The 72,089-nt window shown below is 34.4% G+C and overlaps 2 protein-coding genes across 2 annotated transcripts; one reads left to right on the top strand and one right to left on the bottom strand.

The window, feature by feature from the left end:
• The first annotated feature begins 27,646 nt into the window (after nucleotides 1-27,646).
• On the top strand, nucleotides 27,647-28,453 carry LOC129742242 (ATP-dependent DNA helicase PIF1-like). The gene has a single exon (XM_055734117.1). The coding sequence runs from the start codon at nucleotides 27,647-27,649 to the stop codon at nucleotides 28,451-28,453; it is 807 nt and encodes a 268-aa protein (XP_055590092.1).
• Nucleotides 28,454-29,802: 1,349 nt separating this feature from the next.
• LOC129742241 (uncharacterized) lies at nucleotides 29,803-31,392 on the bottom strand. Its single transcript, XM_055734115.1, has 3 exons — nucleotides 30,540-31,392; nucleotides 30,346-30,490; nucleotides 29,803-30,304 (listed from the first exon to the last, which is right to left on the bottom strand). Exons 1-3 carry the CDS (start codon nucleotides 31,390-31,392, stop codon nucleotides 29,803-29,805), a joined length of 1,500 nt encoding a protein of 499 aa, XP_055590090.1.
• Between the last annotated feature and the right edge of the window lie 40,697 nt (nucleotides 31,393-72,089).

Raw genomic sequence — 72,089 nt, 5'->3', positions numbered from 1 at the left:
TCGTCTTCGGTCGTCTTCGGCTTGCTGGCAGGAGTAACAATAATAATAAATGCGTTTCTTTTTCGTCTTCAGCTCGGTCGACGACTCGTTCGAATGCGATTGGTAAATGCTGACTATGAAATTTTTTTCAGCTTCAAACGACTGGGGGTTGAATGACTGGCAAACGAAGTGACTGGTCGTTAAGGAACAGTCAATTGATTTTAACGGACCAAGAGGCTTCACAGTCACAGCTTCACGCCTCATGACGATGAGTTTTGCCAAGCCTGGTGATGAATATGATCCATACTAACTATTTTTCCAAGAATAAAAGAAAATCAATAGAAATTTGTAAAGGTTAAAAAAAAAATAGGAATCTTTCAACTATGATGTTCCATGTTTAGACCTGAAATCACCAAAGCATGGTTTAAAATCAAACAAATATAATTAAGGTACCAATTTTCAATTGGGGCATAATTTAAAACCTATATTCAGCCTTTTCATCATTTTTTATCAGCTTTATGCAAATAAAATGCAAATGAGTGAACACAAAAATGTTTTAACTATTGTGCTGCTGATAGAGTTGACAGAGAGTGAAAATGTTTTAGATATTCATAACAGAAATCTAAGTGTTTTTCATTTGCTGAAAAGCTGTGATTCATTTTCATGATAATATTTGATTAAAAACTACATTTTTAATTAATTTGTTGATTTTTACGAATATTAAAGCCTTTTATAGGGACTTAAGTTCGAGGTTCAACAAAAGGCACCAGTTTGGTACTAAAACAGAAACAGTAGGTTCAAATTTGGAAATTTCGGTCATCCAAATAATTGTCTTTCAATAACGGTAAAACCTTTCTAGAAAATCCTCATTATATCTTGCAGATAAAATCACTTACTATGATAGATTTCCTGAAAAATTCATAACTCCCGTCCATTTATGAGGAAAACATGGATTTATGAAAACCACCGCCTCAATGATCCAAACTTGGGCAACTAACCCTACCTTTTCCTATTTTTTATGAAAAAATAAATGAGTAAACGTTAAAGTAAATGAGTTTATATTTTTTGATTTTGAGATTTTAGAAAAAAAAAAATTATCCCAAACACCCTAGACAAACAAAAGTTCTTTAAAAACAGGCTTTAAAAATTTTCCGAGCTGCATATTTTATAGAGTGCTACTCTCACTCAATTATAAAAATAGTTCTTATCGATATTCAAAGCTTTTATTAGCTATTTTTTTTCATTTTCATGGAATTTTTTAGCTCTTTTCGCCCTTTCATGTTTTTTTTAAGTTCTATGACTGTTAAGCTATAAACTTGTTGAGTAATAAGTACAGAACCCGTTCGTGTTTGGGAACATGTGATTTTTGGCACAAGTACCAAAATCGAACGGTTTTTTGAAACAACATTACCTTATATTTTCCGCTGTTTCAGTATCAAAATAGTTTTAATAAACATTATAACTTTGTTTTGACGTTCTTGAATGTTGATAAAATATATCAACAATTTAAAATATTTCAAATTTCTGAAAACTGTTTTCTACGCTTCAAAGTTTTGAAATTTAGTTTTTAATAGGCAAAATTTGGTTTGTATTTATAAATTATAACTGGTGGTGAATATCAAATTTAAAAATCTTAGAGTATATTTTTTTCGATGGCTCGCAATCAATAACGTCTCCCGATGAAACCCAAACACTTGGAGCCAAATGGGTCGTTTGAAACAACTCGTTTCATATTTACATACAACTCCTTAACCTTCCAAAGCCGTTCGCTAAATATCCGTTTCGGGGAAATATGAGTTGTAATTTGATTTCGTTCTCCTGGCTGTAAATGTTAACCGATTTTGATGATATTATATTCATTGTGTAGGTAATTTATTCTATTTACTCAACATTTTAAAATAAAGTCGATATGTATTACCAGGTTTTCAGAAACTAGTTCAGAAAGTTAAAAGTCCGAAAAATCAATTTTATTTTTAAAATACTCATAACTTCTGACAGCTTTTCTGTATTTAATTATTTCATTGATGTTTGAAATTGTCAAGAAACAATCTATCCGACAATGTATAGATATGTTGGGGTCCAATGAAAGTTTTTACCGCTATGACAGATCTTCCGGTAGAAAAAAGTCTTACTTTAAAAAAACGATATCCAGTTTTGGCTTTGCTTAGCTGTATTTCATTTCTCAATGAACCGATTTTAAAAACTCAAATTTTAGTTTTTTGGCGTTAATTTGATCATTATTTTCATAGAACATACTTGGTCTGTCAAAACTACCAGTTCATCAGTATATTGGAATGATGATAAAGATGTTTGAAATGTGCGCTTCGGGTCATATTGACCCGAACGGCTTTGGAGGGTTAAAGGGCAATGCCATTGGAGTTTTTATACAAATCTCATGTAAGTAATGTATATGTTATGTTGTAAATAAATAAATTAATAAATTAATAATTTTTTTTCTATGCATTTAGTGCTATTTCTATAGCCATTTAGTGATCAATATTTGATATTTGATTTCAATTTTCCACGAGTAAGTCTGTATAAGACAAATGGCTACATGGAATATAATTTTCACGTCGCACATACGTGGAAAACTGCATAATTTTTATCCAATTGATTTCCACCTAGATGCTACGAATAAATATGTGAATACACCCTAATAAGAGTTTGTGCATAATGAAGTTACGTGAATTTTAGTGAGCTCAACGCAATGTGGTATTGAATGTTATTATTATTTAAGATTGTATCTAGCCCAATTAGAAATACATTTTAATTGGTAATTTAATCAAAATTATTAGATGTTTTGTTCGATATAATTTCTATATTTATATTATAATTGTTATAATGGATAATGATGCTCATTAAATTGCATCCTGATTAATAGTAGGCAGCATTTTACTAATTCTGTTAAAAATAATAAAACAATTTAAATCATTAATATCGCCAATCGTATTTTCATGTAAAGTTTTTACCTTCTGGATGAAACAAAGTTCCTCATCCTTGGCTGTTTTTTTCCTTTATTTTTTACTTAAATCATTTTTTTCACTTTCACGAATAATGAGATCAAATCAAGAAAAAGAAAGAACTATTAACATTTATTGCTCTTGGTAGGATTTCTTATCTGGAAATCGAACAGATTTGAAGATTTTTGCTGTAAGATGTATGCCGAGCAGATAATTTTCCCCAGAAGGCGTAGAACTTACTCTGGAACTGAAATAAAAATAACAATAATAAATAAAGGAAACTAAAAATTACTTACTCTTATTGTTTCAGTACTTCCTGATTTTCTCCAGTCTTTGATGAGCCGCTGGTGTTGAGGAAAGTTTTGTCTTGCTGGTTTGATACTGTCGGAAGTTCTTCTAGCTGAGGAGCTTAACTGTTGGCATGGGCCAGTTTTGTGGAGCTGCGATGCGATGCGGAAAATGTTGTTAATATTCTCCCGAGGTGGGACTTTCCCATATCCTAAGTCAGCTGTTTGAGCAGTGTTGATTTTAGTATAAGAAAAAAAGCAATTGTAGCACAACACACTCAAAAAAACAAATTGAATGATGTTTAGTCATCCATTTCGTCTTTACGTGAAGTTCATTTATTAGTTAGATGGAATCAATGTTCTTACTACAAGGCGCACTTAGAATCGATATGATGCATCAAAAGCTTAGTTAACGTGAAAAATCGCGAAGAGTTAATTTCTAAATTATTTTGCGTGTAGAAGTTCATAATCAAATTGGTTATCTTTGAAGAAAAAGAAAAGAAAATGGGAATAGTGGCAGGGCCCAGGGAATTGTATGAAGTTAAATTAAGTTTTTAATTGTAGCTAAAAATATTAAGCAATATTTATAATTTTATCCCTAAATCATTATGCATGCATTATCATTGTCCGCATGCATTATCATTGTCCGTTTTTCGATTGTACATGTCTTTAAAATAAATCAATGTATCTATGCCTTTGAGTGATAAATGGCACCAAAATAATAATTTTGAAGATGTTGGAATACGTTGAAATCATGCTGATCAAAGTGACCCCGAAACATGAAGGCTGGTTTTGTGATAAACATTTTATGTATTGTGGCCACTAACGTCATTTAAATATTCTGCAATCAATGATCATTAGACCGCTGCAGGCTTTGTATGGGAAATCTGAAATTTATGAGTTATTACAACTCCCATACTATTTTTTGATGGTATTTTCACACACAAAAATCTCCGCAAAGTTTGGAAGCGATACATTGAGTCCTGATTTAGCGCAACGAGTTTTAATTTTGTATGGAGAATTACATGGAGAATCAATTTTTTTTATTCAAAAATCGTTACAGATTTACAGAAACTTCGGAAAAATAAAAAAAAGGCTGAATACTATTCCTCGAATTAATCTCTACAAATGATGTGAAGGTACTATGATGCTTAGTTGTAACACAACAAAGATATTTGAAATTTAGAAAAGATTTATCAAAAATTCAGACGAGTTTGCTTCACTCATGGCATCGCTGGCTGAAAACTTGCATGCAAGTTATTCCTTCCCAGATCGAAGGAACGGTCCCGAATCGGTCCGAAATCGGTCAGAAATCAGTCCAAAGTCAGTCCGTTTAACAGGTGAAGATTTACAATGTTGAATTCTTCATAAACTAAGTTTAGTTACTTTACTTTACACTATGGTGGTATTATTTAGAGAAAATGCATCATTATTACAGTAAAACAATCATAACTTATATAATTTTCAATCGATTTCGGTAAACAACCTCTTGAATCATTTGCTTTAAATAATTCACAGAATCCACAGGAAATGATTTTTTTTAAATGTTATTATCAGGTCCGAAACCATAAATTAAGTTGATTTATTCTAAAAAAAATGCGTTATTTATCGTGTTTTCAATCATTAATTCACAAAAACTGTATGTATTGTGTTAAATTTACACAAAAATGAAGTTCAGATGATCAATTGCAAATTTAACACTAAACATATCGACATTTTTTGTGTACCTGTTCATACCGCGAGCGGTCAAATGACAGCAAACACCTTTTCCGCTTAAACTCTCTTGTTTCTCGACCGATTTCTACAAAGTTTATAATTTTGGAAAGCTCGTGAATTGACTCAAATACAGTTTTCAGACAAAATTTAACTTCAATTATTTTTCTCAAAGTTTTTCAAAGTCGAAGAAAAAAACAATCGAAAAAACAGGCTTCGGGAAAAAGGCTATAAATCAAATATAAATTAAGTACTCGAAAAAAAAATTACTTAGTGCTTGAGAACGCTGAAGTTAGAAGTTACATGTTACATATATGGAAATATGTTTTGAAAATTTCTTAAGATCATGGCCACTAAAAATGTAAATAACTGGTAAACCGTAATTTTTAATAAATCAACCGCCAAAGCTGTTCCCGTTACATTTGAAAATTTGTGTAAAGTGAAATGGAAATTTGACGTAATTTGTGACATTTTGGCATCTTTAGATTTCTAAAACACGAAACACAGAATTTTTGACGACTTTTCAAAGGTAGCTGTTTCTTTTTTAACTTTTTATCAATCTGCCTTTTTGAGACTATTCTAGCACCTAGAATTGGCTTTGCACTGGATCGCAACGTTCTCAGGCACTGAGTGAAATTCTTTTCGAGTGCTTAATAACTGATAGAGCCTTTCCCGAATCCTGTTTTACGAATTTTTTTCTTCGACTTTGAATAACTTTGAGAAAAATAATTGTAGCTGAAATTCGTATTTAAGTCACATTACGAGCTTTCCAAAACTATAAACTTTGTAGAAATCGGTCGAGAAACAAGAGAGTTTTAGGGGAAAGTGTTTACCGTCATTTGACCGCCTGCGGAATGAATAGGTATATCACATGCGTAACTTTATCTTATTTTTCAACTTGGTTGTGAATTTCGGGAACGTTTCACCACATCTATCACCGTATATCTTCAATAATCTCAAAAAGTTTGTATCTTACTTTTTACATAGTGCTGTAGTTTTTTTTCTATCTGCGTTACCCGATTTAAAACGCCTTTGTGTATGCAACGCAGTAGCTTGTATTCAAGTATTTAGCTAGGAAAATTGCGTGCAAGTTCATGATTCCAGTGCTGCTGACAGTTTTGACTGTTGATCTACTATGAATGATTTTTATTTTACAGATTGCTTTAACTTTTTTCTGGTAGCATCTAGCTGAAAGTAACCTTAGTAAAAATTGAAGTTTAAGAATACAGTAACCCAATAAAGAAGTTATTTTTTGCATAAAACCCTAAATCGCTTCCCTAGCGATTTTTATCTAGAAAAAAAACTTTCCCCATACTAATTTCCATACAAATTTAAAAACCGTTGCGCTAATTCAGGGATGAACCAAATCATCTTATATTTAACACAGATGATTGGAGAGCAAAAAGAAATCGGAAAAACACATGGGAGCAAAAAGTCAGTTTTTGCAGCGGTCTAATGATCATGTTTTCTTCTCCTTTCCTTAGTTAGTGTTTGAAAACTTTTAGGTGTGTGTGTTACGATGATGTAACCCTTTCCAAAAAAATGAATAATTAATGAATAAGTGATCAAAGTTACCCCAGTTAACGGTACTCAAAAATGATTAGAACATAAGAATTTCATAATACTCAAATACAAACATAACACTAGAAATGACAAGAAATAATCCCTGAGGATGCTTGATTCCTTTGCTTTATCTCGAAAAAGGAATGTCTAAAAATTATCAAATATTCTATAAAAATGTGCCAAACAGAACAAAACAACAATACTGTTATTTCAACAAATTTTAGAAATTTTATTTTTCGAGTTATTGAACATTGTTTGAAAAATTAATCAAATTGTGATTTGAAGATCTTTTTATATCACTTTAAAATGTTTCTTACATGAAAAAATTATAATTGAAGTATTTATTCCAATATGTCAATATTTAAAGTTTAATATGAACTTCATAATGCCATATTTTCAAAGCAGTAGTAAACTCTCAAAATGTTTTAGAAGTAGTTTTCCAAAATCTATATTATGGGTATTATTGATCCCTGGAGTCCAAAAAGATGCATTTTTCCTCTGAATGGATCGTAATCATCGGTTATCATGAAATCGCTGATAGGTATTTGTCCAATAACTAATGATTATACAGTAATTATCTGTTACAAAAGACTAAAAATACTGTAATTATCTGAAAACTAGAAAATTGCGCCTTAAAGAATGAAATGAATATAGGAAAGTAGATAAACTTTTAGAATTCACTTTGTCTGATACTAACAAACTGTGAAATGAGAGCTAATATGGCAAAAAATAGTGAACGGACCTTTTATCTTCGGATGTTAAATACTACATAGATTGTTGTCTAGGGTCAGGGCACCCTGAAATAAGGATCAAGTCTGCTTCAGTTAAGGATCAAGTCTCCTTTAACCAGGCCCTGGCAATTTCACTTTCAATCGTCAATCGTCACTCCAAAATGAGCACAAAACGCGTCATTCGAAAGAGCTTCACTGTCAATTCCCTCCCACACCAGCTTCTCTTCACATTCGGCAAACGCTAATTTCACTCCGCTTTCACCTCGGTCTCCTTCGTTCGAAACTGGCAATCGTCAATTTCATTTGAAAACGAAATTCGAGCATATCCCTTTCAGTGAAAGTTTCATTGCGTATACTCGCATACTTCCGAAAACAAAGCCGGCTGATGCCGGCTAGAAAACAACAATATACACCAACAATTTGCTATCCCCCAAGGAAGACACCAACAATTGCTTGAAGATGCACACGGTGCCAGGTCGACACGGCCGGTAGACGCATAAACAAGAATACCAACAATTGCACGGGGCACATCAAGAAATCTGTTGCCACGCGACTGGTGTGTTTGTGTATGCTATTTGCTGCTTGTTTTGCTGCATTGAAAGTCTCGTTTGACGTCGAAATTGATGACTACTGATTGCGGGCAGTTTCAAGAATCATTGAAATTCTCTTCTGCTGACTTTTGAATATCTTTCTTTCACCCGAGCAGTGAATATGAGAGGATTCACTTTCATTCGAGTAATGAAAGTGAACTGCTCGAAGTTGGAATTTGTTGGAGTGAGACGAATAAAGGGAAATTTAAATTTCATTCTTTCCTTTCGACGATGCCGAGCCCTGCCTTTAACTTTAAAAATATCCCAATTTTTTAAGTCTCACGAATATCCTTCTAGTCTTTCTAAAAGTTTATCTATCGTTTTTATTTTTGGAATATTTAAACTTGAAATTACACGCTATCAGAAAATGCAAATACGGCGAGTTTCAAAACTTTCGAAAATAAGAAAAAGGGATTAAGTACCCCCATTTTCCCCTACCGTTCGATTTTGACGACACAAAGCTTTTGAGAGTGTGGCCAGGGGCTTGTACTGTTTCATTTTATTATTCCACCAATTTCCAATTTCGTTAGCATTGTAAACTGTCGATTTAAAACGGTTAACAACATCTGATAAATATTCGTTGTTATTACTGTATTGTTACTGTGACTCAGGTGATTTAGCTGCATTATTTAATACCACATATTCTTCATCATTCCCATACAATTTATATCAACTTTTCCCATCAACTTGCAATTACCTATCAAGTTGAAGACATAAATCAGATTTGAGCAAAAAAAAAGGAATCCCTTTTCGGTCATTATTACAAAGCTACCAGCATGCATAATGTTGGCTGCTTATTTTACCATGCGGGCCAATTTTTTCTCGCGGCCAGCACACGTCATTTCGACGGCTCCCGTTTTCCATTTCCGATTCAATGAATGGGTAAAAAATCTGCTTGAATTTACCGGATGTTGGAGGCAATTTACACCGAGGGGTCCACCAACGAATGTGATTCCGTGCCCCACCGACTGATTATTCCTTCGGGGTTGAGGTTGAAATGGAAAAATTAAAAATTGAATCCATCCTCCAGTGTGGAAATTAATTAAAAAGGTAATGGCCGAAATGTTCAAACGGATTTTTGGGCGAAAGGCGCTTTCGGTGGAGCGATAAAAATGGCATTTTCACATATCGCCGCATTCGAGGAATTTTTCCCAAATAAAACGAATATAATGATGATGATGAGAAAGATTTGCCCCTCTTGATTTTTGGATGAGAAAATTAATAGCATTTTAACTCAAATATAAGAATAAAGAGAATTGCAGCCAAATGTTAAAAAATTGATGCATAACTTTTCGAAAACTCGTTTCAGAATTTCAGAATCAAACCATGGCTCTTAGTTTTTATTAACTCGACGAATTATTGTAGGAAAAAGATAATTGAATTAAGAAATTAATTATTGCTCTTAAGCAACTTCTAAGTGTCCAAGTACCCAGCTCAACGTTAAGAATGACCCTTCCATTAGCTGATTTCCCTATCATCAGTGGTGGCTCTTTGCTTTGAGCTCCGAGTTTGAACGATAAGTGCAGTTGTTTCAAGTTTTACCCCCGGACAGCTAATTGATTTCGTAAACGTTTCACATCTTCTTGGGTGGCTCCAAGTGATTGTTGCAAAACCGGTCAACTTTGGCCATATTCAGAACCGTTTTCCGGAATCTATCACACAGCTGGACAACTCCTGATGGCGAGCCAAGGAAGGAACCTAAACCATTAGAATGCTAATCGGAAAAGTTTAACAACTCCCATCAACGGTGGAAGTAGAAGTAGGTAAGTGTCCATCTTGTTTCGGTTCCGTTCCAGTCCATTAATGTGTGGTTCCACCAAGGCAGGACACACCAGGTGTCGAAACGGATACTGTTATAGTGGTTTCTTGATGTTGTTTGAGAAATGCTTTCAGCAATGATTGACGAAACGACTGTTGCACAAGATGTTCGAGGGAAAATTAGCAAACGCTATTAATGTTGATTTGAATAATGGGATGACGTTTTAGAAAGTTGTTTCGATAACAAATTGATGAGAAATTAAATCCATCAACTTTTTTTTAAATTTGAAAAATGAGTTTTATTAATTACTTGAACTAGTAACTACATATAATATTAAAAAATGACCTGTTCGACTAAGTCGATTTGAGGTTATCTCACAACTTCTGGAGGTCTAAAAAGTTTAGTTTTGTTACAATAGTCATCCATGATTATTTTCAGAATTTTGAAGTTACATTCACATGAAAAAAAAAATTAAAATTTTTAGGTTTGTATTGGATGTTTTTTCCCTTAAATAGTCACACAATCACACCTAGACCTGTATATAATCGATCTTGTGCCAATTTATAAATTCTCTAAAGGAAATTTTCTGCTGAACAACTTTGTCGTAAAGGGCAATTTAATATTTTTCCAGATAACTGAAGAGTTTTGTCTTTTGGCTTTTAAAGCAGTTCATTTAAATCCGGGATATTGCACAATGGGAAAATTTGAACCTAAAAGCCCATAAAATTGGAAGCCGCTGTTCTAAGGATCTACAATAATACTTATCTTTTGTGTTTTTTTTTCAGGAGTTCAAATCTTCAGTAAGATTTGAAAATCGCACTCAATATTCAAAACCGATCATCTCGGGATAGGGTGAACCAAATTTCAAAATTTGAGTTGCATTAGAATCCTTATTCTTTACTTCTCAAAACACAATTAAAAAAAATTTAGCAAAAAACTAAGAATGTATTTTTAATTAATAAAACAGACACTTGAGTTATCGTCCAAAAGTTTGGGATCACTTTTTAGTATGGTGTATCGGCCAAAGTTTGGGATCATTCTTTTGAAAACATGCAAATTTATCTCATTCATATCTTTCTCATCTAACATCGTATTGCAGATCTAAAGGGTTCATTTGGAAGCTTAGGAATTGTTGTTTTTTCATGAATTCATTCAAAAATTATATTTTGATATGTGATAACCATAGAAAATTCATAATCGTAAGTGTGAACTTTCAAAAACAATTAATGTCAGGTAAATTTTTTTTTGGTTATTACTTAAAAAATAAAATTTTTGAATGAATTTATGAAAAAAAACAATAATTCGTAAGCTTCCAAATAAACCCTTTAGATCTGCAATACGATTTAAGATGAGAAAGATATGAGTGAGACAAGTTTGCTAGTTTTTCAAAGAACAAAAAGTACGTTCTTGAATTTTTGCATAATTTTTTTTATTGTGTTTTAAGAATTAAAGAATAAGGATTCTTATGCAACTCAAATTTTGAAATTTGGTCCACACTATCGCGAGATGATCGGCTTTGAATATTGAGTGCGATTTTTTTAAAATGTTATAACTTTAGGTTAAGTTTAAGGTACAAAACTAAAACATTATTTCTGGGCAAAATACTTCCGAAATACCGATTGCTCATTATTTTTCAAAAGAGATCAGAATATTTGCAATATGTCTTAAGACGACTGAGATATGAACGATCAAAATTTTCATGTTTTTAGTGGTTGATCCTAAACCTTTGGCCGGTACATTATCAAATCGGTCTTAAATTCTGAGCTTTGTCGAACGCATTCTTAGACATTAATTAGCAGTTCATTTAGTAAGAACCGATACGTTTTCAAGTGAAATACAAAGCAATTATTTGAAAAAGTAACATAATTTTCATATGGGTAAAAAGGGGCAAAACAAACCAGCGAACATAAAATCGCATTAAAAATGATAACTCAAATCGTTAACATTGATAATGCGAATCGCATTTCCTATCAATTAAGTTAACGATCGTAAAAATGATTACTTAAAGTCGGTATAAATCGGATATGATAAAAAGCCTACCATGTTTGCAAATTCGTTCTTTCGCGCGGGATTCAAGTGCAAAAACAACCTTGTTCTACTCTCTGCGATAAGCAGTGCAACCAAATTGGTAATTTTCAGATGGTTCATTTGAAAAAAATTGTCCAATGATAGAAGCAGCAAATATTGTCGCTGGCAACGATTCGCATGCATTGAGTGCAAAACTTGCGCTCTCTCAAATACTTTTAGGATGTACGTATAAGGTGTTGATCGTCCAATTTGCATAATTCTTATCGCTTAAGCCAGATGTTAAACATATGTATGTATTGCCTCCACTTTCTTTGGTAGGTAAATGCTGTTTTTCCGAGTTTTTTTTTGCGATGATTCTATAATGTATATGAATCGTATAATAAAGTTTGTTGAGAAATATACCTACAAAAATGTTTGCTGGGAAATCGCTCCTTATTATTTTCTCTTCTGTAAATTGTTCCTTTCAAATAATTTCAAGTATTTTAAAACTTTTCAGCTTTCTTAATGAAGTTGCTATGACTTGAAATCTCATGTCGCTAAGACATATAACAAAATAGATTAATTGAGGTTAAATAACACTCCAATGAGATGGCTTCGGCCAAATCCAACGGTGGATTTGAAATTCTGGACAAATTTTAGTTAAAATAAGTAATATTTTTGTGGCCAATTTTTGTGCCATTGTCTTTTGTCAATGCTGATTAAAGCCTGAATTTAAAGTTTCAGACATAACAATCAGTGCACAGAAAAATAATACATCAAATACAACACCGAATTAAAAAAAAATAATCTAGAATTCTTCCAAAAATTTCAGATCAAGTCAGAAGCATTTTTGAAAATTGTTCAGCATTATGATAATAAATGTTAATTATTAACCATATTAATTTAAATTTCCTTTCTCCATTTTGATTTGTGGGGTTGATTGAAAAATTGCTCTGCCCTATCATCAATTTGAAATATGTACTATTTAATCACAATTTGAAATGCGAGTTATCCATTTTGAATTTCAGATAATTTTTTCGAAGCTACAAGATGATTATTGAATTCAATTTAGAAAAAAAAAAATTTAATTTTATTTCAAGAGTGCTAGTGATCGAAGTCCGAGATAAAACCTTATTTTAATGATCAAATTCTACCAGTTATCAAAATAAAAGGCGAGAAAAGCTATGCTTATGTATTTAAATTTCAACAAGTTCAATTAATCATCACTGACAAAGTACAAGTTGGCAAATAGATGATTCATTGGATGAAAAAATAAAAAGTTTCTAGTTTTATTGTAAATATTGAAAAAAAAAAAAAAGAAATACTAAATAAGTTATGCTTTAAAGTTGCTACTATCGAATTTTTCAAAGATTAAATAAAAGTCATAACAGGCTAAAAATAGGAGAATCTCTTTTAAAATTTCAAGCAAAGTTATAGTTTAAAATTTCAAGCTCTGATTATTTTGTCGCCGTCAATTTTTATATTGAGTAATAGAAAAAACAAAAGCAAGATTCTTAATTTTTGTTATTCAAATCGTAGATTTATATTTAAATTGAAACTAAAAGTTAATTCTATTCATCGGTCAAACTAATGCTTTTTAAGTAAGAACATTTCAGGTTATTTTTTTGGTTCGATTATAGTCGTTTAGGTAACCATCTTAATGACATTCTGCTCAGGAAACAACAGACATACCAACAGAGCTATATCACAAGTTCCTTCTCATTTATTTATACAATAACTTGTTAATTTTTTTGTTCCATGAGGAACAAATTGATGACATGTGATTAAAATGCTTCTCCTGAAATTCTACTCGCTTATTTTCAATATCTATACATTTCTTCTAACTATCTATTCGCCAATAATTTTCATAATCTTGAAATGTTTTTAGTTATGTCCTTTTGACTATCACCGATATGGTCGATAAATTAATTTAATAAACAAAATCACGATGATTAACCTCTTTATAAATTAAAATTTAATATGAAGCTAAAAATGATTATTTTTTCAACATTTAAGAAATTTTTTTTTTAATTAAAACGTCTTACCAAAATAATCCAAGCGACAGCATTTGAGTGCTTATATTTAAATGATCGATTTAGTAAATTGTTATGTGCTGAACTCGAATCTTGAATCAGTTTAAAATGAATCATTTTTGAGTAAAATCAATCTGATGAACTTATAAATTAATATGGAAGAAAAAAATTTGAATCTGAATTATTCCCAAACATTTTTTTTCAATTAAAGAAAAATATTTTGATGATGTTGGTGATGATTAATGATCTAAAAAAAAATCTACAGGTTGTAATAATTTGGAAAAACAAGTTTTTTTGACATTACTGAAGAATGTTTAAAAAAAACAAAGGTTTTATTTCATAAAGTAATTTAATTGAATCTTAAAAACGATTTGGTTATTCCTTTTAGAAATATCTTATGTTCAGTGTAATACTTCTTTAAACATTCGTTAAAATTGTATTATTTTACACATTCGGAAACAGTGGACAAATAGAAAATTTGTATAGCTTTTTTTTATTTTTGTAGTAGTCCACCACACTCCCCCACACCAAAAGGCTCAATTGAGCCCCTGGTAATGGACGCTACTGTTCTCAGCATGTCTGACAGCAAAATGATAATGAATAATTATAATGATAATGCCCTGCGAGGAAATGTACATTATTTTACTAAATTGACTACAATATGAATCTCTAAAGGAAGGAAAATAATTTCCTTTGAAGAGATCCTTTATTCTATATTTTATATTACACTTTTTATTTTGGCAGAAATGCATTTTTGCAGAAATCAAAATGACGTTTTTGGGGCAAGAAAGTTGATATGAACCCTTATTTAAAATTTTTGTATTGTAATGTTAAGAAGTTTTGTCAGAAAAGTGCAGAATTTTCTTGATAACTCTTAACCAATCTTAAAAGTAATTCAAGGACCCAACATGAATTAAATTCAGCTCTTGAATTCTTTCCACCTCAAAACATGATGATTTTGTGTAAATGATCAAAACCAGTATGAGTGTTTTAAAGGAATATCATCCTTTAAGGATGGTTCATTCCTCCCCTAAAAAATCCAGTATGTCGAATTTAGATATCTAAGAGATTTTTCATCACTTGCTTTAGTAAATTTCTTAAAAAAATAAACGAGATGGGGTTTTTGTGTGTCAAGATTTGAGTTTCAATACAAAAGGTTTATTTGTCTGTTAATTGAAATTGAGAATTGAAATTTAGTTTCAATTCTTGAACGTCATAGAATGTCGTAAGAAGAATTGCCTCACTGAGACATTGTCTCAGGCCTAGAGTGATATAAGACTAATTACCGCCGGGGGCGAGCCAATTTTCTAACATATTTACTAACATTCACTTTCAACACACCTTCTAGAATCAAGTAATTTCTCGTTACTACGGTAAATACAGGTTGTCAGAAAGCCCGGTTTTATTGGGGTTTGACCGGATATAAATTATTAAATTTGAGAGAATTCCGGAAAATCAAACAAAAACAAAAAACAAAATGTGTTGTACAAAAATTTTCAGCAAGTTTCAAATTAATAATCATGAAAAATTTTTGGAAGCCTTAAATACGATTTCAAATCTACTGATAAATTTTGATGAAACATCTTTTTTTTCAAGGTTTTTTTCTTGAATTTTGTGGAGTAATTCCTAGGTTTGGAACAAATTTGCCTTGATTTTTTGTCGACAATTTTAATAACAAATGCCCTTTACCTGGTGTTTAGATAAAATCGTTCGGATTTTTCCAATTCGGATATGTGCTGATTCTGGCAACCTTACTTTTCCCTTTAAATTTCATTAACTATGTAGCTTTTTTTTAATTAAAGAAAAATAGTTAAATCTTTTTACCAAAGTTCTCAATGTACTTATTTTCTTATATTCTTATTTTCTATTATACAACTTACACATCCCCTTATAAAACAATCTGTGGATTTTTATTTTCACTGTGAAAAAATGTTGATAAAAATATAATTTTCGTCATTTGTGTATTTGGCAATTTAAAAATTATCAATATAAGAACTCTTTAAATAATCTTCCGATATAAATGTAATTTAACAAGTTTTTGTAGAAGAAAATTTAAAAAAAATCTTTTAGTGAAAGTAGTTTAAGTAGTTGAAGTAAAAGTGTTTGTTAATAATTGCTTTGAATCAAAAATTGAATATTTTTTTTGTTTTTTGAAGTTTTTTGCTGAATCCAGCTTATAAAACTTTTAAATCAAGTTTTTTATCTATCGAAATTCAATAAAACCAAGAATCTAAAAGGTGATATAGCTCTCATTTTCCAAAATTTGTTTTTTGCTCTTGTTATCTTTCGGATATTTGATAAATTTTTCGAAATTTCCATAAAATACTTCAAACTTTATTTATTCCCCCCTCCGGGTTTTTTGGAAATTTTGAAGGAGGAGGGGGGGAGTGACAAAAGAAGAAATTTATATTCAATCCGGCCTTATTATTATGTGAAAGAGTTGCATGCAGTACCGGCGATAGAACTGATGTGAATTTTGAAATCCAACCGACTTGGTCAAAAATAAAAAAAATCTTTCGAATGTTCAACTTGAGCGATTGCCTTATTTCCGAGAAAATAGTCGAGTGATGACGGGATAGTTTTCTCACTAGTTTTAACTCATCTGGGAAAAATAAAAACATAGGCAAGTTTTTGGAGCCTGATTTAAAAACTGGTTTGGAAGTTTATTCCTGAACTGGATTTCTTACCAGACTTTGTTCATCACATCTAATGTTAGAAGTAGTATTTTTAGTATATTTTGAAAATTGAGTAGATATGAATGTACAAAATGTATGAAAGATACAGCAAATTCGAATTAAATAGTTTAAGAACCTCAACAGATGGTATATTTACTGAAAATCGGTCCAGGAATGTACAAGTTACAGATGTTTTTATTAGGCAAATCGACTATTTTCTATTTTAATAAGCCTTTAAGAAATTTATGAATTCTTTTATTTAACAATCACCCCCACGGAGTGGAAAAGTTCTAAAGTTCAAAAGTACACCTACTAGCAAAAGTTCTTAGTTTTTATGAAAACGTCAGCGTTTCCGCGTATTTTGTAACGGTTTTTTTGCCATTAGAGAAGGAGGGGGGGGGGGGGGGGGAGTGGGGAGAGTTAATGACCCCTCCATAGGACCGGGGAAGATTGAAAATAACTTACCTCATTGATCAAGTCGAACATATTGAATCTGTCGTTTCGTGCGGACAACATACTAGGTAAACGTAAGTTCACGAACATTATTTATTAATCGCACCAATCTAGTTTTGTATCGATTATTTAAGGATTTAAAATATAGTATCATGATTGAAAAGTGCTTATTCGTTATCCGTTATTATTGTTGACAAACAATATAATGTTTTCCACCAAAAACAGTTTTTTTAATGTCCTTCTAGGCCTGGTGCTTAGGAATTGGCATTTTTTTTTGCATATGTGAGTGCAGTTATTCGACCATTTTTTGTTTTGTATGTGAAAAAAATGAATGACATTGATTCTTTCATAGCTCTTCAAGGTGTTGATGGCCCACTTTGGTGTGTTCAGATGAAAGTGGCAACAATAATTGAACTAAACAGTGGTATTATTTGCAGAATATTCGATGATGCAGACGGTACTTTTTCATAAAAGGGTAGGTATGACCCCGAGCAGACGGTACTTTTAAACACTTTTTAAAGCTTATTCACAACTTTTCCTGTTAAAGGCTAAAAATATAATTTTCGTCGTAATTATTCAACCTTTTTCAAAGTTTTGTTCAAAAAATCTGGTAAAATTTCAATTCGTTTTTGAAGAATCTCACCAAATGTAACTCGAAAAATGAAAATTTTAAACATCTGTTTTTATGTCGTAAAGATGAACCAAATTTGAAATTTTGGGGCAGATTTAAAGACCCGCGGCACGCTAATAAAAATACTTAAATAAAAATATTGTTGTCAAAATAACGACCATAGTATTTTCATTACAAACATTAGAATAAAGTTGTATATTAAATATATATTTATATATTTCGTTGCATATATTTTTTTCCATTAATGCGATACACAGCAAACATTATTAAACACAGTCAAAACTAAACTTTTTGAAAAATTAAAAAAACTGCAATATTGTGATCATGAACATCGTCATCAACATTAATATTAAACGGATTTTTTTTTCGATTTTTTTATACTTAAAAAGGCAAACATATTATTTTTAGCAGCCATTTTACTTGAAATAATTCCCTCTCACAGAATTATACGGATAATCTAAAACCCTGATGACCGCGCGCTCTTTACGCAAACCATGTCTGACCAAAATAAAAGGTATTCCTGAAGAAGTATGTAGAGGTACTTACCGCAACTCATTTGATGTCTAAATGTTTTCCCAGAGCAAACCCCCTCATTACTGAACATCATCAGTAGCACGAAAGTAGGTATGAAGCTACTCCGGACTGACTTGATGACAGTAGTGACAGTCTCTATGGGTCCGCAAAAGTCGCGCTCCGGAGTCTCCAGAAATGACAAAGTGCTCGTCACCAAATTCAAACACCATTCTCCACAACGATGATGACGCCGTTGATGTAGTGTAATGCACTTGACAGCCCTATGTAGTGCTGTGACGTTCTCTGATATGGTTCGCGACCTAGTGTGAAATACGATTCTGGGTGCATCCTACCTAATTGTGAGTAACCCTTTGGTGAGAGTTTTTTTTAATGGTTACATGAGACAATTGGATCGTTCACAAATCCTTCCCTAAATAAAACTTTCAATTTTACCAGCATAACGTTCAATAATTGTTTTTACAGAAATCAGAAAATAAAATGATTTCAATTCAATGAATCTTTATCCACTTTCAAACAATGATGAATCATTCTAAGCAAAAAGCACTAACCAAATTCAACAGAACATGCAAGACTATTCCACTAAATGGAAAGTGAAAAATAACTGCCTCTTGACTTTTTGCTGTCTCGTGTGGACATAATTTGCATTTCGACTTAATTTCAAGTTAAGTTTGTATGTTGATGGTCCCTCGTTATAGTCATGAAGATTTAGTTTCAGTATTATCTAAAGATTTCTTCAGAATCACAAACAATTTTTTATTTATTTGAATATTCCAAATGTTTTGAAACCTACTGCTTAAACATTTATCTAGAGCACTTTGTTCTACATTGAGAGTAACGAACCTTATTAAAAAACATAGTTGATTAAAGTTGAAATAATGTAAAAAACAAATTTTCAAAACATATAATAATATATGTTTTATATAGTTCTTTTTGACTTACGATTTTTCGTAAGATCACAATAAACCTTTCTATATCTTTTCCTTGAAAAATTGAAAAACTAGGTTAAGTAACCAATTGTAAAAAGCAAAAAGATGTTGGCTCTTTAAAACTCAAAGGTCCGAGCCGTTTCAAATAAACGAATCTATTTATATATAAAAATGAATTTCTGTCTGTCTGTCCGTCTGTCTGTCTGTCTGTCTGTCTGTCTGTCTGTCTGTCTGTCTGTTCCCTATAGACTCGAAAACTACTGAACCGATTTGCGTGAAACTTGGCATATGAGGGTATTGGAGGCCAGGGAAGGTTCCTATAATAGTTTGGGACCCCTCCCTATTCCTGGAAGGGGGGAGGGGGTCTTTCATTTAAAAGTAATAAGTCTTTATAACTCGAGAACTGATTAAGCAAATCATACCAAATTTGGCATGGGTGGGTTCTTGGGTTCGAGGAATGTTTCTAAGAATACTTGATACCCCTCCCCCTTCCAGTGGGGAGATAGAAAGGGGGGAGGGGGCCTACCTTACATTTTTTTACATAACTGGAGAACTAATCAAGCTAATGGAACCAAATTTGGCATGGGAGGGTAGTGGAATACGAGAAATGATTCTATGATTATTTCAGACCCCTCCCTCCTTCCATTGGTGTTATAAGAAGAGAAGGGGGGGGGTCTCCGTGTATATTTATAATGTCCCTCCAGAACTAATTAAGCTAAGGGTACCAAATTTGAAATGGGAAGACATTTGGGTAAGAGAAATATTTCTAGGATGATTTGAGACCCCTCCCTCCTTAAAGTGGGGGGGGGGACTTCCATACGTTTTTGGGATAATTGGGATAAATAAAACCAATTTTGGCATGCAAGAGTATTTGGGTACTAGAAATGTTTCTATGATACCTCACAGTACTTACCGCATAAAAATGAAACACATATTCCGGTATAACTCAAGGACTCATCGTACGAATAGAACTAAATTGACATTTACTGGTGCAAAATATGAGAAATGTAAGATTGTTATAGACAAATCTCTCAGCTGGCTTGAGACATAATATAAGACTTACTGACCCGGTGTGCTTTGCTATACCTTTTAAAAATGTTTGAATCTATTTATACAATATTGTGATTTTCTGTCACAATCATTCATATGCAACTTATTTCCAAGATAGGCAAAATTTTATTAAAAAAACGGCTCCTATGTACAAAAATGATGTTATGTTCCTTATACACAACAGCAATCACAACATTTCAAATGAATACGCATCTTAATGAAATAACCCAACGAAAATATATTTTTAACGTTTCACATGAAATAAAAACCACCTTCAAATCGTAATTCTACAAATAATCTACATATTTTGCTATCAAAATTGCCACCATAAGGGAAATTTTAAAATGAAACTCCGTCATTTATTGATGTACCACAGTGAGACGTGGAATAATATCGAAATTCTCAATTTCCCACGTCTCACTGCTACACCGCTTCTGCGGTATAACAATTCTCGGAGAGCATGTGCTAAATGTAAACAAGGTAAAATTTAATAAAATCAATCGAGTAAACTTACAACAACAAACAGCTGAGTGTGAAAGCGAAAAATTTAAAAACGGCCGAAAATCCACTATCGCGCACAAGAAATTGTGTCCAATTTCTGGAATTCTGATTGCATTGTAATTGGATCAACCAATTAGCTTCGCGTTTACGAGGTAAGTAAACATATTTTGATTTATCACGACTATAACACTTCTACTCGCATAACACTTTCCATTTTGTGGGATGTTATGAAACTAATAAAGAAATCCACCATCTGGCATTATTGAAATTGAATTATATTAATGAACCGTTGTATCATTTTAAGTGATGGAATATTAATGCCAAAAAATTTTAATCTATTCGCTCAACAGTTCCATACTGTATATATTTTATTGATAGTAAAACTTTCGCATAATTGCTAAACAGACGTTAAAATTTGTTTGTACCGCATTTCCGTTCACAAAAGATGCAGATAAGAAATTCCAGATCCATTGAATACATATAAATCTGCTCCAAACAATCAGTGCTGGTCACAGTATCAGAATTTAGCATTGACCCTGTATTCCAGCATGAGTGTTCTTTTGATGTAAACAGTATTGCATTTGGAAAGGATTATTACCTTCAAGTCAATAGCAAATATTCTTTTGTGGCGATTTGCCTGGCTTTTAGAAGAAGTTGAACTCAGCAAAACCTACAAGTATTTCGAATTACTAATTATATTTGTTTTTATTTTTCACAATCTTAATCCCTTTACACATCTGAAACACGAAATTATCTAAATTTTTATTTGTGAGTGGAAGTTTTCATCAATCAATAAATGACAAGTTCGTCACATTTGGTTGCATACACCATTATGTTGAATAATGTTTTAACTGTTTTTATTGTTCTGCTAAAAAAAGTATTGTAGGGTTGGATAAAAATGATTAAAAACAACATGAAAAATTGCAAGGAAATTGGAAATTGGAACTATGAGTAAAACAAAAAAATATCGTCCGGTTATCCTTTTTCTATTATGTTTGTTTTTTTTTAATGTTTTGCTAGATATATTTCTGTAATTTATTTCTGTGCTAGATGTACATGGTTCATTGCTATATTTTAAATTGATGTTTATTTAAGAATCGCTTAGAAATTGAGAGAATGAGATTGTAAACTACCTATAAATTTCTGAAGTGGAATAATTTCATCACAACTATCATCGTTATTTTTTAGCATAAGCATATTTTTTATTTGTAGTTGACTATGCTTCGTTTCTTCATTTTATTTATACTATACTCATAAACGGGTTAACGTTGTTTTAGGTTTGCTATAGCGGATAACCTATCACTACTGGTCGACTAAGGTTCATATGCTAATTTTTTATTGTTGAACTTTCACGTCTCAACGTAAAGGAGATGTTTATCACAAAACATAAACACGTAAACAAGAAATTGCCACGTTGCATATTATGCGTGGTGAGAAATGATAAGCAAATTTTTAAAGAAAATTTAGCTACCGCTATTGGCAGACTGTCCCGTATGTGCTTTTTCATTATTCTTTCCTGTTTATACGTAAGTTCTTCATTATAGACGTTTATATTAAGTTTATTTCTATCATATATGAGGTCCTTGGAGCCAAAGGGGTAAGAGTGTGTGAAAGTTTATTTTGAGAAAACACGCTTTAAAGTTGTTGTGTTTGGCCATTTTTCATATATTTTTCGAAAATTGTGTTTTGCTCTCGAACATAAAAGTATGTAAATCAAATTCGAAAAATCTGAAAAACCGTCAAATATAGTTTGAAATATGAAGAATCGTTTGGCATCATTAACTCAAAATCGACCATTTTGTCACTTATACCCCTTTGGCTTTGAGGGCCTCATATGAAAAAAAATTATAAATCAATTTTTTCCCATATGAACTATACCCGCAAATTTGTGCCTCATTTTTTATTTTAACAAAAATTATCAACCGTATCAGACGTTAGTTTTGATCTTTGTTACATAGTTGTAGTTAAAATTTGCAACACATATAGTATAGAAAAGATAAAAAATAGCATTTCTTTTCGTAATGCACTTACAATTTTTAACTGTTTCAAATAATTGTTAGAGAAAATGAACAAATTAAATTTATGAAATGAAGGATTAACATTATCAAGATAGGATTGAATGAAACATTTTTGTATGTTGGCAATATATATGCAAAAAATACACATGCATAACATATGGCCTCACAGCAAATGTGTAAAGCCGTTTCTCTTCTTTTTTTTAACATATGGAACAGTCTTGCGAGTGGTGACAGTGTTTTTAATCTTTATATTTGACATGAAACTTATATTATTTTTGAATTGAAGTTTGATGTAAAAAATGTAAGATTATAATTATTTACATCGCGTGTACTGAATACGAGTCACGTACATGCTAAATTTCCATGTTCGATAATTTCGGAACAAACTTATCGTGTTTATAAGTGATATTGTATGGGCTGCCTACTGTAAAACTTGCGTACTTCGAAAAAGGTGTGATCTATCAAAATAGTGTAAAATATGTCACATTATAGTACCTGAACTAAACTTTCGAGGCAGCGAACAATAACTCCTTTCTTTCAAATTAATACTTTCAATGAAGCATGCCTCCTAAAAAGAGAGCCTCAATTGGTAGATCTACACCTAAAGCTAAACAAATGAGGCTAGCACGAGCTTCGGAGACTGGTGAACACTCAGGAGTTAGATTGGCGTCCGACAGAGAGCGTCATGCTGTATCGCGATCTGCTCAATCCATTGAGAGTCGAGAAGCAAGGCTTGATGCCGACCGGCAGCAACACGCTGTTCTTCGTTCCTCTGAGTCCAGTGAACGCCGGACAACAAGACAACAAACCGATCGAGAGCGCCGTGCAGCAGCACGATCCACCGAATCCAGTGAGAGCCGAGAAGCAAGGCTTGATTCCGACCGGCAGCAACACGCTGTTCAACGTTCCTCTGAATCCAGTGAACGCCGAGCTACGAGACAACAAACCGATCGAGAGCGATGCGCAGCAGCACGATCCACTGAATCCATTGAAAGCAGAGATGCAAGGCTTGATTCCGACCGGCAGCAACACGCAGTTCAACGTTCCTCTGAGTCCAGTGAACGCCGGACAACAAGACAACAAACCGATCGAGAGCGCCGTGCAGCTGCACGATCCACCGAATCCAGTGAGAGCCGAGAAGCAAGGCTTAATATCGATCGACAGCACCACACAGAGATGCGTTCCACTGAGTCCAGTGAACAAAGAACTGAAAGAAGGGTAGCCGATCGAGAGCGCCATGCTAGGAGAACTCCATACGCTGATTTGAAACATGCAGCATTCCGTTACGATCCTGAAAGCGATTACCACCTTCATCCAAATGTGACTATTGGGAACATGGATAAATTGTGTCGATACTGCAATGCCCTCAAGTTCGCAAATGAGTAACCTGGAATGTGTTGCGCAGGTGGTAAAGTGAAGCTTCCGGAATTGTCTACACCTCCTGAGCCGTTATTATCGTTAGTTTCGGGCGCCACAAGAAAATCGAAAGATTTTTTACGAAACATTCGCTAGTATAATTTGTGTTTCCAAATGACGTCCTTCGGGGCAGACAGAATTGTGCGAGACAACTTTATGCCAACCTTCAAGATTCAAGGCCAAATATACCATCAGGCACGATCTCTATTACCATTGCCGAATACAGAGCACACGTTTCTTCAAATTTATTTTATGGGGAATATTGAGAAGCAAACAGATCAACGATGTCGTTTTGTAAGGACTACGGATAGAGAAATCGTCGCAGACCTAGAAATTTTCTTCCAACGGAATAACCAATTGGTTAAACTGTTCAAAACTGCACTCAATCAAATGCCAACGGATGACTATGTTGTTGTAATTAGAGCTGACAAAACACCGGTTGGGCAACATGAACGCCAATATAATGCACCAACAATCGACGAAGTGGCGATCGTCGTTGTTGGTGAAGCATTCCAGAAACGCGATATCGTTTTGCATCGTAGAAGAGGAGATGTGCAGTTCATCTCGGAAACTAACCGGTGTTACGACGGATTGCAATATCCAATCCTTTTTTGGCAAGGTGAAGATGGCTACCACTTCAACATCAAAATGGTAAATCCAGCGACTGGCGAGGAAACAGGTAAAAAAATAAGCGCTATGAATTTTTACGCATATCGACTGATGATTCGCAGAAATGTTGAAAATCATATTCTGAAATGTCGTGTTTTATTTCATCAATACATCGTTGATATGTACGTCAAGATTGAATCTGAAAGGCTGCTATATATTAGGCTTAATCAAAGCAAGTTGCGTTCGGAGGAATCCATTTACGTGATGCAATCAATAATGATGTAAATATCGATCCCAATGAGTTAGGTAAAGCCTTCATACTACCAGCTACCTTTACCGGAAGTCCACGACATATATGAATACGCGCAACATGCAATGACATATGTTCGTGCATATGGTAGACCGGACTTATTCATTACATTCACTTGCAATCCAAGGTGGATCGAGATAAAAGAACTTCTGATGACCGGTCAGTCATCAACAGATCGTCATGACATTACTGCACGTGTATTCAGACAAAAGCTTAAAGTGTTCATGAACTACATCGTTAAACATCACATCTTCGGCGAAACACGATGCTGGATGTATTCGATTGAGTGACAGAAAAGAGGATTGCCGCATGCGCACATTTTGATCTGGTTAATGGTTAAACTAACACCAGATCAAATCGATCAAGTCATCTCAGCAGAAATCCCAGACCGAGATATTGACCCGCTTCTTTTTGATATTGTTATCAATAACATGGTTCATGGTCCATGTGGCACACTTAACGTGAACTCACCATGCATGACAGATGGAAAATGTACCAAAAGATTCCCAAAAACCTTCGTTACAGAAACAATCAGTGGCAATGATGGTTATCCATTGTATCGTCGGAGATCACCAGAAGATGGTGGCCGATTTGCCACAATTAGCGGGCGCATTGAGATCGACAATCGTTGGATCGTACCATACTCGCCGTTGCTCTCGAAAACATTCGCCGCCCATATTAATGTTGAGTTCTGCAACTCTGTGAAGTCTATCAAGTATATCACGAAATATGTTAACAAGGGGAGCGATATGGCTGTGGTTGAGGTGAGAAACACTTCTGGACCTTCGGACGAAATTGATCTATATCAGCTGGGACGGTATATCAGCAGCAACGAAGCGGCATGGCGAATTTTTTCTTTCCCGATCCATGAAAGACATCCTACAGTAACCCACTTGGCAGTACACTTGGAGAATGGACAACGGGTATATTTTACTGCAAAAACTGCTCGAGAACGAGTGATATCTCCACCCTCAACGCCTTCTTTTCGTTATGCCAAGAAGATACTTTCGCCCGAACATTGCTGTACTCCGAAGTGCCAACATACTACACATGGAATGCGTCAACTAAGAAGTTCATGCGTCGTAAGCAAGGTAAATCTGTTTTTTGTTTAAAATTTAACTTTGATAAAGTCTCTCTTCACTTCCAGGTAGAGCAGTTGCGGGTTATTCAAATTTATATGCAACCGATGCATTAGGTCGCGTGTATACTGCACCAATATGTATATTGTACCACGTGTGTTCACCCTACCAACTCGGAATGTTTTTATCTTCGATTGTTATTAATAAACGTCCGAGGACCCAGAAATTTCAATGATTTGAAAACAGTTAACGGCCTAATATGTGCAACTTTCCGAGAAGCATGCCAGAAAATGAATCTATTAGAAAACGATGCACACTGGGACGTTGCACTAACTGACGCCGCAGATACAGCTCGACCTCAGCAAGTTCGTGCATTGTTCGCGATCATATTGCAACCTGCTCTCCATCCAATCCTAAGGAACTATGGGAAAAACACAAGGACTCCATGAGTGATGACATCTTGCATCGTGTAAGATCGGAAAATCGAAATCCAGATATCGCATTTAGCCAATCCATATACAACGAAGCTTTGATTGCGATTGAAGATGTTTGTTTGAATATCGCTAACAAATTACTGCCTCAAGTGGGTATACCAGCGCCGCATCGAGATTCAAACAACATTCTCGATCGTGATCTGAGGTAGGAGACAGTCTATGATACGGAAGAGTTATCTTCATTTGCTGAGAGAAATATCCGAAATATGAATGAAGAGCAACGTGCTGTGTACGACACTATCATGAGTGCAATTTTGGAGCAGAGTGGAGGTTTCTTTTTCCTCGATGCGCCTGGAGGTACAGGCAAAACATTTTTGATTTCACTCATTTTAGCAAGATTACGATCGGAACGCAAAATTGCGTTAGCCATCGCATCGACTGGCATTGCAGCAACCTTACTCGCCGGAGGCAGAACTGCACACTCTGCATTAAAGCTACCATTCAATTTACAGATCAACGAGGCTCCAACTTGCAACATTAGCAAAAGTTCTGGAATGAAAAAATTCTAAGAACATGCGAAATCATCATATGGGACGAATGTACCATGACACACAAAAAAGCTCTCGAGGCTCTGAACAATACCCTTAGGGACTTCCGAGGGAACAACGAGCTTTTCGGTGGTACTTTAATTTTGTTATCCGGTGATTTCCGTCAAACTCTACCAGTTATCCCAAGATCAACGCCAGCAGATGAGTTGCACGCATGCTTGAAGTCTTCAATACTATGGCCGTATGTTCAGAAACTTACTTTGAAAATTAATATGCGTGTACAGTAGACTGCCTCAAATGACCCGACTTTTGAAAAAAAATATACGCTGCAGGCTAAAATTGATCCTGGGCCTAGTACAAGATCTCATGCCAAATTTGGGCCAGATCGGACAATGGGAAGGGGTCGCTCAACGAGCCTGAAGTTTGTATGGGATTTAGAGACATTTTGTTCGAGAGGAACATGGAAAACCGATTTCTTTCAAAAATGGATTTTCTTAAAGCCTAAATTATGGCAAATATTTCATCCGAAGGTTGCATTTCAATTAAAGTTAATATAAAAAAGTTATTAAGCTTCAAAAATTGGCTCACTTTTTTAAGGGTGATATTCATCACTGTTTTAATGAGGCGACTAAATGTCCGACCATAACACTCAATGTGAAATGCATGCCGTTTCGTCAAATAATGACCGATTTAAACCATTGTTGTTGCACTCGATTGTAATTTTTAAGGCTTTTCTAATATTTGAGTTTGGATGATATTCACTTTATAGTTGGGAAAGAAGTAAGGGCGGAAAAATGCTTGACAATTTAAAAAATTGCATAACCACAGGGGCTTAGGAACATGACTGGACGATTTGTGATGCCAAAAACAAATGATGCAAAACAGCTACTAGACATTGGAAACGGAAAAATGCCTATCGATGAAACAACAAAATGCATAACATTTCCAGCTGATTTTTGTGAAATTGTGGCAACCAAAGATCAGCTTATATCGAAGGTGTTTCCAGATATTGGTCATAATCACAAAAATCATCAGTGGCTGAGCGTTCGAGCAATCCTTGCTCCAAAAAATCAGGACGTAAACGCTATTAATTACAGCATTCAGGATGCTATCGAGGGAGATGAGAGAACCTACAAATCCGTTGATACAGTAACCAATACTGACGAAGTGGTGAACTATCCGACAGAGTTCCTCAATTCTCTTGATTTGCCTGGTTTGCCACCACACGTCCTGATTTTGAAAGTTGGTGTGCCAATAATACTACTGCGGAACATTAATCCCCCACGGCTTTGCAACGGCACTCGGCTCGCTGTTAAAAGATTGATGGATAATATCATCGAGGCAACAATTTTGAATGGCAAGTTTAAAGGAGCAGACGTTCCGTTACCACGTATTCCGATGATACCAACGGATCTGCCTTTTGATTTTAAAAGGTTGCAGTTCCCTGTACGACTGGCTTTTGCAATGACGATTAACAAGTCTCAAGGGCAGTCCCTTGAAGTTTGCGGAGTAGATCTCGAACCACCATGTTTTTCCCACGGACAATTGTACGTCGCTTGCTCCCGTGTCGGATCCCCGATCAACTTGATTATTTATGCTCCAGATAGAAAAACGAAGAGTATAACATATCCCACAGCATTACGTTGATAAAGGTAAAACAAAAATTAGGAGCGCAAATGTATCGAAATTATTATTGTGTTTATTTTAGTAACCTTCAAGCACTCTCCTCACTCCTCACTCGGTCGTTTTGACACTTCTGTAATATATCGAACACAGCAAAGCATAACCGAGCGTCGAATGAAAAGCTGTCCTGACAATTTGAACCAAGACTGATCAGAACAATTACCGAGAAAAAAAATCAACTACTTTACAGGTATTTCTAGAGATGAAATTATTTTTAATAAAAAAAATTAATTTACATTTTTTTACAGTTTAATACGAGATGAATTTTATCTTAAACACCAAACATTATTTAAAAATATAGAATTCCATAATAAATGCCAAACACAAACAAACGAATTCAATCAAAACTCATTCCGAAAACCCTCTTCCAAAAATTTAATTTACAAATTCATTTATTAAAAAGCGTAGCAACGCACGTACCGGGTCAGCTAGTTATATATAAAAAAAAGATCACAATAAAACTTTAAAGAATTATTCCTTATGCAACTCATGTCAAATTTGAGCATATTTGAAAGGTTTTTCTCACATGAAAAAAAAACGACAGAATGTCATTCAACTAAAGCAACATTATGTCATTCTTTTCCATATGGGGAAAATGATATCAAAATTTAAATTGCATGATAACGTTGCTGTTCTCTGCCTCTCATGAAGTAACAGAACCGAATACTGAAAATTTTTACTAAAATAACATTCTGTAATTTTTTTTTCTCGTATGGATATGAGCTCTTATGCTTAAAAATCCCTATTTGGATAGGGACAGTTACATTTTTTTTGTTTTTCGATATCATAGCAAAATGAATTTTAAAACTGAATCATGTAAGCTTATCAACTGATAACAGAAAAGGCCTAAAGCTAGAAATCATGCCATTTTCGGTCTTTAACATTTTGTTTTCTACGTAACGAAAATCCTGATCATTTAATAATAAATAACATAACTATCTGAGAAAATAAGATTTCTTTTATGAACTACCCTCCTTTATGAAGTGTGGTTCTATCGATTTTGGATAAAAAGAGTTCCAGTGCCAAATCGCTCTTAAGACTACTCTCGATATAATATTAGAAAATGGTGAACTTTCTTCGGGATTTTTCTTCATTTTTGTTATTCCTTAAAAAGTTTAGCTGTGAAGATCAGCTGTTTCGCTCATCATCAAAGGTCTTCTCTTATCCTTCTGCTGCGTGGGGTTTCGACCATCGACCATCGCAGCATCGTGTTTAGGGTCCATAGTTAGTCTACCAACATTCCGGCCCATCCTGAAATCGCTCGTATTTCTGAAAAGACAGAATAAGAGCCTCGCGAACACAACGGGTGGGTGCTACTGATCTTTCTCCGAGAATCTAGGCCGCTTGTAATCTGGTTGAGACGACGCTGGTAAAACACAAAGCTTTTCGACTGGGCGCGTAAACGGTCCGGATGCAGTTTTCAAAGTAACGACCCTTACGACTCCATCAGCTCCTGGAAAAACTCGATCTACTCGTCCCATCTTCCAACGACTTGGTGGTAAGTTATCATCCTTGATGGCAACTAGCTGCTCGATCTTGATTTCAATTGGTGTCTTCCATCTTTTGAATCGCCCTTGAAGTTGCGTCAGGTATTCAACTCTCAAACGATCCCAAAAGTGCTGGATTCTTTTCTGTAACGTTTGATTGTTGTTCAACCTGTTCAAGGGTACATCGCGAACATCTCTCTCCGGTATTTGTTGTAGAGGTTCCCCAATAAGAAAATGTTCCGGTCTTGGAGGTTCAAGATTGTCAGGATCATCCGTTAACGCTGTAATTGGCCTGCTGTTTCCCAGAGTAATCCGAAGTGAGGTGCTCCTGGGGGTATAAAGTGCCATAGGATATTGTTGTTTACACACTCCTTCGAAACTGCTTCCTTGTGGTGATCGTTGCGCAGCAATTTGAGGATTTCTCGCAGATAACTCCGTGCTCCAACAAAGTTTGTCTCATTGTCCGAATAGATGTCCGAACAGTATCCTCTTCTACCAATGAATCGTCGTTGAGCTTGGAGAAAACGTTCTGTGGATAAATTGAACACGAGTTCTAGATGTACATTGTACAGCCTTCGTACACAGACAAATGATGACTGACACGTATGCCTTAACCGCTGGTTTTCTTGGAGCTGGCCGAATATATACTGGACCAAAATAGTCGACTCCTGTCCTTAGAAATGCTCGAGCTACGGTGACACGTGCTTGGGGTAGTTCTCCCATAAACTGCTCAATAGGGCTGGGTTTCGCTCGAAAGCATTTCATGCAATTATGCACAACCTGTCGTGGAACATTTCTGCCTCCAAGTGGCCAATACTTTAGTCTCACTGTGCTTAGCAGTAGTTGAGAACCAGCATGAAGTAGCTTGATGTGATAGTACTCGAATAACATCTTAGCAAACGGATGTTCAGCTGGTAGCACAATGGGGTGCTTCGTATCTTCCGATTCCATGGATCTTCCTAATCTGCCTCCCACGCAAATTAGTCCTTCTGATGATATTCGTGGGGTAAACCATCTAAGTGGTGAGCTTCGATGTACGTTTTTGTTTTTCATTAAGGCCTTCCACTCAGCAGGAAACGATTCTTGCTGGATGCAGCGGATGATAGAATATTCTGCTTGTTCCAATTCTTCGACGGTTAGTAAATTTTTGCAGTTCTCTTCAGATTTCTTAAGAATACGCATGAGCCGCATCCAATAAGCGGTACTGCGTATTAGTTTGGTAAATGACGAAAACCTTCGAACATAGTCTTCACTGAAGTCTGATACTCGACTGCTGGTTGGATGTGTGGTACGACGAATTTCCTCTTCTGCTATTTGAGACTCCAAGGTGCCTGGCTGCTCCGGATAATGATTTTGCCCTAACCATTCAGGGCCCTTCCACCAAAGACTGCATCCCTCTATCTGATCTGGGTCCATACCCCGTGAGATAAGGTCTGCTGGATTTTGCAAGCCAGGAACATGTCTCCAAGTACAGTTTTCCGTAATCGTTTGTATTTTCGCAACACGGTTAGCTACAAGAGTGGACCACGTCGCAGGAATTGAATTCAACCATTAAAGAACACACGTAGAATCTGTCCGCCATAAACGCTGCATGAAGATTTTTGCACTCGTTGTAACTGCTCCTACGAGACCGAGGGGGTCGAATAGCACAGCGATAGCTGATAGAATTTTCCATTTAGACAACCTTTCCTTTACCGCAATTTGTTCAATGGTAAAGTTGAAGCGAAAATAGTCCTTATGTGGTTCCCAAGTAAGTCCTAATGTCTTCATCGATGGATCAGGATCCAAATTGATCTCATTGGCTTACGCAAGATCCTCGATTTTCCCCTCTCTTAAAGCTGCAGCTGAGTTGGATGCGAACTTCCTAGGACGAAAATCTCCACTGTCTGTCAATTTGATAAGTTCTGCGCACAATTTGATTGCATCACTCTCTGTATCGGTGCCTGTGATAACATCGTCCATGTAGACGTCATCTACCAAAACGCCTTGGATGTGCTTGGGAATCGATTATACTCGTCGTTCCCCAGCTGTTTCAACGTTCTGGTCGCTAGAAGTGGCTGGAGAATTTTGTACATGCGCCGTGAAAAACCTAACTACACGCAAACATAGCAAAATCGTTGAATGTGGCGAAACGGATCGTCACCAAAATAATTAAAGTGTTCGGGGAACGTGTTTCGACAACTAGGAAGCCGGGATCTGAGGGAAATCGAAATCCGGGAGCCGCAGTGACGAATAGAAGAGAGGCTAGCACTTTCAAGCGAAACTCCAATCTCTCCGTTTGAGATGTCGCCAATAAGTTGGAAACATCAGCTACAACCGTGCATGAAGCTTGAAAACGATCCGAACTATCGACTTATAAGAAGGTGTGACTGATAATCGCAACGAAAAGCAAACCCTTACGGTAAAAACAAGATCTCGGAAACTGTATACAACATTGTTGGCAAAGTTTAATTGCGTGGTAATGGAAGACGAAACCCATGCCAAGGCAGACTTCTGACAGCTTCCGGGACAAGAGTTTTATACAGCAACCACTCAATACTCCACTAATCTTAAGTTTTTTTTTTAAATTAGTTTTATTAGTGACACTTCACTTTCCTTATAACATTCTTGTCGATACTGTTCAGGTGTTTTCATTTAGATTTACATTGCCGTTTTGAGAAAAGACATAAAATTCACGAGGAAAAATCATCGAAACTAGTTCCATTTGTGATTTGATTGGTTTAAAACATTATGTTAGTAGGGGGAAGTGTTCCTAAATGCGCATGTTGGGTAATATGCGCATACAGCCGATTGGCGATAAGACTGGAGATTCAACGTATCTAATCAGTGCAGTTTGAGGATAATACGCTATTGAAACATGGCATGAAGAAATTTGATGATTATATAAAGCCAAAAAAATTTAAAAATTCAAACAAGATTTTTGTCAGTTTTGTTGTAATATATTGAACATTAATTATCGTGCGTACAGATTCTGTAAACAAAAATTTTAATGGTTTTTCTTTCTTATTCATCTGGAAATCGGAAATTCAACAAATTGAAGCTTTTGGGAAAGTTGTGAATGAAAAGATATTGGAATAAGAGACAGGTTCTGAATGCCCATATCAAGGAAGGTTAAATGCCTATATAAAGAAAAATAGATAATTCTTATAAATTTTTTACTTTTTATCATTTAAACATTTAATCCACGCTCAAATCACGATCTTTCAGCGAAAAAAGAAGAACTTCATACTGATCCGATAAAAATACGATATGAACAAAATATTACTATGAAATATGGCCATATGGCATACTTAACTATGTTTCATGCAAAAGAACTAGTGATATAGAAAATTTCATCAAAATTTCAGCCTTGACGTATGCTTAACATCCGTTTCTACCATTTTCAATTAAATAATATCAAAATATTGCAAGTGTTAATGAAATATAACTAAAAACATAAATATGCGCATTTAGCCCGCCAGTTTCGGAAATCGGCTATTTTGACTTCTTTTATTATAAAATTATTTTCACAAAAACTGTAAGCGATTTCAACAGAAAAATTGCTCTGGCTTATATCAAACAGATGTCCGCTCATGTGTGTATAGTTTTTAGACTCCTATCTATTGAAATATACGAGAAAATGAGTGCTTTCCTTAATATGCGCATATAGCCTACCTCTCCCCTAAGTAAAATGGCACAAAATATAACCGTCGCAGCAAGACATAAAAAGATGGACATTTTGGGTCTAAAGTAGGACGGTAGGACAAAAGGTCGAAAAGTAGGAAATGTTCTACCAAAGTAGGACTTCTGTTAAGCTTACGCTGATCCCTTCTTTTCAATCAATCATCCGCCTAAGTTCCCTTAGTTACAGTGGTAAAAATGAGAAATGCAATACAATATTTTCATCTGCCTTTCTATTTTCATCAATAAATTGGAAAAATAAAAAAAATCAATTAATAAGCAATTACCTTTTGAAAAAATTGCCAATATCTAAGGTTACGACATTCTTCAAAATACTGCTTTATGATTATTTTGTTCTTTTTGTTAACATGCAAATGCAATATTGACGTTCGAATAAACAATCCGCCGTAGAAAAAGTTATCAAAGAAAATACTGGATAGAAAGCACAAAGGATTCATTGTAGGATCAAGGGTAATTGAAGGACTCCGGAATAGGGGAAAACATTCCAAAAAATCAGAAGACGTTCTTTTATGATCCCCTTTCGATTCAGAATATCCTCAGCACTTGTCGAAATGTGAAAATCAGCATAGTGAGAAGAGAAAAAAAACCTGTGGCGTTGCATCTTTCTGCAGTTGTTTCCATTGTTGGTTGCCATTTCAGTAAATTGAGTTAAACAAAAGTTATGCTTCGTACTGGAGCTGGGCTCTAAGAATGAACCCATATAGACATGAGCTTGAGAGTTTGTTTGGCGAAAGGAAGAAATAAACTGAAATTGGTAGATGCTCGAAGTAACTACTTTCCGAAGCTATGCACATGCAAATATGCTTCTCACATCATACCAAGGTACCTTCTACCGACAAACATAGATTGTGGGTACGAAAAAGTGGAACCATTTGGACAATTTCCCTGGCCAAAAAAGTGTGGTTATGTAGGAATGTGTATTTTGGGAAATGTTTCTTCGGTTTTTCGGGGGAAGATGATGCTACACGGTAAATGTGTGTGCATGTCTTTGTGTCCTGGTCAGAAGAGCAACAAAGTACAACAGAAGGCCATTTTCTGTTATTGAAAGTTTGTGTGTACCGGATTGTTAGCCGGTTGTGGCGCAATGTAGGAACCTCTTTTTTTTGTCTATTTTGGACTTCCTTCGAATAACCGAGCAACGGAACACATTCAGATCAATGCAAATGGTTGGCCGAGTGCTAAATTATTGGTTCGGCTAGGCAGGAGTTTGTATTGCACTGCAAGTTCCGAAAACTGCAGAAACCATCAATTATGGATGCTGATGTTCCTCGTTGCTGGGGACATTATCTTGCAAAGCCTCACTTAGCAGCTCCGGTCGTTTCTGTGGCACACACATTTGTTTCGAATGGTGAAAGCGGAAATGGTTGACACTTTCATTTCGTTCGGTTTGTTCAGTTCCGGTCGTAGGAGGCTACATTCTTTACTTCAAAAGTAAATCATAATCAATTATCTATAACGCTTAAAACGAAAGTTTAGATATCCAAAATTTGCTTTGTTATCCGTCATTGTAGCTAGTGTGAGATTTTCGGATTATTAACGAATCGACTTGCTTAGAGCTAAAACTACAAATGCCTCTTGCTTCTATTTAAGCATCCGTTCCTTTGTATCAACTTTTACAGTCATCAAAGTCCGACTAGAGCATGTACGGTCCTATGGGGAGGGGTAGAGGGTGGTTTGTTGATCACTCCCCAAAGGCAAAAAACCGTTACAAAATACCCGCAAATCCTTGAATTTCTTTAAAACTTCGAACTTCTCTAGTAGATGTGCTTTTAAATTTTGCACTCCGTGGGAGTGTTTATTCAACAACAAAAAAATATAAATAGACTTTAGATTGAAAAAAGTCGGTCCACCGAAGCTGTAACTTGCAATTCCCTGATCCGAATTATACCAAAAAATTTTTTTGAGTTATTTAGAGTGTTGACTTCGAATAAGCAAGCCATTCTTCTACTATACACTAATAAAATGTAAATTGTCACTTATTTCTCTTATGCCTAAATTTTCATGAGGAATGGTCATTAGTTTTTAATTTGTTTTAAATTCGTGGCTCCATAATTTTTCATTTTGATTTGAATTTTAATGGAATGAAAAATATAAAAAAGTCAAATAGGGGGATCTTCATTCAAAACTTCCCAAGTGGGAAGGCGCCAAACCCCATCAAGGCTCACTGATGCTCATCAATCTTAAGATAGGAAGTTTCGGTGCCCATTTTCATAGCCACTGTACTTACTCTTCACGTGGCTCCAATAAAATGGATACTTGGGACTTGGGTGTGATTGTTCAGCTTCCGTATGGGGTGAAAAAAAAAACGCAACATGCTGAAAATAGTCATTTTTGCTTCAGAATCCCCGCAGCTTAAATATTGTTAAGCTGATTTACCCAAAGCTGACCAGATTGCCCAGTTTTACCCACTTGCTCGGATATTTGATAAGAAATTTAAAGGGCGCGGTCCAGCCGTCCAGACCGGTTGTCCGGATATCGCTTAAAAAGGCTCGTTTTTTCGGATTTATTCATTATACAGACCCCGTTCGATTTTGGAAACATGCCCGTACATTTTGTGATGCCAAAATCGAATGTTGCCAAAATCGAACGGTTTTTTTTCTCAACTTTTTTTCAGTGATTTTTACAAAATAACTGTTAGTATTATCAAACACCTTATTTTTGGTTAATTTTCGACCATTTGTAGTAATTTTTTAATTTTTTTCATCATGTTTTTAAAGCATTTTCCACTTTTCTTGTTTTGTTTATAATGTTTGTTTTCAATTGTCATATTTGCTGTTTTTGTCGTTCTTCATAATTTTTGAGTTGTTTATTATTATTTTCAGTCTTTTGTTTGAAATTGTTTTTTAACTTTTTGAATTTTTCATCTTTCTGTCATTTTTTAGTACTTTATATTTTTTTTTAAAATTTTTGTTTTTATTATTGCATTTTATCACCATTTTAGAACATAAAAACGTATTTATGGTGTTTGTCTAAATTAAGTTGGTCCTGTTATAACGAAAATTAAACTATAATACTAACTATAAAAAACCGTTCGAACGGGGTCTGTATATGCAAAATAAAAAAATCTCTTCTAAAGCCATTTTAATTTATCGTACTAAAACGAAATTTTTTTAACCAAGTTTTAACATAATAATCATGAGCGGTTTCTGGATGCTTAAAATACAAAATTTGCTGATGTACTTCAATGAAAAAAAATGATACAAGTGAACTTTGCCCAAATTTACCTAGCCCAAATTCTGGATTGAAAATTCTGAAATCAAATATCAGTATATTTTTGGTTTTTAGATAAAATATTTGCCTGACCGGATACGTGCGGGAAAAAAAATCTGAGAACCTAAATTCACTTCATTATTTTATTTTGTAAATTTCCTGGCCATATTAAAGAATGTCATATTACTCAAGGAAAATAATATTCCACGATGTGACTGTAAAATTTTTGATATATCTAAAACAACTAAACAACTATTGAAACGCTTGAAAAACGAAGAGACGTTGCTATGATTTCCTTTGTTAACGATTTTATCTCCCAACGTGTAAAATCAGAATACTTGTTAGAAAATTTGAACTTTTACACACCTTCACGCATACTAAGAACCAGAAACTTATTTGAAGCAGAGCCTCAACGAACCATGTACGCCAGCAACAAACCTGTAAACCAAATGATGAAAACTTATAATCAATATTGTGTACACATTGACATTATCATGTCCGGAGCTGCAATAAGATAAGTGTTAAACAGAAGACATTTACAAGATAGTGGTTAAGACAATTTTGTATGAGCAAACTGTAAACGTAGTCTACAATTGATTGACGAAATAAATAGATAAATAAATTAATAAATAAAAACAGATAACAATGAAATATTCCATTATAATATCTTCTGTTCATATTTATGGTATAACCCTTAAAGAACGTTTTATTTTATTGTCCATTTTCATCGGCATATAGCAAAATTTTCAACATATTTCATTGATGTGGTTGTTTCAAAACACTCAAATAATTGAACACTTAGACGAATTCTATTTTAAGGTTTTCTTCACATTTATATAAATGATAGAAAAACATCCTACATAAAATCGTTATGGGGGTTTAAATCATGTTTACAAAAAATGTATAAATGGTGTGTTAAACAGGACTTTTTAGTGAATCATTCGTCATATGACATTCTATCATTTTTTTAATGTGTTGCAGTATCAATTGTGTTACTGCATCTCACAAATTCCACGTCTTTTGAATCTAAAATTGTTCTGAGGGCGTTAAATCGAGTTACTTGTCTCAGTAAATTCCTTAAAAATGTTCAGACGTTTTACAGTCAGTAATAAATGCATCTTCAAGTGTAATATAATTTTTTCCTAAACATTTATCATACCAATTCACAGAGGATTGTTTATAACTGCCCATGTTTTTCAAAACACGGAGCAATTATGAACTTGTTTTAAAGCATTGTTTGATTATCTATCTTTAATGGTTAAAACACCGATAACCGTCAAGATCTTGAAAATAAACCGTTATACATAACTTTGTCAGTTTCTAAATCTGTGAATATGAGATTGTATGGACAACATTCCTTGTTCCGTTGTGAATACAAAAATTCCTCATGACTAATTAAGGGTAAATGTTTAAGACCACAAATCGTATCTAGACACAGTGGTTAGATTTCTCTAGAATATTGCCAACACTAGAAATTTTTACGTAACAAAAATCTAACCTGTGATTACTCCTCCATAATAATCTGGGTAATTATGAACAGATAAAAGAACAAAAAAAAAATTTTTTTTGTTCATGATAACTATAGTTGACCCTACGAAGAACTTGTCTTCTGTTTTAGCTGAGTTTCAAAAATATATTTTTTAGAATTCAATACATGTTTTTTATATATTGGACAAAAAGTCAATGTTTGCAAAAAAAAATAATATTCAATTTTTGGATCGTTATTATAATTGTATTTTATGCAATTCAGTGCTAAAAAGTTAACTTTTAGACACTGAAAACATTATCGAAAAGCGGGTATTTTCAAAACAAACTGTTTTTTTTGCCTGCCAAAGTACAGTCCACGATCTAACTCATCACAAATTTTCAGTCATTTGGCAAAGTCATTGACATGTGGTTATTTGCAAGATGCAGAAATAAACTTTTTGCAACTTGTTTCAATGAATAAATAATTAGAAACCATTCACTAAACATTGTTTTTGCATCTTGAATTCAAACTTCAAAAGTTTGAAAAAAATATGGGCAACAATTCACAGAGTCTTAATTAATCAGTTTCAAGGATTATTTAACAGCATACCAAAGTTTAAGATAAAGACTAAATTTGAAACATTAAATCACTTCAGATTCACCTATTGTTTTTTTTTAAATCAATTTTAAACTAAGGAATTTCAGTTTCAAAATGAAAGCAAAAAAATGTGCAAAAGGAATTCAAAATTATTATATCTAAATTTATTATAATAAAATCAAAAGTATCGTTAATTCATAAAAATAAGAAACATTTATTTTTGATTGTCAAAGCGTAGAAAAATTTTAATTTAAAATTTTTCAGTTTAATTTTATTGACAATGAATTTGAACTACCTATACTATTAAAAAAAAAACTGAAATTCAGGACTCATAAATTGAGTTCAAGAATACATTAAAATTGAAAATTTTGAAAGAGTTTTAAAAAGGAACAATGTAATTTTTGTAATAGCCATAAAAAGTTAAAAAAAAACATGTCTGAATCTTCTACTGCATGCGATTCAAAATTTGGTTTCGAACTTTTTTTTTTATAATAATTTTTAGCATGATTTAGTACTGTAAAACATTGCAAACTATATTTATAATTAAAAAAAAAAACTTATTTCGTACATTATTTTATCAATTAAAAAATATTTCCTTAAAAATTTCCTTCAGTAGAGGATTAGCTTTGTTATGCAGAAAAATGTGGATTAGATTAAAATGAAAAAAGTAACAGTTAATTGTTCAACATATTTTTCAATTTTCAGTCCATTTCTCGGGGTAAAATTATGAAAATAAGATAACTGTTCCGATTACTAATAGAGTTATATCGTATTTTGTAATCTTTGCTTGGAAACAACCCCTTATCAGGAAAACAAATCTTATAAATTTCTTCAAACACATGCTAAGCTAAGACTAACATTAAGGATTTATGCAAAAACACGTTGAAAAGCGGAAAAATAAGGTTTGAAAATCAAAGAGACTCAACAGTGTACATAAAATTTTCATACACTTCATAATCAGATTACAATAAAAACATGATATGTACATGTTTTTAAATCTGTAAAGCCGTCCTTAATTCGAATTATTTGTCAGATTCTGTCAAATCTAGTTCTGGTGATATTAGGTTTTGAAATTTAAAAATAACTAAGTTTTGAGTTAAATAAATCATTGACAACAAATAAACCGACAACCCTAAATAAAAACAAAAACAGATTTCTAATTTATTTAATATCCTTCATTTGATAGAGGATTAAGATATTATCAATGATTTAAAAAAACCTCAAGTTTTAAAAATGCAATAGAAAAAATGTATCTATTTGTGACATCATTGAAGAATATTTATAAGCTTTCGATATCAAAGATTTTATTTCTATTTAGAACTTTGTTGAAGACTTCAAATATTTTTTGACTTTTGCTTTAAAAACAATTGATTCATTTTTATTAAAAAAAATATTCCAAAATATCCTTAAACTCTCATATTTTACCATACTGTGAAAAATAAACTTAAAGGACGCCTCAGTTTTCTCAAAAGTGTCAACTATTCGCGATTTTGGTAAAAGTTGATCATCCATTCGAAACCTACGATTTAAGAATCTTTGAAAAGTTATAAAATATTGCTTAAAAATTTCTTTAGTTGACTCTTAAATCTCGAAAACTAGAGTTAGCAGAAAAAAAAAGCAAACTGCAAATTTGGAAATGTCGCCCTAAAATTAGTCGAATTCGCTCTCATTCCCCCCGGGCAAACGGAAGAACGTAAATTTGGTTGACTTGTGCTATCGAAAAGAAATAAATTAAAAGTAATCAATATTATTGCAATAGTTTTGTTATTTGAACACGGGCCTTTTTTAACATTCGAATTCAAGGATTTTTTTCTTAAATGCTGCACTCAAAACACAAATACATATATATTTTAAGGAAAAAGGAAAAAAATTCACTGGATTTTTCTAAATTTTATTTCAATTTTTGTTACGGATCAGGTTAGAGATCAGTTCATTCGAAATTTTCGTAAATTTTCAAAGGAATCTTAACATACTCAAGCTTTAAAAAGTGTAATTTGAAATTTTCTGGATAAATTATGACCAGTGATCAAAAAAAGTTAATTTTCTAAATAGTGCGTTTGATAGGAGATGGTTTCAGCTATGTCGAATTTATTATTATAAGGCTACAAAAAAACACCGTGTCGTGCATAAAGATGATTGTCTTGTGTTTAACTCTTAAATCTAACACTTTCACTGGAAAATAATAATATAAGTATCTTTTTACATTTTCAAATTTGCAACAAAGAGTTCTAGATTTGAAATTTACCTTTAATTTGCTTGCTTTATATGATTGGTAGATTTTTTAATAATTGTAATGACGCGATACTTGAAAAAAATTTAAGAGACTTTTTTAATTACTCATTTCATTTTTCGAGGCAGTTTACTAAATTCTAGGTTCCGGTAAAATTCGTGAGTTTTTTTATCCAATTTAGAAGTAGTTTTTTCCCGGTTTTCCCGGTTCTATGGCCACTCTGCTTAGATGGTTAAAAACTAAAAAAATTTAGGATATATTCAAATGGTAGAGATTAACCACCGTATTGATTGTATTTTACTTTAGTTTGTCGGCCTGAGCGGTGAAAAGTGATGTCCTTTTTAGTAGGGACATCTAAAGATTATTAAATTTTATAGGTGGATAAAAGGTTAGATGAAAATGAAAGATGTTGAAAATGATGAAAGCAACATTTCATTACCTGATAATGTAAAACCGCATTTTAAAATTGATTATAGTGAAAAATCATAAATTAAATGATGGTGAAAGCTGAGGAACAATGTGTACATCATGTTGTATTGCGTATTTCAAAGTTCAAGGTAATTTAACGATAACAAGAGTTTATTTTCTGGTGGTCAAAAATTTGAATATTTTCGTTACTTTTTTTTCTGAAAATTTAATACTATAGGAACTACAAAACAGTTCCTTATGAAAATTTATTTGAAAAAATTCATACTTTCATCGAAAAATGGGATGCCTAATATGCCCCGGGTGCTCGTTACGCCCTTTTCTCCCGTACATTCCTTAGTTTGTAGTTGTTCTTGTAGTTTTTGTCATTTTTGTGTAATTTGTCAATTTTGTTTTTTTTTATTATCGAGATAGCTTAAAGTTAGAAGGATTGCGATACATTTCCTTTTTAGATAGCTGTAATTCCAGTCGGTTTTTCTCAAATTTTCTGTAATTTACCATTTAAATATTACTATAAGTCATAAAATCTCAACTAACAAATCAAGTTCAGATCTTTAATAAAGACGTCCCAAAGTAATTTCAAACATGAGCCATAAAAAAAAATTCCAATGTTTTGCTGATTTTCACCAGTTGAGTTGTCTTAAGTAAATCACTGGTGTTAAAACATGTTAAAAATCAGACACATTCAAATAATGATCCAAACTTCGTTTTGAAACCTTTCCAGCAAGTTCGTACTTTCTGATGCAACCATTTTTCGGTTCGGCAAGCACACCGGGCCATTTTTTTCCCTAACACGCAGAACAACCCAAATCTGGTTGTTTGAAAACCTGGCTCCGACACGCCATCAAAAACAGCAAACCGGCAGCTGGCGATCGCACCCAGGAACCAAAAAAAAAAGAGAGAATGAAAGCCGCCCCCATTTCCCGACTCGGCTGGGGGAGGCATCATCTTTGCAAATCATAAAAAGTCATAATTTATGGCGGTTGAAAATTTATCCATTATTTATGCATGAGATTTTCCCAAAACGAATCCAAATGGGCAGCAGTCTCAATGCATGCGCATGTAACTTACCGAAAACGACGTTTCCCGGCGGATGGGTTTTTTTTCGCTCTCTCTCTCTCTCTCTCTCTCTCTCTCTCTCTCTCTCTTGGCGGTTCCAGTGATGGTCCGCCCGGTGAATCTCGGGTCTGGCACTTTGCCGCTTAGACGAAGGTGTCCGCCCCATAAACGTCCGATTGAGGTGTAAGTCAGTTCCCAGGAGAAACCAATTCATTCCGAGTCTATGCATGAAGGGATGATGATGGTGAGTGTGAGCATTAAGATTCAGTTTTTTCCCTCTCGAGTCAACGAGTCCATTTTGAAGGTTTCACACAAAAAAATTTGGGAAGTAATTTGAAACAATAAAATTTTAAAACATAGAAACAAAAAGCGATTTTCATACTAACACTCGAATAACGATGGTTGGCTAATATGCGTTTCCAGTTAGAAAGGAGTCAGGCTTCAATTTGAAACATTGCTGAAGATTTTTTTTCTTTGGCTATGGTTTTAACTATTTACTCTCTGGAGCCACTATTAAAGAAAATCATAGAACAGGCTTTCTAAACCCCAACTTTTCTAGTGAGCGAATAAGCTAGGGTCGAAGGAAGCACCACGTCATTGAAGAAAGGGGGGGGGGGGTGTGTTGGCGCCTTTTTTTTGTAATTTAAGCTCAAACAGTTCATTCATAAAATCATAGAAAATTATTTTATAATTAAACTGTTTGATTTTTGCTTATGCTTATGCTTATGTTTATGATACATACACAGCCAGAACTTATCAGCATCCCGATGAGCATATTTCTATGCTCCTAGAAGGCCTCGGCTATTTTTACTTCAATGAATGGAAATGAGGTTCTTCTGCACAGAAATCCAAAACAAAACTATTCAATTAACTAAATCATGATTTGATAATATTGAACATTTGTTGTCAACAAATATTATTCAATTCTGCTAAAAATTATAGGATTTGCATGTTTTGAATTTTTGTGCAACACCATTTCTGGTTGATGACTTTGGATATAGCACTTTTACTCGCTCTTGAAAAGAAACTTAAAATAAACAAATACAAAATATGTAGCGAAATCTTTGAAATTAAAAAAAAAATATATGAATAATCTGGAAAAAAATGAACTTTGATATTTGTAACAAACAATGTTAATTTTTTTTAAACTGTCAATGGACTCGAATCAAACTCATACCACTGTTGGAAGAATATAACTAACAATTAGGCAAATTTAAACAGGAAATACTTACTTTTATGATCGTTAAATTATCTTTAGACTGCTGATCCTAACATTCATTTAGAGAAAACAGTTTAGAGGCAAACAGAAAATTTTGGAATGAAAAGTGACACTAGTGACAAATAATAGTCTAAAAATTTCTTCAGAGGTCGCTATCTCAAAAACCACTAACTAGAACGTCACCCAAGATTGCACATGTAAAAATTACATCACTATACAGCAACGCTGTAAATTTCATCAGTTTCAATTTATGTAGGGGAGAGTGGGGTATCGTGGGCCATGGGGAAACGTGGGCCACTTTTAATATCTCAGATGTGTGTTGAGATAAAAATCTCAAACCAACTGTCATCGTCGTCGCTTTGCGTGAGCATGTATTCCTATATGTTGTTGACTGAAATACGCATCATATGCTTCTTTTATTTATCAAGCTAAAAAAAATTAGAAAAATTTACTTACATAATTAAAAAAACACCCGCTAATTTCATCGATGGGGAACCTAAAGTGCATAACAAAAATATGCTCATATGCTTATAATTTTAGTTTTGTCATGATCTTTCACGTGGAAAAGGAATTTTTGATGAAACATCAATACGTCACACAAACGTAACCAATTTGCAAATCATAGCTTGTGGGGAATCGTGGGCCACACATCTTGAACCACCTATATTTTTATGTTTTTATACACATTCAGAACTTAAAATACGTTTTACCTATCTGCAAAGTTTTCTTATGCCAAATGAAGAGTTATGAAAAATATTTTGTCCATCCTTTATAAGAAATTTTGCAAAACGTTCGCAAGCCAGGTTTTGGAATCGATGCGATCATACACAGCTCTCTTTTTTATTTCATCATCTGAAATTGCTTTTGAATAACGAAATGAATTAGGAAATCCCAATTTTGGGACAACTCATAAACTTTGCATGTTATTTGGTCCATTTGGATTAGGTGGCCCACGATTCCCCACCATTATTCAAAATCCAAAAAATATTGCTTTTTTTCAAACAGTCAGAATTTGGGGAAAACAACGTATTAAAAATTTAAAAAAAAATACCTTATGAAACCTTGAAAATGTAGAAACCCAAACCATTTTTTAATTTCATTTTATCTTTAACTAGCAGACCCGGTGTGCTTTGCTACACCTTCCTAAAATTATTGAAATTTATGGTCCGTAGTTATTTAACTTTTTGAAATCTTAATTCATTTTTTTTTTTAAATCCGTGTTTTAATCCTTTTTATGACTCTGGATTTCTTTGCTTCATAGGTTTATAGCTTATGCCAATTGTTTTTAGTATGGAATCTCCGCTGTCCCTTTATTTGTAGAGAGGGTCTCAAACTATCCTTGAAAAATTTTCTGTAACAAAATAACATCACGGGACACTCATTTTACTTATTCGTTCTGTAATAATTATACAAATTGTGAGAGTGACCCCTCCATAATTCCTTTAACTCTAATGGAAGGAATGGGGTCTCAAAACATCAGAAAAAAACTTCTTGTATACAAATACGATTCCATATAATATATGGCGTCATTCTCGATAAGCTCTCGAGCTATTCAAAAAATTTGTGACCCTCTCCCCACTTTATATCTCCCCTCTGGCAGGAGAAAGGAGTCTCAAACCATCGAAGCAACATTACCCGTACACAAATATGCTTCCATGCAAATTTGGTTCCATTTTCTCGATTTGTTATCAAAATGTTAAAAAATAAATGTATGAGTGACCCTCTTCCTATTACATCGTTCCACTGAATGGAGAGAGGGGTGCTAAACCACCGAAAAAACATTTCTTGTACTCGAATACCCTCCGATGCCAAATTCGGTTTCGTTTGCTTTATGAGTTGTCGAGTTGTGCCATAAAATTAGTATCGGAGCCCCTCTTGCTGCCTATCATCCCCTATCTGGAAGGAATCAAACATTCCGTGTATTCAAATACATTCCCATGCCCAATTCTGATCCATTTGCTCGATTGTTAGATTGTTCCCATGTCATATTTGGTTCCATTTGATAGATAAGGGCTTGGTTTATGCAACATAATCGTATATGAGCTCCCATTTTCTCTAACTGTAACCCCAATTGGAGGAGAAAGAAGTCTCAAATAAGCTAATAACCTTTTCACGTATCCAAATGCTTTCCATGCCAAAGTTGTTTCCATCAGCTCAAGTTATGCGAAAAATTGTAAAAGAGCCCCCTCTCTCCTCCCTATCACGCAACTGGAAGGAAGCAGTAGTACTAAATATTCACAGAAACAATCCATAGGCTCAAATACCCTTACAAACCAAATTTCGTTTCATTTACTGGGTAAGTTCCCGAGTGATGGTAAAATTGTATGGAAGAACCCTCCTCCCTTAAGGGGGGAGTAGGGTCTAACGGGTAAAAAAAAACACCAATTTCACGATTTTTTTTAGAGCTATCGTTCAAACAAATGTATTCAATTTTTTTGCATTATACAAAGCATTGTTAAAAGAACATTTAGTAATTTTTTCGTAGAAAAATATTGAAAAATGAGCCGGTGACGGAGCACTTTCGAGGATGCCTTTTAGAAAACAGGATTTGCGGTGGACACTGTATCTCTGTTTTTCTGGACCCCAACAATTTTATTTAACTTAAAAAAAATTTTATGAAATTTTTGTGGCTGTTTGAAGTAAAAACTACGATTTTTCACGAAAAAATCCGCCATTTTTTATCTGTAAAATCTCCCCAAAGTGAAAAAAAAGAAAATCGTTGGGGTTAGGTATTTTATATGTAGAAAATATGTTCCAAATTTGAAAAGAATCGGTGAAGTAGTTTTCAAATGACGATGTCCACTGACTTTAAAAATGTGCTTTCGAGAAAAACGTGTTTGAAGTTTCTGCTCTATTGTTTCTGCAGTATTAGATAAGAGGAGATAAAGGCCTATAATTTCTACAGTTTTGCTTCGATTGACTTGAAAATTTGACACAACATGCTTGAAATGTTTTACAATAAGAAAATAAAAAAAATAAAAAATCGATTTTATGAAAGTGTAAAAGGGTCTCCCCCCTTAAGATTTTACAACTTGAGGAACGGAGGGTTCTCCTAATATCATAGAAGCATTTATCGTAATCAAATACCTTTCCACACCAAATTTGGTTCCCCTTGCTTGATTAGTTATCCATTTATGCTTAAAATGGTAAAGGACCCCCTCCCCACTTTCTATCTCTTCACTGGGAGAAGGGAAAAGTAGCAAATATTCAAAGAACTATTTATCGTACCCAAATAAATTTCCAAGCCAAATTTGGTTTCATTTTATCGAATAGTTTCAAGTTATGCAATTAAAAATGTATGAAAGCCCCCTCCTTCATTCCTGTATCTTCACTGGAAGGAGGAAGGGGTCTGAAATAATAATAGAATCATTCCTCGTATTCCCCTACCCTCCAATGCCAAATTTGGTTCCATTAGCTTGATTAGTTCTCCAGTTATGTAAAAAATTGTAAGGTAGGCCCCCTCCCTCCTTCCTATCTTCTCACTGGAAAGAGGGAGGGGTACCAAATATTCTTAGAAACATTCCTCGTACCAAAGTACCCTCCCATGCCAAGTTTGGGTTGATTTGCTTGATCAGCTTTCGAGTTATGAATACTTATTACTTTTATATGAATGAAACCCTCCCCCCTTCCTGATAGAGGGAGGGGTCTCAAACCATAATAGGAACCTTCCCCGGACTCCAATATCCCCACCTGCCAAGTTTCACGTAAATCGGTTCCGTAGTTTTCGAACAGACAGACAGACAGACAGACAGACAGGAATTCATTTTTATAAAGAAGTAATGGAACAACAAAAAAAAGTGGCCCACGATTCCCCACTCTCCCATATTCAAAAGTTATTCACAAAACAAAGTATTGCATTTTTTTTATCGAATACACTCCGAAAAAAAGATTCCGTATTTTCTGTAATTTTTTTTTTTTAAAGATTTTTTTCTGAATTCGTGTAAATTTCATTATTTTTGTAATTTTGGCATTTTGTCCTTATTGTTTTTTTTTAACATTTCTGCCATTTTTTGTTATTTGTGGTCATTTTTGTCATTTTTTTTCGTAATTTGTAGTCATTTTTGTCGTTTTTGACATTTTTGTCATTTTTGTCATTATTGTCATTTTTGTCATTTTTGTCATTTTGGTCATTTTTGTCATTTTTGTCATTTTTGTCATTTTTGTCATTTTTGTCATTTTTGTCATTTTTGTCATTTTTGTCATTTTTGTCATTTTTGTCATTTTTGTCATTTTTGTCATTTTTGTCATTTTTGTCATTTTTGTCATTTTTGTCATTTTTGTCATTTTTGTCATTTTTGTCATTTTTGTCATTTTTGTCATTTTTGTCATTTTTGTCATTTTTGTCATTTTTGTCATTTTTGTCATTTTTGTCATTTTTGTCATTTTTGTCATTTTTGTCATTTTTGTCATTTTTGTCATTTTTGTCATTTTTGTCATTTTTGTCATTTTTGTCATTTTTGTCATTTTTGTCATTTTTGTCATTTTTGTCATTTTTGTCATTTTTGTCATTTTTGTCATTTTTGTCATTTTTGTCATTTTTGTCATTTTTGTCATTTTTGTCATTTTTGTCATTTTTGTAATTTTTGAAATTGGGTCTTGTATTTTTTGATTATGTCATTAACGTAGCTACAAATAGAAATAATGGTTTTAGGGTTGTTGATACAAAAAATATCAAACATTATCATTTTGAAATAAACAGTCCTTATAAGAACAATAAAACCTCCAAAACGATGGAATAATATAATTAGTTGAATGAAAACTATCAACTGGGATGCTGTCATGAATCCCTGACACTGGTCCAAAGAAGCGTATATTTTCCAAACCTAGTTGACACAAATTTTACGTTGAATTGCGCTTTTTACATCCAATCTTTCAGCAGAATGCACTCTCGCTCGTCGTTTAAATGCAATTACAGCTCATCCCAACGTCCACTCTTTTTACTACAACCGTTTATGGCCTTTTCGGTAGCAGGAAAATGGCCATAAATAGTTCGCGAAAAAAAACGGCTTATAAATCACAAAAGGCACAGTTAGAGAGCTCTAGGGAGGAATCCTACTGCTACTGCAAATCGGTTTGCATCGCTGAACATTGAATACTTTCGCTCGACAAAATTGTTTACCACAGTGCTTATCCATCCACCAAAATCAGAGAATCCTTTGTCAGATCACTGCACTGCACTGGTCTGAGTGGCGAGCAGCGAGTTTAAGGCAAATTAATCAAATTAAGTTTGCAATGTGACTTTCGCAGCGTGGCAGCGCCAAACAATATGATGATAAATTACTATTCCAACTAAAAAACTCTAATACTTACAACTTTGTTCATAAACCATTATAAAATGCTCAAAAGTTAAAAATGCAACAACTTTAGTTGAAAATTTAAAATAAGGTCGGAACAATTTTCAAATCCTTCTTTTTTTCACTCGGAGAAGGCAAATTGCGAGGTGGGATGATAAAAAAGTAATGCAAAAAACTAATAAATTGGAATAAATTGCACGAAAATTTTTATGCAACAAAGTTGCATGCTGTATCATTGCACAAAACCTTTGAATCAAGTAATTTTTTATCAAAAAATTCGTTAAAATCAAGAATACAAAAGTTAATAAAACTCCTATCTTCCACAATTTGCATTTTGCTCTTGTTATATTTCGGATAAAGAATATTCTAACTCACACTTACATTAAATGATTACCGTTAGCACCAGATTTTCTAAAAAACTCGCTGGAGTCTCGAAAAGTGTGAGAATATCCGTAAGTCATTTAAGTAAGGGAGCGTCACTCGTAGTGATGTGACGGGGCTTTTCTGTTAAAGCTTCAAAGAAAGGATGGATACCATTGGAAGGAATTTCGTATTTTTAGTGAGGGGGGAGGTGTATTACGTTGAAAATTCAATGGCTCCTCGATAGGCTAAACTTTTCTTCAACTGAAATCCAACAGCCCACTCAGATATGTAGTTGAAAGGCATCTTCTAGATGTGAACAATCTATGAAAACAATGAACGTCTTTGAGTATGCAAAAAACACTCGAGCAGGAGGCAATATGCATACAAAATTTCTTAACATCAGTGCAGAAGTGAAAAGCGTTCGAATGTTCTACAAGTAGAATGAAAAACTATTTTAAAAATGTAGTTTTTGATCATCTTTGGTGTATTTTCTTATCATGAAATCAAAAATTACTACCCCTTTAAATAATCTAACTGAATAACTGAGCCTTTGTATTATGTGGGCCACATAATATGCAACTAATTACTGGTTCAGGCCGGACTCGATTCTGCGTTCATAGCCTTTTTTTAACGGGAAGGATAATCGAATCAAAGGATAATCAAGTAGAAAAAATTTTCTCAGCTAAACCTTTTTTTACTATTTCTCAATGTGAAAAAGGGTACCGTAATCCGGGGTAATATTGATCATTTCAATATTTCTCTATTATTTTTCCTGTTAAGGGGAATGTGGCATGTTTCATATTTTTAAAATCAGTACTGGACTCCTATGAACGTAAAACATGGTTGCAGAAATTTATTTGACTACTTTAAAATTGATTAAAAATTTGATTTCATCGCTGTTCAGAAATTGATGCTTTGGGGTTACATTGATCAGTCTCCATTTTGACGGTTTCAACGAGTTTTCTTGATCATAAAGGATACAAGACACCTTCATAATTGTTTACAAATTTCAATTGATCGATTATACCATGCTTTTTAACGTTTTCTTCCAAAAACATTTATAATCGAAAAAAAAACAATGTTGCTGCATACATCTAGGGGCAAAAATTATAATAATTGGTAAATAGTTTTAACTTCAAAATAAAAATGAAATTTTACCTTCACACATTTTGCTAGGCCCTCCCAATATTTCCATTTTAATTTTTTCTTCAAAGTTAATCATTTTATAGGATTTCTTTCCATTTGTCCAATAAGGGCTTACTCTTGGAAAATGTCCTTAATTTTTAAATATCTAAAATTTATCATTAAATGACTATACAAATATACACCCGTTTGCTTCTAAATACTTTTTAGTATCATAAGAAGAGCTGTTTGTTTGCGAGCCTTGGAAAAAATGGATATTTTAAGATTTAGAAATTACATTTTTACTAACAGAAAACAGTTCCAAATACAAACCAAATTTTGCCTATTTGATACTCAATTAGTAGCCTTTGAAACGTAGAAAACAATTTTCAAAAATTTAAACTTAAGACTAAGTTATTGATGATAATGTGGAAAATTTTATTGATGGTCAAAGTTACCCCGGTAATCAAAGTTACCCCGTTTTTCGGTATACAATAAAGTCGCCCAAAGTTGCACTATGTCTGGGATTTTGGGGGCTCAACCTTTAAATCAGTGGTTTTCAAACTTTTTTTTACTCACCGCCTCCTTTTGCAATATTTTCATAATCAACGCCCCCCGGGCAAGTTTTCAAAAAATCTATTGAAAAAAAATGAAAATTTGGATCGTTGAAAAACAATAAGCATTTGGCTTGATGTTGTTGTAAGGTTCAACTTAAAACTCATTGTAATTCATAGTATGTGGGTGCCTAATCGGGACAGCGCACGGAACCCCGAATTAACTTATTTCAATTCAAATCAAATTTATATGGGGCCCTCGGAGCCGAACGGATAGGGGGTATTATATGATGTTATAAGTGTTACTATACTAGTGTTCAGGCCCGTGCGAAGGACTCGTCCATGGGGGGGGCGTTTCAAAATCTGAATTCAGCTAGAAATAGTAACAATTCCAAAAATACACAAAAAAAAGCGAAATGATTTCTTGAACCATTTTTTTGAAGGAATTTTAACGGCTATTTATCTCGGATTTAAAAAAAAAACAACTGTTTTTGCTGCATTTGTTTTAAATTAAAAAATCCGCGACTGATAGCCGTTAAAAACCTTAAAAAATCAATTCAAATCAGATTCCTTAATCGAACCATTTTCTTACTTATGTAGATATGACAGTCACCGTTTGTAGTTGAACATTTTAAGCTCTGAGTCTTTTGGAAAATAGGGTCCTGGATAGAATAAAATGTAGAAATTATGGTTTCTCGTAAAAAAAATGATTTATTGGCTTACAAGTAGATTTTTTTTTTAAACACACAAATTGAGAATTGAAAAACCAAAGATAAACTTATTAATAATATTACAAAAAATTTAAAAACTTTGACTTAAAGAATTCAATAAAACTAAATAAACGATGCTTTTAAGTTCGGTAAATTTATTTGGAAATTAAAACAAAATTTAATAATGAAAAAGAAAAGTTTTTTTTAACAACTCAGAAGGAAACTTTGCAATAAAAACCTGAGCTCTAGTGTTTTGTCAGATTTTGTCTGGCACCTCTAGTTTTCGTGATGTGATGTTAATAAATTTTAAAATGCAGTTGAGTTGAGTTTTGAGTGCAATCAATCAAAGGTAAAAAATGAGCTAACAAATCTATTTGCATGAAAAAATCTGATTCGGATTTTTTTTTATTATACTTATTCAATTTAGGAATAATATTTTTAAGAATATGTTTAAAAATGATCTTAAAAAGTTGAATTCTACAGTTTTAAAAATTTGAAAACTAACATCACTAGTATTACTGACATTACTGAAGAAACTTTGGAAAAAAAATTTTAATCATTCAAAAAAATCATTTGTTAAATCCTTCAATACGATTTTATGTTTGCTTTAAAAAATATCTATTTGAAAGTACTCGCGGTCTTGAGGAAAGTTGATAATCAGTTTCAACCTTTTTTTCAATTCTCAAGATTTTGCCAAAACCGCAGATGTTTTTAAATGAATTTTACCTATTTTACTAACTTGAAGATGATAGAAAAAATAAACTTATTGAATATTTGATTTGATGGTACTCAAATTAAAAAAAATTAAACAAAATAAATTCCTTAGTTCTTGGCATTTTGCAAAAAGGAAAATTTTGTGGCCTTGTGTAATTTATCAAAACCCTTTTGAATGTGAAGTTGAGCATTGAGAAGACCAGGCAAAAAAAAATCAAATCTCAAATTGGTTTCTTGAAAAATGTTTCATTTTAGCAAAAATTTTGTAGTGACATATTAAAACGATTTTTTAATTATCTAAAAGATTAGTAATAAAGTAATGAATACTAGGTTCTTGATTTTTTTTTGCAAATTCTTTTGGCTATTGCGAGTATTGAACACATGTGGCTTAAATATAACTGGTTGATGTGTAAAATTATTATACGATAAATGAATTTTGAAGTTAAAATGGTTGGTTTCGAATTTTGAACTTATTTTGTTACATTTCTTAATAAAATCACATTCATCATAAGGGTTTTTGTGTGTCAAAATTTGAGGTTCAATACAAAAGGTTTATTGAATTGCAGCTCTTAACTAACACTAAGAAATAAGTTTCAATGTTTGAAGGTTATATAATGTCGGCAAATGAAATGTCTTTGGCCTAGAGTGATTTAAGGGAAAAAAGCCAAATTTCCGACATGTTTGTTTAAACTTATTTTTGAGCACCTTTTGGGATTAAAACATATCCGGTTTCTAAAGTAAATTAGTTTTTTGATCTGAAAATTTTACTTGGAAAAAATCTCCATGGGGGAGGGGGGGTTAAACCCCTAACCCCCCCCCCCCCCCCCCGTTCGCACGGCCTTCCTAATGTTACTATACTATTTTGTTCGAAAGAAAAAATAATTTTTGAAAAATATATGGAAAATGACCAAACATAACTACTTTAAAGCGTGTTTTCTCGAAATTAGCTTTTATGCACTTATACCCTGTTGGCCCAAGGGCCTCATATTGCTTCAAACATCCAGTAATCACTTAATTCTATGTAAAATTTCCAGGACACTTACATAAACTGGTTAATTAGTTTGTTTTGATATTAAATCATGTATCTTAAATTTTGGTAAACAACATTTACTATTCACCATTTACTTGCATTAGTGTTGAAGACTAAATTGCATTATTGAATACAAATTTAATACTGTCAAGCCGGTAAAATAACGTAAGAATAGTATTGCTTCTTGATATCTGAATTTGAGTCCTGTTCAAAGTTACGCAGCATTTACGGGTCTTAAAGTTTAAATTAGATTCTAAACACTGAATGCAGGCAATGTTGGTGATAACTGAATAGATAAAAAGTTTATCCATGGCAAATGGGACAATCTTTTTTTTTGAATCGATTGAAATAGAGATGAACAAATAAGAACTTGAAATAAAAATTCTCTTATCTTAAATAATTCCTACATATTTTCTTTCACAAAAAAACCAATCACTAAATCACAGATGATGCCTTTTACAGAATACAGAGAATACAATTTAAAGATTATCAGGCATTGCCATCTAAAATTATTCTTGATTTTGAATAACCCAAATTAAACTTACAAAACAGGATCAACATATAGAGCGTATATAAAATCAGTGACAATTTAAAAGAAAAATTAGTAACATTTAAAAAATAATTATTGAGATACTGGAACAAAAATTTGCTTGCAGCTCTGTGAAATCAAAGATATTTTAGTCTTCAACCTGTCAAGTTTTGTAACGTCATTTTATTTTTTGAGTCGAACTTACTCGTTGATATTTCAAATCTACGTTGTTTCGTGATTTGTAAAAATGTGAATTACGACCTCACTGCCTCCTTGAGCCCTTCCAACGCCCACCAAATTTCAACATTCAGCTCACCGCCCCCTGGAAGCTCTCAACGCCCCCAAGGGGGCGGTAGGGATTTAAGAAACAAAATTTTATATGGCGGCTACTCTGAAAAATGATGTTTAGAGGTCACACTTTTTCGAATTTTGGAAAAAAGACTATTTTTTCGACATTTTTCCCCTAATAACGCTTTTAGATTTTGAAGAAGTATCAAACATGAGTCTCTTATATTTTTTAAATTTCCTTTATAATGTGAGTTTTAAACTCAAAAATTTATTGAGACTTTTTCGGACTCTTAATTTGTATGTTTTTTTAAATAACGTTATACTATGATTAAAAAAAAATACAATTTTCAAAAAAAGTACTTTCAATCAACATTGAATTCAAAGGATGCGCAACGTTCTGACTTTGCAAAATAAAGTGTATAGCTATGACTTGTCGTTTCAAAGTAATTCAAGTTTTAATGTGGGAAAAAGTCATAATTTTCCAATTGTTGTTAAGAATTGCTTCGAATTATGATGTGGATAAGTTTCGAGCAATCTAATGCCATATTCGTTTTCATCTGGTGGAAAGATGGTTGTGCACCAACTGCTGTCATCTTCATATAAAAAAAACGTTTTGACAGCACTTGGTGCACTACCGGTGCACCACCAGGATGAAAACGAATATGGCATAAGACAAAAATAAACTCCTGATATCAAATTTTTTTTCACTCTTTTATCGATTTTTAAATCACGAGAATGAACCATCCCAAGTTTCCAATTCTTTTTATTGATTGAATGTCGTGTTACCCCTTAAATGCTTGGGTGCCGATCTGATAAACGTGTTATGACTACAACCACTAAATAAATTTAGAATAAAAATCTAGGAACTTGTCTCGGTTCTATCTGCTGATTCAAGAATCGATAAAAGGATGAAAAAGTTTGACATCAGAGGTTTAGATTGCTCATCCAAACAATTCTTATCAAAAGTTTGAAATTTTTGACTGTTTCACTCAGAAAAACTTGAATAACTTTTTAGCGAAAAGTTCTAGCTATACACTTTCTTTTGCAAAGTTGCACTTCATAACGTTGCGCATCTTTTGAGCGAATGAAAATCTTAATCCCAAGTACTCTTTTTTGTGGATTGTAAATATTTTTTTTTACAAAGAAGTATTTCGTAATTTAAAAAAAAATCGTAGACTTTCTAGAACAATTCAACCACCGCTATAATGTTGCCTTGCCAAGATGTTTGATCAGTTTTCTTTAAAATCAATCATTTTTAAATTGATAGTTGACAAAACCGTTGATTATTCAAATAATTATTGTGTAAAAGTAGTGAAAAAGAATGCAAACACTGTCAAAAATGTCCTCTAAGTTCAAATCAAGCATTGGAGAGAAGCACATGATCGGCAATTACGGTTTAGGGTCATCAGGGTAGTCAAGGTTCATACCAGAATTTTTAATTTTTAATATGTGAAAAACTAAGTGTAGATCGCTGGAATGTTCAAAAAAAAAATTCTCCATTAACCCGAAAGTGTTGCCTAGTTATGTGTCATTCAAATCTAACCTCAAACAACAAGTTTTGCTCGTTCCAGAGCTCGTAAGCTGAATAAACGGAACGGAGGCTATGAGACAGATGCTTTCTCATGGACGACAAAACTTATGAAAAGCCCTATTTCATACAAACTCCAGCGTTTTAATCCTAACATGTCTGCTCGTGGCAAGGCCCTTAGAAGATTAAAGTTTGTATTTGCTGGTTGTTTTGTATAAAATATAATGATTTGCCAAAATTCTGCTCCTGTGGAAAAGTACAACAATTTTTAAAACGAAAGCATTGGTTTTCGCTGTTTTTAAAAGCCAAAAAAGAGTAATCTTGTATATACGCTTCGCAACTTATGATCTATATTAACCGATTATTATTTAAGTTCAATCTCATGATGATTTTAATTCGTAATTGACAGATATTTTCAGCAGAAATTCCATTTAAAACGCTTTTAAATGGCTAAAAAATAATCGATTTTTTTAAGTTTTGAAACAGCTGTACCCACTAAATTGACCTTAGTTTCTTCAAAAAGAGAAGCATTGGACCAAAAACTAGAAGAAATTGAAGGAGGAGGATGCAGTCACTTGAAAAACAGGTTAGACGAAGTCTAAGTTGGAAAAACTGATCAATGTTATGACTGAAAAAAAGTGTGCGCCGGCCGATGGGAGATACCATGAATAAAGTAGACATTTTGCACACAAAATTGATAAATATTTTTTAAATTTTTTCATGGATTAACATAAGACTACCTTCTTTTCCTTCATAGAAAGTAATGCGATCAAACGAATAGTTTTTGAGATACACGCATTCGTAACCGTCCGATTTCTAAATGCACAAAGCTTTAGTCGGGCAATTCATGACGATTTTTGAAAAAAAAAGAAATGTAAAAAAGGATAATCTGATCAAAACCTAGGCACTATTTAAAAACATACAAGAGAAAATCACTCCAGCAGTGTTAAAGTCGATTCTAAAGAATAAAAAAATTATGTTAATTTTTAATTTTTTATCGTTCTTGAACACAAAATCTTAAAATGTTTTAAGAGAAAATTGAGTTCTTTTTTTATTTGATTCAGCAAATAATCTGAATAAACCCGAGCAAATTCCTGAAAGTTTTAAACCATATCTGGGCATCCCCACAAGGTTGCCGAACTCACAGAAAAATCTATAGTTTCACATAATTTTGAGCCAATTTTCATCACAGAATCTGTGTCACAGAACACAGAATTTTCGCAACATTCACAGATTTCACAGAATTTGAAAATGTTGTACGTATTTTTCAAAATTCAACTTTTTATGTGAGTATAAATTTTGGATAATTATCTTTGAAATGGAATAATATGTTAGAATTGGTAATTGGTAATTTTCCCACACAAACTTAAAAGTTAAAATCAACTCATTTAAACGTGACCAAATAATTTCTGCAAAAATCATTGATGAGTTTTGACCCAAAATGAAGCTTTTTAGACCCCAGGGTTTGAGAAATTCAAAAAAGACCCAAAATCGACTCAGTGTTATGGGCATTCAAAATTTGTTTCTGATTCCGTTATTTTATCATTCATAACTTCGATAAAAGGTTGATTTTCGGATGTATGAAAAAGAAAAACCATTTACATTTTTGTTTACTGATTCTTAAAGTTCAATGTATTTAAAAAAAAACTGTTTATAATCTTGTTCAAATTTATAATTTTTTTGTATTTGAATATGTGTAACAATAAAAAACATCGTGCCATGTGTAGAAGCGAATTACCCTCAAATTGCACTGATCAGATATGTTGATCCATCAGCCAATCGTCAATCGACTGTATGCGCATTAAAACGCTGATTTTAAAAGTGAATAGGTCTTTTTAGTTGCATTATGCCGCCCGCCTTGAAATATCATTTCAATATAAACATCTGATCTAGCGGCACTTTGTTCCTTTGTGGGTTTGTTTTGATTACAATTCGTGTCTTAAAAATAAACTGCTTAAACTTCTACGGGTGTGTGATTCTAAACTTTGCTGCTGTGTGATGTAGTGTAGGTTGTGTTGTTTGTTACGTATGGAACGGGTGAAACACAATACTGGTGTCGCTCGCTGGTTACAAAAGATGCTGCTGCTGGCGGCTGCTGAACTACAGATGTTTTCATCAAGTTTTGATGAATTCGTGGTGATCCAGCCTGCCGGATCCGGTGTTGTATGGTCGGGATGATCCAGGTTTGTATCCAGTATATATTCGGTGGAATTACAGTGTTGATTGAAGTGCATTGGACTGAAATCGTTTTTGCAGAACACCTCTTACGACTGGAACAGTTTTCGACGAATAGTGTGACAATAATTGTTTTCATTCTATTTGCAGCTCTCTCGTCTTGTGGTATGGATATATTCCAAACTGAACGCTTCGTTTCATTCAGCTCGCCTTAACGAAACTTCCGGATGGTGGACATTGTGAATCAAGTAACCGTACCCTGCCGATAATCTGGCTTGATCCAACGCTCAGCTGCTGTGATGTGTTTTGTGCCAACCAGGTGAGTATAAACCGCATTATCAACTTATGTTAACGTCGATCTGAATAAATCTTTTCTTTTAGAACATACATCCCACGGACGCTGAGGATGATCTGACTTTACTCCTATGTGATGGAATGGATTACGCACAGAGTTCATTTCCACAGATTTAAGTGCCGGGTTGTTGTGGATAACTTCACGATGGCTTGCGATGGATGTGACTGGCTAGTGGCACACGTCGGTGGGCCACGATTGCCTAATATTGGATTCTGTGTGACGAGATACGTAGAATGGCTCTCAGGTTCACTTTCAACGAATTGTGGCGAATCGGAAACGCTCGATAACACTCCGAATTTATCCTGCAGTGTGTGGAGCCGGCAACAACCAATTGAATGTCTGCACACATGGTTCAGCTTGAACGGAATGGCGTAACCGAATGCTGGACTGCCGAAGACTGGACCCAGTGGCATGGAACCGCTTTACTTGGATATTCGGTAGGCCGTATTGGATTGGCTGCTCGACCTCTGTTGAATGACGGAATGGATTCGCCCACCTAGGCGTATTGGGGTGTAATTGCTCGGGGAAGAGTAGGCCAACATCAGACGTAGATGCTCAATCTTCCTCAAATAATTGGGGGAATGACCTGAATGTATAGGAAAGGTGCTAAATATTTTGAAACCTGCTGAAATAAATTGGAATCGATCGTAAGAAAGCCTTAGTTGACCTCATTTCAAATGATAACACCCTCTCCACTTCTTAGGGGAGTTTCTGAGGTTAGAACGAGGTAGTCCAACCCTTATTCTGAGAGTGGGAGCATTGGCTGACTATGACTTTTCAACCTAAATCTTCAAGCGCAAATGTGAACTTCACAGGATTCGAGTGTGATTCTTTAGCTGATACTATGGTGAACTTAGGAAGGTTTTGCTAGAGCTCTTAAAGCGATATGGATACTTGAACAGTAGGATTCCTTCACTCGATATGGGGGAAACTTCGTATGGCTGAACATAAAACCTTTAAAATGTGTGTCTTCAAACGGTTTGGATTCTTTAAGCGATATGGTTCTTAAAAAGGCATGATTTTTCAAGAGATCTGGTGGAACTTAAGCAGAGGAGGCTAAGGGTCTTCAAACGGGATGCTTTTTGTGACTTTACTCATACAACTCGAATCAAAGCTGTTCCTTAGGAACTTGCAAGCTCTCATACAAAGCAGATAACGCATAGTAAATCTTAAAATGATGTAAGGAGATCTTCAAACGATATGGATATGGGTTTATGACCGGGTTGAATTGGAATCACTACTGGAATCACACTGGAATCACATGTGAACGTATATGAACCATATACTACAGTGATGATTTCTGACTCATAACATACACAAATTCTTTCTCAATGAATTCTCAGACAACTCTAAATAAGCATATCTGACGCAATCGTATGAATCTTTCTGACTGACACAAAATTGACTTTTTCTTGGACCGGGGTACCGACAAAACGTTCCGCATCATTTCTGACTGTGGGTTCATGGAAAATCTTTTCGCACATCGATTCTTCAATGGATTTGGTGCTCGTAACTCGACATGTTTCGAGCTTCTGGGACCGTATAAGCGATTTCTGTATTTGCTTGTAGAACAAACTGGTGTGAGAAACGTTTTGAGGAGATTCGACCACTCGACCTGACACTATCCAACCAAAAACTGTATTTTGGAGTGTAGGACCATTCTTCGAGACCCATCCTCGTTCATCCTTCAACAAATCTGTGAAGTACTCGGCGCCAATGATGACATCGATCCGCTTTGATTCGTGGAAGTAAGGATCAGCTAGAAAAGAGGAATCGGGAAGCGTCATTAGCGAAGGTTTGAAGGATGTTGAGGGAAGATGTAGCGCAAGTTTCGGCAACACGAAGAACTGCATGGTATCTTGGAATCCCGAAATTTTTGGCGAACGTGAACAGACTTCAGCAAGTATGGTCTTCGTTGAAACTGACTGAGATGACCCAATACCCTGAACTGACAAAAATGTAGGTGATTCTTTCAACTTCAGCTTTCTCGAAAACTCTTGAGACATTAGGCAATGTTGCGAACACGAGTCTAACAATGCTCTAGCAATCTGAGCGTTACCGTAACGGTCCTTAATCTTGACAAGAGCGGTAGGGAGCAGAATATTCGAAGCAGACTTAACAGGTAGTGCGACGTAGTTGTGGCTTGTGCTTGGCGTTGGCAAATTTAATTGTGTGGTTGCATTTGGTGAATTGTGTGTTGCATTTTGTGTTTAAGTGTGTGTTTCCGTAACTATTGACATGGTGTGACTTTGCTGTTGATAAGCTTGCTGTGGATAAATATGGGTGCTTTCTTGATTAGAGGGTTGTGCTATTGACTGTTGACCAGACTTGTAAACCATCGACATTTTCTCTGACAGTCGCACAGCCTGCTTTTATCAGTATCATTGTTCGTGCCATTAAACGAATGCGACCGAAAACTTGCCGAACAGTCGACTACCATCAAACGAAACGACATTCATTCTTCTTTGTGTGATTGTCGAACAAAATTTCGTGTCTTGGTACACGAGAGGGATAATTTGATGGTCAAACGACCATCATTCCCGACAGTTTACGACATCGCCTATCTCTTTCACGCAGCAGAACTTACAGACTCAATAAGCAAATGCAATCTTTTCTATTCACTCCCTCCTGTTGAAAAAAAAATTCGTCACTCTGCAGCGCCGGGTGATGTTTGGATGTGTTGGTCGAACAATGTGGAATGATTATCTCGATTATCTACGCAAGAGGGATGACAGTCAAACGACTAATCACAAAAAAGATCAAAATTTCGTTTTACATTTTTTTGCTCTCCGATCAAACGATTGCGCTCTCCACGATTGTCACGAACGATGTGTGGTGGTTGTCTCCGGAAAAATTCAAACGATGGTGACCAATTACAAGCCTGCTGTTGACTGAGTCTCGGATTCGACGGATTTGGAACGGAGGATCGCATAGCATGCAACATAGTGTGATGCTTTTGTTGACATAGTCGGCAACTGCTACGAGTGCAGTTCGTCGCAAAATGTCCTGGCTGTAGACAATTTCGACAGACTCGACTTCGATTGGCTGCTTCAACACGTTCTGATATCTTCAATCGAAGGAATCTTTGGCAGTGAAACGGTGAGTGCCATGTTTCGCTACAGAACGGGCAACGTGAATCCGATCGAATGGTTGTATGGCAAACTGTTGATCTTGTCTGACGTGCTTCGGATGGTGGACTTCTTGCAGAGGTGATTGATTGGAGAACTGAGCAGTGACCTTGCAAGAACAGTAGCCGCTCTTCGTACGTTGGGACCTCCTTAGACCCGTAATGCGTCTCCTATTGGCGCAATGTTGCAGAATCTAGTCTAGCGCACAACATGTAGACTAGTATTGTGCTCCAAGACTCCGTTGGCTCACCGATTTTCTGCAACATCATCAAGTTTTTCTCAAACTCGCTGATTAAGAAGTTCAGACCGTCATAGTTCTCTTTCTTAAGCGGTTCGAGGGCGAAGAGAGCGTCGAGATGAGCCTTGACAATTAACTTTTTGTTTTCGTAGCGGGACTTCCAACATTTTCCAGGCGACGTCGTAGTTTGCCTCTGACAGCTCGATGATATTTATTTCCTTCAGTGCATCACCTTGCAGAGAGGAACGGAAGTACGTGAACTTGTCCACTTTCGTCAGATGCTCGTTCTCGTTAATGAGACTACGGAAAGAATCTCTAAATGCAACCCATTCTCTGATTTTTCCAGTGAAGGACGGCAAACGATTCTCGGGCAGCTTTACTCTGGACGTATTCCCTGACGCAGACTGACTGTGGCTGTTGCTGGTTGTGTTTACCCCTAAGGCATCCTTATCGCCTTGAAGTCTAAGGAGGTCACCTCGAATTGCAAAGTATCAGTCATCAAACTGCTGCAGAATTTTGTCGTTCTCTTCTTCGCGCTGTTTTGCAATCTCTCCTTTGACTTCGCTGTCAGCATCTTTCTGCTCTTTCTCGGCCGCTTCATCCAGCAACATTTCAATCTTGCTCCGTACTTCGAAAAATTCACTGTACACAGTATCAATCACTTGCAACCTTGAGCTTAACTGGCACCGATCACTCTCGATCTGATAGGTTTGGATGAATCTATCAGTACCATCAAAAATCTCATATAACTGCCGCTCACGTTTTTGCAAAGCCGTCAGCGTACTTCTCGACATTGCAACACTTTTTGTAATCTGACACAGGCTTCAAAATTTTGACGAATTCAGACTTGTATCTACAGACAAGTCCTTAAACTGACACGTTGTTTCTGACACAGGCTTAATATCTGACAATGTTTCAGACGATTTGAGTTCAGACTCGATTTCTGACAAGATTTCTTCTGACTTAACTTCTGACGATATTTCAGACAAGATTTCTGACAATATTCAGACCAGATTCCTGACTAGATTTAGACAAGAATTCCAACGCAAGCTTACTGTATGTACTTCTAGTTTTAAGAATATATATGTAGCCTACGATGTTTGGTGAAATAAATAAATAAACTTTGAGACTCGAGTTTAATTCTGACAAATTTCAGAATAGATTTCCGACAATATTCACTAAAGAATTCCGACACAAACTGATTCAGACTTAATTCTGATAAGTTTTCAAACTCAAACTTAAAATCTTAAACAAACTGATACTTTCTGAATGATTCAGACTTGATTCTGACAATTTTTCCGATACAAACGATTCAGACTTAATTCTGACAAGTTTCAAACTCAAACTTAGACTCAGTTTCCAATTCTGCCTTAATCTTAAATTCTTAAACAAACTTGTGATTTTCCGACAAATTCCAACACCTTGGACCCAATCCGTCCAGTACTGAATAATTCTGACCAAAATATCTGACTTGCACCTTTATGTGCTCTGACATGCACCTTATGTGCTTCTGACTCAGGGTATATGCACTTAGTTTGATCAACTCAACATTCCAACCGATCGCGACGCGAATTACCGAGACTAGCAACCCGATATTGACAGCAGCGAGTGGGCACAACCAATGAAAATTTGCAAAGTAAAAAATGCCAATAGTAAACCAAGACCAATTTATAGTTACGGACAGGGCACACACTTCATGCAACTAAAAGATTCAATGCACAATCAATTCTTTATTTAAAGCACTTTCTTGGCCGCATGCATCAAGCCAACAATACTTCCTGCTTAAATTATTGAACAACTGCTCCTTCAGCCGTTGCGTGTCGTTTGCTGGATGTAGAATCAGCTGTCCTCTGTTTTGCTGCTGTTACATCAGCTATCCTATGCTTCGTTGCTTCAGGTATCGACTTTACTTCAACAGTTCGCTTCAGGTATCCGGTAAAATTGTTCCGATATCGCGATGGCTGCCTTCCACAGAACAATGCAAAAAAATGCACTCAAGCCAAGCGTCTAAAAAAATGCACTCGCTTTGTCTTCAACAACAATCACTTAAGTATGTTTATTCGGCACTGCGATGGCGACTTGGTGAACAGAAAATGGTTCACACTTTTGCTGCTGCTGCAAATCGAAACACTTTATTTTTCGTTCTAATGATTGGGGGTTTATTGGGCGAGTAGTGTATAGCACGGCGGATTGGTTTGGACTGATACCTCAACTGTGTTATGTAAAAAGTGGCGAACATGAGAAAAATGAATACAATACAAGTTCCCTGATATTACATTGAACAAATTTACAAGTTGAGCCAGTATTGCATACGAAAGAGTAAAGAGCATAAAGTTAAGCTTTAAATTTTTTCCCATAATTTAAAAGCCAAGGATTGTGACGCCTATATTTAATACTGAATTTGTTTTTTCTACACATACTCCATTTAAAGAAAACCTAAATTAAGGTTTGATGTAAATTATGTAAATCTGCAAAACTGAGCCTTTGTCACGAGCCAGTAAACAAATTTAACAGTTATCGTACTATAATACATGATTGATTTTTCATCGTTTTGATTTTTGCTTTTGGTTTTTCGTATTGAAAAGAATGATGGATCATCACATAAATTTGATTGTTATGGAACATCAATGTGAACTATTCCAAAGCTTCCCACCCGTTTTCCAATCTATTATTACAAACCTGTCGATGAGATAGATGAACCCGAGGAAGTCTCAAGTCATCGCCTCAGGAATGGAATGAAAAATCTATTTGTTCCCATCTTCCTCCAGCTGGAGCTGAAATCATCCTGAATTAATGCACTTCCAGTGGACTTCATTCTTAACCTTGCTTCACAATATGTGCAATGTGCATGTGTCGGTGTAGTTAGTTCGATGCAAGTCTGTATGTCGAGTTCTTTGCAACATTTGTTCATCCTTTACCTTTTCTCGTGGGTTTGCTGCTGCACTCTTGGGCTTATCACACCTGTACGCCATTTTGCCTGCACTATGCACAATGCCCGAGCCCGAGTCAGGAATAAAATCTGAATAAAGAAAACTTGTTCTGCCAAAGCACACACACACTCAGGTGAGGGATAGACTAGGTGATGTTTATTACCGTGTAGTGCATCGAGTCAGGTTCTTCCCAAGGTAAAAGCATAGCCTTACCTTACTCAGCACAGTGTTATACATTCTGGGTGATTTTTTCTTTTCTATCTGCCTCCCGAAGTCCTATATGTAGAAGATGTGCCCCGTACTGTGAAAGTGCACATTAGACCGCTGCAAGCTTTGTATGGAGATTTCAAATTCTTAAATTTTTACACCTCCCATAACTTTTTTTGGTTATTTTTCCTGCCAGAAATAGCAATAAAAATTTTGGAAGCGATCCATCCAGTCCTGAATTAGCGCAACGAGTTTTAATTTTGTATGGAAATTTGTATGGGAAAACAATATTTTTCATTCAAAAATCGCCAGAGATGTTCTGAAAGTTCCAAAAAATAAATCTTTGGATGAAAAATATTCCTTGATTCTTGCAGTACATTTCATATGAATAAAGCACAAACCTAAATTGTACCCTAGAAAAGATATTCAGTTTTTAATAAAATTTTTGTTTTCAAAATTATTTTTTTAATTTTATTGGTTTTGACTGCTTATTTGAAAGCTGTGTAACAGTAGGATGGAAATAAAAAATCTCAAAATACTGCTTTACATTGCCAGAAAATTTATTGATTTATATAGCCTTTGCAAAAACATTTCATGCAATTATTAACAGTTCTAGCAAGCAAAGTCTGCCATTTTTGAATATTTTTCAAGGGATTCAGATTTTTTATTTTGAAATGATTATAACTTTTTCCATGAAATTCTTAGCTGCTTTTCATTTTAGCAAAAAATGAAGCTTAAGAATAGTCAAAACCAAAAATCAAAGACCGACTTCATTTTAAGCTTATTTGAAGTTTCTGGATGATTTAATGTGCAAAAATTTCTTCTTCCATACAAATTTCCATACAAAATTAAAACGCGTTGCGCTAACTCAGGAATCAACCAAATCATCTCAAATTTTACACTGATGCTTGGTGACCCAAAAGGCATCGAAAAAACATATGGGAGCAAAAAGTCATTTTTTGCAGCGGTCTAGTGCACATCCTATTCCACCCACCCACATCCTATATGGCTCCAAGATCCAAGCTACAGAGCCTGGCCGGATGCTGCCGCACAAATTGCAGATTGGAATGAAAATCTACTCTCTCGGAATCATTTTTCACCTGCTTTCGCCTTCCTTTCACGCGCGCTTTCGGATCGCTCCGGTATATGAGCTGTCAAGCTGTTTGGAGAATTTCCAAGAAAATCAAAAACGCAAGTGAACCAAAGTGAAAAATTCACTTATCGTAGATGAAGAAAATTTAAGGAGTCTCAGATCACGTGAGCGGAAAAAGAGGAGAGCAACATGTCATGCCGGGGATCTTTATATTGATTGGAAAATACTGCATTTATTTGTACACTGTTTGTTTGCATAAGATGCATATTGAAAAACGACATGGTGAGGTTCAATATGGGTGATCGCGATTTTCCGACATGAAAAGAATGTCTCCTTGAATTTGAACAATATTGAAGATAAAATTATGCTGCCAACTAGTCGTTTTTACAAGTTTGATATTTATAAACTGCATATGATTCAATTATTTCAAATAACGAAAATAACATTTATTGTTATTTGATTTGGTTATTTTTACTTTTTTTCTTTCGATATGAATTTACTGTCACTTTAAAATTGACATAAAGAGTGATACGGTAAAAATTTGGTCTAGGGAAAACGCGTGTAAATCGGTGAAATACATCTTGCCATCAGATTTTGTACAGCCACCTTGTCCACCTTCTTCGCCGCAGAAAGCCAGTTTGCCTTGAACTGCTGCTCGTCCTTAGCAGTTTTTTTTGGTCTTCTTTAGGTTCCACTTGACAATAGCCCAGTATTTCTCAATTGGGCGGAGCTCTTGCGTGATGGGAGGGTTCTTGTCCTTGGGAACCACCTGCACGTTGTTGGCGGCGTACCACTCCATGGCCTTTTTACCGTAATGGCAAAATGCCAAATCCGGCCAAAACAGAACGGAACAACCGTGTTTCTTCATGAAAGGCAGCAGACGTTTATTCAAACACTCTTTCACGTAAATTTCTTGGTTGACAGTCCCGGAAGCTATGAAAATGCTGATTCTCAAGCCACAGGTACAGATGGCTTGCCAAACCAAATATTTCTTCGCGAACTTTGACAGTTTCATGTGCTTGAAAATATCTGCTACCTTTCCGCTTCCTTTTGCCGTATAAAACTCCTGTCCCGGAAGCTGCTTGTAGTCGGCTTTGACGTAGGTTTCGTCGTCCATTACCACGCAGTCAAACTTCGTCAGCATCGTCGTGTACAGTCTCCGGGATCGCACTTTGGCCGTCGTATTTTGTTTATCATCCCGATTTGGAGTCACTACCTTCTTGTAAGTCGATAGTCCGGCTCGTTTTTTTGCTCGATGCACGGTTGTAGACGATACACCCAGCTTATTTGCGACATCTCGGAGATAGATGTTAGGGTTTAGCTTGAAACTACAGGCAACTCTCTTTGTCGTCTCATCGGCTTTCGGTTTTCGATTTCCCCCCGATCCAGAATTCCTGGCTGTCGACAAACGTTCCCCAAACACGTTAATTACATTTATAACGGTTGATTTGGCAACTTTTAGCGATTTCGCCAGCTTTGAATGCAAGTAGCTCGGATTTCCGCGATGCGCGATCAAAATTTTGATACGCAAAATTGAAAGAAATACGTAAAGTTGATATTGACCAAATTTTGACCGTATCACCCTTTAAGTCCAGATAAAACTTGGCTTATTCTAAACATTATACTAATTTTGATCAGAAACGAGATCCAAATCCTGCGTCCTGATCATAATTATGAATTCATACGTTGATCGTGGCTCAAATGGCATCACGAGAAAAATCCATAAATATATTTTTTTAATTTTGTGAAGAATTAATCTCCGTAATTTATGTTTGTTTCTTTAGTTTCAATTTAAGCCTTATCGGTGAAAAGTGATGTACTTTTTAGTAGGGACATCTAAAGATTATGATTTTTTTTATAGATGGATAGAAAGTCTATCTACCACTTCATAGTAGTTGGCCACAAAATTTGATATGTGATGATTATGCTTCTAAATAAATTATACCCGATCATGTTCACCATCTTTCATTTCATCTAACCTTCTATCCATCTATAAAAAAAATTCATAATCTTTAGATGTCCCTACTAAAAAGGACTAATTGTCATTTTTTTTAAAGTTGAAAAAAATAACGTCACTCGAAGACCGACGATGCAAATTTATTTTGTACGAAATTGGGAAAAATCTTTAACTTTTTTTTTGGAACGTGCAAATAACTTGAAATCGTGCAGTTAACGGTGAGATCAAACGTTATTTTAATATTGAAATGATGAATATATCTAGTGAAAATAGATGTTTACCTAGTGATCATGAGAATAAGCGTGTGATGACAGTTTAAGGTGGAATATATATCCTTCGATCAGGGCACTTCGGGTAATTCTTCACAAAATGTGAACCAAAAATTTTATTTCGTAGTTTTTCGTTTTAATTATGTTCCATTCATTTTACCATTAAATAAAACTTAAATTTGTTTTTTTTACTTGTTATACGTGCAACAAGCATTTAACTTTGATTTTTCTATTTTCTGGCTCAAAATATCAACTTGTCAATAACCAAGTTACAATTTTAGCTGAAGCTGCAAAATACTATTGAACCGATTTAAACAAATAAAGTTATTATGAAATCTTCTTTATAACTGGGTATGTTTTTGTAAAATTTGTAGAATTTTAATATCGTCGAAAAGATAGAGACAAATATAAAACTTTTCGATGAAAATCGTTGTTCTAAAAAATGCTTGAAACTGCCGTCAAAATTTTCTGCTTAAGCTTTTCGTTTATGGATTTGCATTTGTGGGTCAGTTAAAATGCCTAGCTAAGCTATAGAGCAAACTTCCGCTCCATTTCGACCTATTCTTGATCGTTCCGCTATTCAAATAATGCCTTGGAGATTTCTGGAACCAACGTGGTCACGTGGAGACCTATTCAAAAATACTGGGTTATTGTGAAGCAAACGCTACGAAAACATCTCGAGGATTGCAATTTTTAAAATGAAATGAAGTAAATTTTGATTTATGCACAAAAAAACTGCAGTAAAATGTGTCGACAATTTAATAGTAGTGTTAGGCTGAAAATACGATTGTATGGATATGGTTTTTAATTTGAATGAGGTAAATTGCCCAATGATCACAAATGCGTTCGTTTTCTTTGTCTGAAAATTTGAATACGATCGGTCAACTAGTTTATTTCAAACAGCTTTTTTTCTGTGATTCAATTTGAGTCGGGACTGGCCTTACATCTCGATCTTGACCTTAATCACAGATTTCAGAAAATGAATTTGGAGCCTGAATCTTGTTCCAGGATTAGAAATCCCTAATCCCTGAACTCTAATGAGAAATTGTTATGCTTATTTCTGATTCTGACCCTGATTTTTACTCTGACTCAAAATTACGAACCCAGATTTTGAGTCCTTGCTGATCTTGGATCCTAGTCCTGGATTTGGTATCCCGAACTTGAATCGTGGATCTTTAATTCAGATTTTGACACCTAGCCGGCCTTGTATAACTTGATCCTTATTCCTGGATGATGAATCATGATCCTATCCTGATCCTGTACTTTGCTTTTGGATCCAGTTCATGTTGTGATCTTGATCAGGATTCTGGATTCTGGGCCCTGAATTCTGCATCCTTATCCTGGATTTCAAATCTTGATCTCGGATCCTAAACCTGGACCCTTGTCCCGGATCTTTCTGATGATATTGCTCTTGTACCGTGATCATGGATTGCGGAAAATGGAAAAGAGAGATTGCACCAGTTTTGCTATCGGAAAACAAAAGCCAACATCAACAGCATCAATGGATCCTAGCCCTGGAAACTGATCCAAACTCTATATACTGATCGCGGACTCTGGTCCTGATCCTGAATGCTGATATCGGAACCCGGAATGAGGCTGGCCCTCTGAGGTTGATCTTGGATCCTTGTTCTCATTCCAGTTCTGGATATTTATCTACATCCATTATTGTCATTTGAGTGTCCATTTCCTGGCCTCGTTAAACGTTCCCAGGAATACAGAATCCTGTAAAAAATAAAATAAAAAGATTTATTATTCAGTATTTTAAAACATTACACACTCATGAATTTCATGAAGATTTTTTAAAGGTAATTATATTATTGAAATTATTAATCGTTTCTTACACTTTTTGCCAGTTAAATTTATTAAAAACACAATTTTTGTCATTTTTTTTAATTAGAAGCCGATTAAATCAATAATGGTATAATGCCAAGCTAGTTGTTAAATTAAAAATTAAATAACCATTGTAATAAGAAAGATATGAATTAAAAAAAAAAAAGTGTTAGGTACTAGGTACTTACACTTGCAAAATTGACTGCTTCTTGACGCAAAAGTTTCACAAACTTGAGAATGATTTTTTATCGACAAAAGCTGGATAGCAAAACTTGTGAATTTTTATCAAATCTAATAAATTTTATGAAAATTGTCCATTTGTTTCAAAAAGCTAAGTTTTTTGTTGATGATTTAACTAATTTTTACAATTTGCGAAACGGAAGTTCTAATTGATACGTGTGGTAAAATTGGTTTCTATTTTTCACTTTTAACATAAGGTTTTCGGACGAACGAAACCATCGTATTTTACTGAGCAGCCTTTAGAAGCAACGGGCCTCATTTAATTTGAAATCTTTTCGGCAGGCGGCAATCACATAGAATTTAGGTAATAATAGTTTGCAGAGCTTAACGTTATTTTTGAAACGTAAATTTTTTGACGAAAAAAAAAATAAAGGAAGGATAAATAAAACAAACAAGAAATTCATGTACTTGCATAAACATTTTTTAAATTTAAGGTGATTAAACCAACCGAAATCCAATAGGTTGATCACTAAATCTTGATAATTTTTTACTTATTTGAATGTTTTAATTGATTTGAAATTTTTAGTGAATTAGCTTTTTTTACAAAAAATGAAACATAGTTTTTTTCTCGTTTATTTATTTAAAACAAAAAAAAAATTAAAAGCCTTTCTATGGTTCGTAAAAAGATCCGTTTTCTGAGAAAAACTCTTTTTTGGTCGAACCGATGCGATGGTTCTTTTCGTAAACACTTCCATTTTAAAGTTTCAAGAAGCTTGACTACAGCGATTTTTTTTCTGTGTCCATTTTCGAAAAGATTTTTCACAATTAAAATAAACTTTGTCATGAAGCCTCAATTTTTTTATGAACGGTAATTTTTTTTAAATTTTCACTGCATTGAGATTTTCAGCAAGGTTTGAAAATCATGAAAAATTCAAAATTTCATATATTTTTTTTATCAGATTTTTCAATGTTACAGTTCACATTTTTGATTCTAAATTTTTTTGAAGAACTCAATAAAAATCTTTAATCCTACAAAAAAGTCAACAATCTGGATGAAAATGGGACAAATGCAACTGCAAACAAGCGACGTGCATATATGATCAAGTTATTTATTTATTTATTTGTAGTTTAATCATCTGACATTAATGTCTCCATGACAGCAATTGAAAATAGTTTGAACAATTCAAAAAATCAGACTATTCATCAAAGAGATAAGTTCTCGTAATCTTACAGATTTTCTAATTTTTGATTTATATGCAGCAGTGGATGTGTCAAAATCATAATCTTCATAAAACCAATTAAAGATTCTGCACATCATTCGAAGCGGTTCGCCTTGACCATAATTCGTTCGTTGGAAATCAATACGGATGAACTCTCGGCCTCTTAATATCCGTGGACTGACTTTGATGTTTATTCGTCGGAGCAAAGCGGGGCAATCGGCTTCGCAATCCAGAATTTTCTTCACAAATACGGCTGGTGCTATTATACGGCGTTCCTGAAGGGTTTCCATGCCAAGCAATTGGCATCTCTGATGATACTCGGGGAGATCGTACGGGTTATTCCATTGATATTTATTTATTTTTTGGTTTAGTTGGGACAAATATTTTATGATAATTAACAATCAATAGCAGAAAAAAAATCGCTTTTCAGGAACTCTAAAATTCCCGTAATTTTTGAGTTTCCGAATGTTTTTGATTCCAAGAAATCTGAACCAAAATCTATAAGAGGT

The sequence above is a fragment of the Uranotaenia lowii genome, chromosome 2 (assembly GCF_029784155.1).
Source record: "Uranotaenia lowii strain MFRU-FL chromosome 2, ASM2978415v1, whole genome shotgun sequence".
Classification (NCBI taxonomy): Eukaryota; Metazoa; Arthropoda; class Insecta; order Diptera; family Culicidae; genus Uranotaenia; species Uranotaenia lowii.
Note: the sequence above shows the minus strand (reverse complement) of the source record. Positions and strands in the feature narration are given on the sequence as shown.

Bases quoted from the DNA above. Each gene is read 5' to 3' on its own strand.
- LOC129742242 (XM_055734117.1), top strand. From the start codon at position 27,647: ATGACTGGACGATTTGTGATGCCAAAAACAAATGATGCAAAACAGCTA.
- LOC129742241 (XM_055734115.1), bottom strand. From the start codon at position 31,392: ATGGACCCAGATCAGATAGAGGGATGCAGTCTTTGGTGGAAGGGCCCT. The intron at 30,491-30,539 runs GTACATCTAGAA...GTTTTCTCCAAG, and splicing joins GTGTACGAAGGCTGTACAAT to CTCAACGACGATTCATTGGT. The intron at 30,305-30,345 runs GTGTGTAAACAA...TTATACCCCCAG, and splicing joins AAGGAAGCAGTTTCGAAGGA to GAGCACCTCACTTCGGATTA.